At 54.9% G+C, this 69,792-nt stretch overlaps 1 protein-coding gene across 1 annotated transcript; it reads right to left on the bottom strand.

The window, feature by feature from the left end:
• Positions 1-18,538: 18,538 nt before the first annotated feature.
• On the bottom strand, positions 18,539-69,074 carry LOC128903424 (olfactory receptor 5B21-like). The gene is made up of 4 exons (XM_054187435.1): positions 68,120-69,074; positions 20,282-20,343; positions 18,826-18,979; positions 18,539-18,573 (listed from the first exon to the last, which is right to left on the bottom strand). The coding sequence occupies exons 1-4, from the start codon at positions 69,072-69,074 to the stop codon at positions 18,539-18,541; spliced, it is 1,206 nt and encodes a 401-aa protein (XP_054043410.1).
• Positions 69,075-69,792: the final 718 nt, after the last annotated feature.

Raw genomic sequence — 69,792 nt, 5'->3', positions numbered from 1 at the left:
TTATATCAGGAGTAAGGGAAGTACCCACAAAGCCTCAGATCTGGGGAGACTTCATTTGTTTTTTGAAGTTCCAGCTGCCTTATCCTGAGGAGATTCAGTCAAGCTCAGGTATTGGCTATCACTGTCTAATCTGTACTGAATGGGTCGTGTTCCATCTTCCTGATACAGATACCGTTATCCTTCAACAGAAGTTCTTGTGTCATCATCATTTAAAGTGTGTTATCATTCAGCTACCACCTTCCATCTTTGCTCCGAAGGAGTGCGGAACAGAGTTTGTCTTGTATTTACCTTTCGGGGTATTCATGAAAATTGCTGATTTTACTCCAGAAGTAGAGTACTAGTCCGCATGAATAGTACTGGCAGGATATTGCTGCTAATAGGGGTTCAGTCTTGCAGCATGTACATTCTCGTAACCATTGCGTGGAATACTTTAGTTAATACTGGATCCCTTGTATTGCAAAAACCCCTAGGTTCCGCTGGAGAAAGCTGTTTGGTTTTGTTTTGCTTTGTTTTGTTTTCAAAGCGCACAGCAATCTTGTTCTCTGGAGTAAAAAATTCTGGTATTTTACTTAATGCAACTTTGAAATCTGACACTATTTCTCTGCTCATGCTTCAGTTTCATGCTGTGATTTTCAGGCAATGTTTGACTGGGTGGACATTGCTGGCAGCAGGTTGGCATCTGTGTCCCCAGTTGGAACAGGTCTGGAGACAGTGAAGCAGCAAACTGAGGAACTTAAGGTATGAACGAGCAATTTATTTCGTTTCTATTTTCATCGGTCTGCATTTTCCTGTGGTGTTTAGTATTTTTCTGTATTTTTCAAGAGTCAAAAGCAATTTTCAACTTCTAGTAGAAAAGAATCTGTATGAAAATTTCAGATAACATTTCATTGCACACTTTTCATTTTAAAATGTTTTTAATTTTAAAATCTATTCCAAATTTTGGTGAAAGTACATTTTATTTTGTGAGTGTGTTCCGATAGCCGAGAAATACTTGTAGTGGCATTCCTTGTCTTTCACAGGCTGTAAGGTTATTATGTGCAGGGTTCTTTTGCTGTGACTTTTACGTGTTCTGGTTTCTACCGTGAACAGCTTCCTTGAGGCTCTGAAAGAATGCCTCCACAGCTTCACTTCTGCAATTACAGGCTTTACCTAAATGCTCACACAGATCACAACATTCCCAGTACATTAGTAAGCTGGAAGTCAAAATTTCAGGCTAACTTAGACCTTCAGAAACCTGTCTTTGTGGATCTGTGACTTGAGTATGCTCCTGACGTCGGTAGGCTGTTATGCGATATATAAAAACCAGGGATGTGTAACGATCAGGTAACGTCCTTGGTTTCATGGCTCGCTTGTACTTTTTTTGGCTGTGGGCAGGTTGTGTAGTCTATCTATTTTATGATGTAACTTCAAATGACCCATAATCTTACGTACTTCAGAAGAACACACCTAGGCGAGTTGCTCAGAGTGCTGTCCCAGTTGCATGTACCAGAGAGGGTGTTCTGCTGAAGAAAATTTGCTTTCAGGTCTTCTGAAAAACAATTCTATCTGAAGTTTCAAGGATGGTGTTATCACAACCCCCAGAGCTAGAAGTGACTCCAGATGCGTTCTGCCTTTTGTACAGACCAGAGAGATCGTTGGAGAATACTTTCCTATTAGCCATCTGTGGAATAATTACTAAATTGGCCAAGAATACAAAGATACAGCATTGTTCACACATTAAGGAAAGTCATAAAATCAAGAGGCTTCTGAGGTAGAATACAGCCGCAGCTAGCACACGAACAATGCAACATCTGTGATTCCCTGTACAAGGTTGTTTGCGAAACTACACGAGGGATGGAACGGAACACGCTTGTTCCGTGGCCTTCCCTTGTGACGAATAGCAGATATGGGGACGAGATGGTACTACGGAACTGATAAGCGGCCTACACGCTACCCGAGCCAACATTTCGTCTAATGTTGATGAAATGCTGTCCTTTTGTGCAAACTTTGCTCACCACAATGTACCAAAACACACCTCCATCCCGGAGGCTATCCGCCCCCGAGGTGTGCACACTCCTCCTTGAGTACATTAATCATAATAAAAGTACGTATGACTAAAGTCACTCAAACTCCACTTTGAAGATAACAAAATAATATAAAAATAGCCCAAGAGAGAGGGGATGTCAGGGAAGACACAATCGCGAAGAATTCCACCGCTGATTTCCGGGATCAGTCGACGGGCTGAGCCTCTCTTCCCCCCCATAGGGACGCCTTTGGGTAAGACTTCGATTACACCGAGCGCTTTCTCGGGGACTTAGAAATTTCTCTAGAGAATCTCTACCCTACATTTATAGCCAGGCTGTATCGTTTATAATTTTGTCGCGCGTTTGTATACTTAACAATATCCTTATTTGCACGTGCTTTGCAGACAGTGTATTTATCACCGGCAATCCTAAAGAACCTGTATATCTGTTGTTTACATAAACTGCACTGTTTCAGTAGCTAGTCGTTTCGCTTTCTCACTGAACGCGACCAAAACTTGAGAGAGGCCGTGCTAGTTCATGAGCACGACTAGACTGAAGGTGCAGTCCACTATTAGTGTATCCAAATCGTAATAGTTTAACACATATTAAACGCGATTGGACTGATAGTGCTGAATTGGGCATCACTCAGAATTTAAACCCAGCCGCATCTAGCCTCCCACCTCGGAGAGGAGTGTTAGAACGCAAGGGGGTTTATCTTCTGCCAAAACCGCTTGGCCCCGTTTCACGCAACAGAATTTGGCGTAGTCCGGCGGGATTGCCATGGATAAACTGCTGCAAAAATATGATTGTGCCCCTTCCCAGGCTGGGAAGGAGTGGGCCCAAAAATTTTGGAAGGATGAAGAGAAAGTGGTGGAACGTATTGAAGAGTGTCGGGTTTCACAGAAGCTCAGAGCGGGGAAAGGCAAGGGTGTGATTTGTGCTGTGTTAGGCGCCTGTTTATCTTGTGCACAAGAAGAAGCTAGAGAAACCCCTGCTCCTAATCTGATTTCATCTGTAGAATATGCAACCCTGAAATCGGAAAATGAGGTGCTGAAGTCATCATTAGCCTTGCAAAAGGAGACAGGAGAAAAATTAAGAACTCAAGTCGATAAGTTTGTGAGTGAGAATGAATATTTAGGAAACCAACTTAAGATGTTATTAGAAAGGGTGACTGGGCTCTTAGATAAAATGCAGCCCTCGACCCAGGTCCAACAGATTCGTAAGTTAATGTGTTATCCAAATTCCGGAACCCAGACCGGAGATTTTTTGTCTAATAGTGAGGATGGCGAAGAAGATGAGGAGGAAAGGACTTTTACTTTGAAATCCCAAGTTTTTCCTTTACGTCCTCTGGTTAAAACTGAAACTGCGGTTGATGACGATGATGAAATTCACACCACTGTGCGTACCGTTCCATGGACACCAACCGAGTTAACATAAATAAGGGAGAAATATTCGAGGCGACCAGAAGAGTCAGCTGTTGAGTACGTGTGGTGAGTTTCTTCTGAAGGGGGGGACAGAATTATGCTGAGTGAGGAAGAAGCAGGAGACTCTTGGGGACCAGGAGTGTTTTTAACCACTATGCCTGGGGATCATAATTATTCCCTAACTGATCGAGCATCCTATTGGGCAGGGGGTATGGATCCGCGAGAGAGGGGGGAGCCGTTAGAGATTAGAGCTACGGGCTACTCTGATCTGTTTGCGGCTGTACGGAAAGCAGCTTGTCTGCAAGCCATGTATGACAGAGAGGAATTTCGGAAATCCCCAATGTCAGCCCCTATCGACCCCGATCGATTAGCCCCTCTCATCTGTGGTCTTCCCGATTGCCTGAAACCGTTCCTTGTTCGCACTCAAGATCGTATACGGGATGCTCGGGGTGCTCATGGGCGGGGCCGTCGTCACTACATGCCCACCTGGAATGAATATGTACAGGAAATAGACCAATATGGGTGCCGAATGGGCTGGGCCAGCCTAACTAGTGAAAAATCCTCCGAACACCCCCGAAAGGTTCGCCAAGTCCGAACTCACACTCAAAACCCTAAATCGGAAGAAAGGTTTAAGCCTGATAAGGACCAGAACGAGTTGTGGCGTAAAACCCTACAATTAGGGGTGCCCCGACAATTCTTGCACGGTATCCCTACGGGAGATCTCCGTACACTAGTCCAATCTCTAACTAGAAAGAATAATGCGGCTGGGGAGAAAAGTCTAACCAGAGAATCCCCAAGTCGTGAGAAAATTGTGCCTTCTGCACCGGAACGTAACTTGATTGATTTGACAGAGTCCCATCCAAAAAACTCCTATCCCCGGGGAGGGCAGTGAGCCACCCTGTCCGGCAGGTACTAGCAATTCAATGGCTCTCTCATAAAGACTCCGAACCCGTTATTGTCATTCCTGTTGGGCCCCGGAAGATATTGGTAAATTTTATTATCGATACCGGAGCCCAAATGTCTGCAATCACTAATGAAACAGCACAACTTCTAGGTATAAATCCCACCCGACGCCGAGTCAACTTCACAGGAATTGATGGTGTGGTAAAAACATGCCCCACTGCAAAAATTAACCTCTGGTTGCCGGGAGAGCAGCGAATGACTAGGGCAGAAGTGTTAGTGGGTGCCTCACGTACTAACCTCCTAGGATTTGACGTGCTGCGTGGGCGAATGTGGAAATTCCCAGATGGAACTGTGTGGAGTTTTGCAGGACGCAAAAAAGGATTAGACACAGTTAAACTGGGCCTATTAGAAGCATCTATACCTTTGCCTCCCTCTAAAATTACCAACGTCCGACAGTACCCACTGCCTGCAGCTGCACTTGCAGGAGCAGACGGGGTGGTATCAGATTTAGAAAAAAGAAACATCGTTAAGAGGACTCACTCGCCTTATAATTCACCGGTGTGGCCAGTAAAGAAACCAACCGGGCAATGGCGTTTCACAGTAGATTACCAAAAGTTAAACGCCAGCACTGCACCCCTGACCGCTGCGGTTCCAAATATCGCGGAAATTGTGACAATGATAAAAGGAGCTGCCCATCCTTGGACGGCTGCCTTAGATGTAAAAGACATGTTTTTTTATGATTCCCCTCCTTGAGCAGGACAAAGCACAGTTTGCATTCACGTGGAAAGGAGTCCAATATACCTTTAACCGACTTCCACAAGGATACAAACATTCCCCCACCATTGCTCATAATGCTTTAGCTAAAGTGCTATTAGAGATTCCTGTTTCACAGGGATGTACGGTATACCAATATATTGACGACATCTTAATAGGGGGAGAGAGCCAAGAAAGTGTACAAGATGGAAAACATCCGAAAAACATTACCAGATTTGGGATTGGAAATTCCAGACTCAAAATGTCAGGGACCCGCACAGGAAGTTAAATTCCTGGGGGTCTGGTGGATTAAGGGAGCTGCTTCTGTCCCTCAGGATACCCTGGAAAAAATAGAGCATGGACAGAATCCTTCCAGCATGAAGGAGTTACAGCAAGTCCTAGGAACTTTAAGTTATTGGCGTAAACACATCCCTGGCTTTTCCATCATTGCTTGCCCCCTTTATTGTTTACTCAAAAAAGGTAAATCCTGGGAGTGGACTGAACAACATACTAATGCACTAGAATTGCTAATAAAAGAGCTAAGGTTATTCCAACAACTTGGCCCCATGCATCCATCTGACCCTGTCCATGTAGAATGGGGGTTCAGCGAACATGGTTCTCATTGTAACTTATGGCAAAAAGGACCAGCAGGACCGGAGAGACCATTAGAATTTAGCTCTCACTCCTTTAATGATACTGAGAGCAGATATTCAGACCTTGAGAAGGGTTTACTGTCCCTGGTGCGAGCATTGCAACGAACAGAGCAGATAAGAAGAGAACAGAGCGTGATTGTTCGGGCCCCTTTTCGTCTCCTAGATGTGGTCCGTAAAGGGACAGCACCACCAGCCGGCATTGCCCAGAAACCCACAGTTCGAAAGTGGTATGCTTATTTAGAAGGCATTAATGAAATCATGCCAATCTCTGAAGGTAGTATCAAAGTATCCAAGCTCCAGAAGGATATAGATGGTGCCCTATTATTCCAATCCCCACCAAACAGACCATCTCCAATCCAAGAAGCACCTCCTCTGAAGGAAGGCAGTGATCTTACAGGAGTGTGGTTTACTGATGCGTCATCTCACCGTGAGAACAATAAGTGGAAATACAAGGCCGTAGCACTGGAAGTAGCAACGGGGGAAAGAGCAATTGAAACAGGAGAAGGTAGCGCACAAGTAGGGGAACTCAGAGCCGTCCTACTAGCTGCACAACATGGGGCTACTTACATTTACACTGACTCATATGCTGTTTTTAAAGGAGCCACTGAATGGATAGGTCACTGGGCAGACAACGATTGGCGGGTGAATAGAGTCCAGATTTGGGAATCGGACAGTTGGAAGCAACTGTTGGAAATAGGAGGACAGAGAACATTGCACATTGGTTGGGTAAAAGGCCATGATCGTTCAAACTCGATCACTGCTCAGTTCAACCAACAGGTAGATAGCCTCACGCGGCTGCAGCAAATTGACATTGTAGATGATGGTCAGGGATGGGAACGCTTACTCGAATGGTTACAAATTAAGCGTGGCCATACAGGCCATGCTGATCTGTATTAGGAAGGTCTAGCCCGGGGGTGGCCTGTCTCGGTTAAGCTGTGTGAACAAGTACTAACTGCCTGTTCACAATGTCGCCTACGACTCAATAAAGATCATCCGAGTAAGGCGCCTCCCTTACACATTCGGGACAAGAAAACATTGTGGCATTCATGGCAAATTGATTATATTGGGCCCTTGAGATCATCAGGTGAGAAAAGATACGTCCTAGTCGGAGTGGAGATTATCTCTGGCCTCACTATGGCCACCAGCTTCAAATCAGCTACTGGGGACAACACAGTGAAAGGCCTAAAAGGGTGGTTCAGCACACTTCCCCTTCCTGAGGAAATCCAAAGTGATAACGGTTCACACTTTACCGCTACAGTGGTACAAGATTGGGCCAAAGAAGAAGGGATTCGATGGGTATTTCATACTCCCTATTATCCTCAGGCTAATGGCATTGTTGAACGCACCAATGGATTGGTTAAGCGTTTTGCAAAAACTCATGAACCTGGTTGGCATTTGCGATTGGATGATGCCATCTATCAATTAAATAACAGATGGAGTGGAGATGGCTGTCCTAAAATGAAAGCTTTCTGTGTATCTGCCGATATCATCACTCCAAAAGTTCCCAATGAACCACGAAAATACCTAGGACAATTTCACCCTGGGCGACCTGTGTTAGTGAAAATGCCTCAAATTGGCACAGTACCAATGGTGCTAGCTACTCCCAAAAACCCCCATGCATGGGAAGCCAAAGACTGTTCAGGGAAGATACATCGGATCAGCACCCGGTGGATCTCGCCCTCTTTTTAACCCCGTCGGTCAAATGAGACCGAGCAGATTTTCTTTTCCTTTGTGTCTTACAGGAACCTTGGATGAACTGTACGTGGACAGACGCATTGGCCTACTCTAACCTCGAGTGTCTCCAGGGTATCCTGACATTGATCCTGGCAATAATATTATTTTTATTATGTATGTCCACCTGGAGGCCTAAATTTCAAAATGACGAATTGGCAGATGGAATTGATGCTATTCAGTTTTACCTTTTTACTCGCTGTTGTTTGTACTCAAAGAGACCCAGAATGGCCGTGGTCTCAAGCTTATGTAAAACACAATGCGAAGGCAGGAACAAGAAAAGGAAAATTGAGCCTGGCCACTGTAGTCCTACATGAAAATGAGGTGTTTTCAAAACATGAGTGGACCTGGAATAGCTGGTACCCAACCCTGAAAGGCAGGCCAGGAGAGGAAGTCCAAGTAGGATGTAGAATGATCAACAGCTCAAACCATGAGAAGGCCACAAGAATAGAAATATCTCGCCCTCAGAACCCACGCTCAATGACAACAAAACACTGTATCACTGATAAGGGAGATTGTTGGTATAATTTTACCCTCGTGGAACCCACTTTTGTAACCTGTCATTGGCAACAAGATGAAATAGCGCTGCTACTCGAACTCAAGATAGATATAGTCGAACTTGACCCAACTCCACAGACTAGTCTGGTTCCACTGCCACTATCTGAAACCCCCGACAATGACACCTTATTGAGCGGACTTAAGAATCTGCCCCTTGATGATGAGCTTTGGGATAAAGGGGAAGTGTGCTGAACCACCGTTTTAGGCCTTTCACTGTGTTGTCCCCAGTAGCTGATTTGAAACTGCTGGCCATACTGAGTCTGGAGATAATCTCTACTCCTACCAGGACATATCTTTTCCCACCTGATGATCTCAAGGGCCCAATATAATCAATTTGCCATGAATGCCACAATGTTTTCTTGTCCCGAATGTGTAAGGGAGGTGTGTTACTCGGATGATATTTACTGAGTCATAGGCAACATTGTGAACAGGCAGTCACTACTTGTTCGCACAGCTTAACCGACAAAGGCCACCCCCGGGCTAGACCTTCCTGATACAGGTGAGCACGGCCTGTGTGGCCACGCTTAACATGTAACCATTCGAGTAAGCGTTCCCATCCCTGACCATCATCTACAATATCAATTTGCTGCAGCCACATGAGGATATCTACCTGTTGGTTGAACTGAGCAGTGATCGAGTTTGAACGATCATGGCCTTTTACCCAACCAATGTGCAATGTTCTCTGTCCTCCTATTTCTAACAGTTGCTTCCAACTGTCCGATTCCCAAATCTGGACTCTATTCACCCGCCAATCGTTGTCTGCCCAGTGACCTATCCATTCAGTGGCTCCTTTAAAAACAGCATATGAGTCAGTGTAAATATAAGTAGCCCCACGTTGTGCCGCTATTAGGACGGCTCTGAGTTCCCCTACTTGTGCACTATCTTCTCCTGTTTCAATTGCTCTTTCTCTCGTTGCTACTTCCAGTGCTACGGCCTCGTATTTCCACTTATCGTTCTCACGGTGAGATGATGCATCAGTAAACCACACTCCTGTGATACCACTGCCTTCCTTCAGAGGAGGTGCTTCTTGGATCGGAGATGGTCTGTTTGGTGGGGATTGGACCAATAGGGCACCATCTATATTCTTTTGGAGCTTGGATACTTTGATACTACCTTCAGAGATTGGCATGATTTCATTAATGCCTTCTAAATAAGCATACCACTTTTGAACTGTAGGTTTCTGGGCAATGCCAGCTGGTGGTGTTGTCCCTTTACGGACCACATCTAGGAGGCAGAAAGGTCCCTGAATGATCACACTCTGTTCTCTTCTTATCTGCTCTGTTCGTTGCAATGCTCGCACCAGGGACAGTAAACCCTTCTCAAGGTCTGAATAGCTGCTCTCAGTATCATTAAAGGAGTGAGAGCTAAATTCTAATGGTCTCTTCAGTCCTGCTGGTCCCTTCTGCCATAAATTACAATGGGAACCATATTCACTGAACCTCCATTCTATGTTGACGCGGAAGGCTCGGACAATAACACAACGACCAATATGATCAGGTTAATGCCAGTTTATTGCACGGATAGCTCAGTTATTATAGACGTTCTGATTCTGTATCACACGCCGACAATTTGCCGACTGGTTGCACGAGCTGTGCATGCGGTAAGCAACATATTATAATTGGCTTAAAGCATCTGTCCACGCGGACAATCACCCCTCCTATATCCTGGGTGAAGTTCTGCATTTGGCACGCTGAGTTCAGCACACTTTCTCATATCTTAGTTGTCTCAGCATTTCTAACATCACTACAATGTTTTCACATAACCTTCAAACTAACAAAGCCTACAGAGTTTTTAGCAATTCTTCGGTGCAAAGCCTACATAGTTGTTAGCAATTCTTCGGTGCTTGGAGTATTCACAGGATGACCCCTTTGTACTAAAAATCCTCCAACAATTCTACATGGACAGGGTCAGTTGGATGTATAGGATCAAGCTGTTGGAATATCCTTAGCTCCTTTATTAGCAATTCCAGAGCATTAGTATGTTGTTCAGTCCACTCCCAGGATTTACCCTTTTTGAGCAAACAATAAAGGGGGCAAGCAATGATGGAAAAGACAGGGATGTGTTTACGCCAATAGCTTAAAGTTCCCAGAACTTGCTGTAACTCCTTCATGCTGGATGGATTCTGTCCATGCTCTATTTTTTCCAGGGTATCCTGAGGGACAGAAGCAGCTCCCTTAATCCACCAGACCCCCAGGAATTTAACTTCCTGTGCAGGTCCCTGACACTTTGAGTCTGGAATTTCCAATCCTAAATCAAGTAATGTTCTTCGGATGTTTTCCATCATGTCTTTTATACTTTCTTGGTTCTCTCCCCCTATTAGGATGTCATCAATATATTGGTATACCATACATCCCTGTGAAACAGGAATCTCTGACAGCACTTTAGCTAAAGCATTATGAGCAATAGTGGGGGAATGTTTGTATCCTTGTGGAAGTCGGTTAAAGGTATACTGGACTCCTTTCCATGTGAATGCAAACCGCACTTTGTCTTGCTCAAGGAGGGGAATCATAAAAAACATGTCTTTAACATCCAAGGCAGTCATCCAAGGATGGGCAGCTCCTTGTGCCATTGTCACAATTTCTGCGATATTTGAAACTGCGGCGGTCAGGGGTGCAGTGTTGGCGTTTAACTTTCGGTAATCTACTATGAAACGCCGTTGCCCATTTGGTTTCTTTACTGGCCACACCAGTGAATTATAAGGTGAGTGAGTCCTCTTAACGATGTCTCTTTTTTCTAAATCTGATACCACCCTGTCTGCTCCTGCAAGTGCAGCTGCAGGCAGTGGGTACTGCTGGACGTTAGTGATTTTAGAGGGAGGTAAAGGTATGGAAGTTTCCAACAGACTCAATTTCACTGTGTCTATTCCTTTTTCGCATCGTGCAAAACTCCACACAGTTCCATCTGGGAATTTCCACGTTCGCCCACGCAGCACGTCAAATCCTAGGAGGTTAGTACGTGAGGCACCCACTAACACTTCCGCCCTAGTCATTCGCTGGTCTCCTGGCAACCAGAGGTTAATTTTTGCAACGGTGCATGTTTTTACCACACCATCAACTGCTGTGAAGTTGACTCTATGTCTGGTGGGATTTATAACTAGAAGTTGTGCCATTTCGTTAGTGACTGCAGACATTTGGGCTCTGGTATCAATAATAAAGTTTACCGACATCCTCCAGGGTCCGACAGGAATGGTGATAATAGGTTCAGAATCTTTATGAGAGAGCCATTGAATAGCTAGTACCGGCCGGACAGGGTGGCTCACTGCCCTCCCTGGGGATAGGAGTTTTTTGACTGGGACTCTGACAAATCAATCAAATTACGCACCGATGCAGAAGGCACAATTTTCTCATGGCTTGGGGATTCTCTGGTTAGACTTTTCTCCCCAGCCGCATTATTCTTTCTAGTTAGAGATTGGACCAGCGTACGGAGATCTCCCGTAGGGACACTGTGCAAGAATTGTCGGGGCACCCCTAATTGTAGGGCTTTACGCCACAACTCGTTCTGGTCCTTATCAGGCTTAAACCTTTCCACCGGTTCGGGGTTTTGAGTGTGAGTTCGGACTTGGCGAACCTTTCCGGGGTGTTCGGAGGATTTTTCACTAGTTAGGCTGGCCCAGCCCATTCGGCACCCATATTGGTCTATTTCCTGTACATATTCATTCCAGGTGGGCATCTAGGGACGATGGCCCCGGCCATGAGCATCCCGAGCATCTCGTATACGATCTTGAGTGCGGACAAGGAATGGTTTCAGGCAATTGGGAAGACCACGGATGAGAGGGGATAGTCGATTGGGGTCGATAGCGGTTGACATTGGGGATTTCCGAAATTCCTCCCTGTATGACATGGCTTGCAGACAAGCTGCTTTCCGTACAGCCGCAAACAGATCAGAGTAGCCTGGAGCTCTAATCTCTAACGACTCCCCCCTCTCTCGCAGATCAATACCACCTGCCCAATAGGCTGCTCGAGCAGTTAGGGAATAATTATGATCCCCGTCCATTGTAGTTAAAAACACTCCTGGTCCCCAAGAGTCTCCTGCTTCTTCCTCACTCAACATAATTCTATGTCCTCCTTCAGAAGAAACTTGCCACACATACTCAACAGCCGACTCTTCTGGCTGCCTCGAATATTTTTCCCTTATTTTCGCTAACTCTGTTCATGTCTAAGGAATAGTACGCACAGTGTTGCGGACTTCATCATCATCCTCATCAACTGTGGTTTCAGTTTTAATCAGAGGTCGTAAAGGAAAGACTCGGGATTTCACAGTAAAAGTCCTTCCCTCCTCATCTTCTTCCTCATCTTCACTATTAGACCAAAAATCTCCGGTCTGGGTTCCGGAACTTGGATAACACATTAACTTACGAATTTGTTGGACCTGGGTCGAGGGCTGCATTTTATCTAAGAGCCAGTCACCCTTTCCAATAACATTTTAAGTTGGTGATCTTCATTCCCGAGTATAGCATTAGGGTTTCCTAAGCGTTCATTCTCACTCACAAGCTTACCAACTTGAGTTCTTAATTTTTCTCCTGTCTCCTTCTGAAAAGCTAGTGATGACTTCAACACCTCATTTTCCGATTTCAGAGTTGCATATTCTACAGCAGAAATTAGATTAGGAGCAGGGGTTTCCCTAGCTTCTGGTTGTGCATGAGATAAACAGGCACCTAACACTGCACAGATCACACCTTTGCCTTTCCCCGCTCTGAGCTCTAGTGAAGCCCAACACTCTTCAGTACGTTCCACCACTTTCTCTTCATCCTTCCAAAATTTTTGGGCCCACTCCTTCCCAGCCTGGGAAGTGACACAATCATATTTTTGCAGCAGTTTATCCATGGCAATCCTGCCAACGACACCAAAATTCTGTTGTGAGAAAAGGGGCAAAGCGGTTTTGGCAGATAATAAACCCCCCTGCATTCTAACACTCCTCATCGAGGTGGGAGGCTAGGTGCGGCTAGGTTTAAATTCTGAGTGATGCCCAATTCAGCACTATCAGTCCAATCGCATTTAATACGTATTAAACTGTTACGATTTGGACACACTAATAGTGGGCTGCACCTTCAGTCTAGTCGTGCTCATGAACTAGCACGGCCACTCTCGAGTCTTGGTCACGTTCAGTTAGAAACCAAAACGACTAGCTACTTAAAAAAGTGCAGTTAATTTAAACAACAGATATATAGGTTCTTAGGATTGCCGGTGATAAATACACTGTCTGCAAAGCACGTGCAAATGGAAGTATTGTTACATATACAAAACACGTGACAAAGTTATAAAGATACAGCCTGGCTATAAATGTAGAAAAGAGATTCTCCAGAGACATTTCTAAGTTTCCCGAGGAAGCACTCGGTATGATCTAAGTCTTACCCAAAGGCGTCCCTATGGGGGGGAAGAGAGGCTCAGCCCGGCGACTGATCCCAGAAGTCAGTGATGGAATTCTTCGTGATGGTGTCTTCCCTGGGTATCCCCCCTCTCTCGGGCTATTTTTATACTATTTGTTATCTTCAAGGTGGAGTTTGAGTGACTTTAGTCATACATACTTTTATTATGGTTGGTGTAAATTTTTCTCGCTTCATAATTAAAGGTATAGTTTATGAGAAATTCAGGGCGCAGACTCAAGAAGGAGTGGTCGCAGCTTGGAGGCATTAGCCTTTGGGATGGAAGTGTGTTTTGGTATTATCATGACATTATAATGAGCAAAGTTTGCACAAAGGACAGCATTTCATCAAAATTTGACAAAACGTTGGCTTCGAGTATCGAGCGGGCAGCTAATGGGCAGCTTATCTGTTTCATGGTATCGTCCCATTCCCGTATCTGCTATACATCATAAGGTAAAGCCGCGGAATAATTGCATCCCATCCCGTACCTCATGTAGCTTATCAGGGAACCACGGGTGTTGTATTCTTCATGCCAGCTGCAGCTATTTTCTACCTCAGAAGTCTCTTGATTTTATACTGTTCCTTAATGTGTGAACAATGCTGTACTTTTGTATTTTTAGCCAATTTAGTAATTATTCCACACCCTGTCTGTGCCTCACTCCTCTCCGCTCGGTGCCTGCAGGCAGTGCCCTTGGCCCTGCTGCACTTCACAGAGGCGTGGCTCCTGGGCACAGCTGTCTCTCTGCAGCGCTGCCCACTTGCCAGGAGCTCCCTCCGTCCCAGGAGCCTGGCCCAGCTCAGCAGCAGAGGACCAGCCCAAGGCAGCCCTTTCTCTGCCCCCACTGGGCTCCCTCCAGGTGTCCCTGGAGCTCCAGGGGAAGGTGCTGGGAAACAGGCTGAAGGAATGGCTGATGTTTCCTCCTTCAGCCAGGGACAGAGGCTTCTTTCCAACAGTGTCATTTCTCATATCGGGAAAACAACTGGGCATGAGAACAGCCTTTCCTTGTGCCATCGTTACACAGGGCACCCAGATAGTGCCAGGGAGGGATCTCTGTTAGCCCTGCAGAGGGAAGGGATGCAGCTGAGTCAACTGAGTCACCTCCTCCTGTGTTTTCAGCCCTGGAGACAGAAAGGGACTTGACTCCCTCCCATGCACAAATCCCTTTTGACACAGGTGGTGCAGGAGCAAACCAGGAGAGGAGAACCGAATGGATGGTCACTGAGCAGCCAATGATTGGCAGGTGAACAGAGTCCCAGTTTGGGAGACAGATAGTTGGAAGCAACTGTTGGAACACAGGAGGACAGAGAATGTTGCGCATTGGTTGGGTAAAAGGCCATGATCGTTCAAACTCGATCACTGCTCAGCTCAACCAACCGGTAGATAGCCTCATGTGGCTGCAGCAAATTGATATTGTAGATGACGGTCGGGAATGGGAACGCTTACTTGAATGGTTACATGTTAAGCATGGCCACACAGGCCGTGCTGACCTATATCAGGAAGGTCTGGCCTGAGGGTGGCCTGTATCAGCTAAGCTGTGCAAACAAGTAGTGACTGCCTGTTCACAATGTCGCCTACGACTCAGTAAATATCATCCGAGTAAGGCACCTCCCTTACACATTCGGGACAAGAAAACACTGTGGCATTCCCGGCAGATTGATTATATTGGGCCCTTGAGATCATCAGGTGAGAAAAGATGCATCCTAGTAGGAGTGGAGGTCATACAAGTGGTTCCCAGAGAGCTTTAGAACAAGCCACCGTTTTCCCTCCTGGATCCTTGGGCATGGGAGCAATCTCTGGACGTATAGAAATTTTTGAGGCTGGTGCTGCGCCAAGTGAGAAAGTGTGGTTTTGAGGACAAAGGTGCCAGGAAAGCGTGCAGCCCCAAGGTTTGTGGGCTTCTGAGGTAGAAAATAGCCGCAGCGGGCATGAAGAATACAACATCTGTGCATCTGTGGTTCCCTGATAAGGATGCTTGTGAAGCTACATGAGGTATGGGGCAGGATGCAATTATTCCATGGCTTTACCTTATGATGTGTAGCAGATACGGGAATGGGACGATACCATGAAACAGATAAGCTGCCCATTAGCTGCCCGCTCAATACTTGGAGCCAACATTTTGTCAAATTTTGATGAAATGCTGTCCTTTGTGCAAACTTTGCTCATTATAATGTCATTATAATACCAAAACACACCTCCATCCCAAAGGCTAATGCCTCCACGGTGCTGACTGGGAGCTGACTGGGGACAAACCGCAGAACTAGCGGAAACTGGCAGATGTAAGCATAATGAAGAAGAAAAGGACCAAGGAAACAATTCCAAGAGAAAGAGGTAACATCAGAAAAAAGGCCAGCCCGGTTACCAAGAAAACCAGTAAAAAAGCAAGAGACCACCAACAAGGATTAAGTGGTTGCAGTTGGGGATCAGATGATGGGTGGTACGTCCCGGGAAACCTGACTGTAAGGGTACAACTAGGGGGTGAGATCTGCAGTAGGCGTCCCTCGTTGGAGGCACCCATCTCGACCTTCTCTGCCCTGTTGAGGTGGCACCTGCAAAATTCCTACCGTGATCTAGATGGCAGCTGTGTGCACTCCTGAAACAACGAGCCAGGGGCCTGCTTCCACCCTATCACCTCCTCATCCACTGAGCCCATAAAGAGCATCTGGAGAAGCGGCTGCATACTTCTTCTAGCTGCAAGGCCACCACTGACATCACAAGCACCTGCAAAAGCCAGGCGTTCATCCATACCCAAACAGCTACTTAGCCACCAGGGACATCAGGAGCAGCTGTACAAGCCAGGTCCTGCTCCTGCCCCACCACCTTCTCATCCACCTATGGCATCACAGGCACCTGCACAGGCCAGGAGTTCGCACACGCCGTGTCAACTACTCAGGCACTTGTGACACCGTAAGCAGCTGCACATGGAACGTTCTTGCTCCAGCTTTGTCACCTACTCAGGCACATGAACAAGCCAAGTGCCTCCTTCTACCCCATCACCTGCTCATCCACCTATGACACTGCAAACAGCTGCACAAGCCAGAAGCCTGCTCCGGCCCTGTAACAGCTCAAATCCATATGACATCCCATGAACCTACACAAGCCAGGAGCCTGCTCCTGCCCTAATGCCTACTCACCCACCCATGGCATCACAGGCACCTGCACAGCAGGAGCATCCTCACTGCCAACACCCTGGCTTTTCCGCCTTCATCTGTCTCCCATTCCCATCTCCACATGCTCTCCTTTCTCCCAGGCACCTTTCTCACCCACTCCACAACCTCCCAGTGCCTCTGTCTGTCTTTGTCTTTCTGAGGCAGATGCTACCTCAGAAGCATTGTCCCAGCGAGGTCACCTGATTGTCTTTCTCCCTCAGCTGTTGTTGTGACTGTTCCAGCAGTCCCAGTGCTTTTTGACCTCATGGGCCCTCTCGTCCCACCTCCCTTCTGCAGTTCAATCCTTTTCCTGTGACAACCAGTCGGTGCCCGCTCTGTGGGCATCTTACCTACATCTTCCTGACCTGGACAGCTGGCAGGAACGGTGGCCATCAGCCCCAATTGTGCCTGACATCTTCTCCTGGCACAGGCGCAGCTCTGGGCATGCTTGGTGCGTACCGTGCTTCTGAAGGAGAACAGCACCAAACAAAGTAACTCCTGGGCAATGTCCTGCTGGGAAGAGCTGATTTCATGGCAGGTTAGACGCAGGTCCCAAGACCGGTCCAGGGTCTTACCTGGCAGAAGTCTTCTCCCCCAGGTCTTGCTGCCTTCTGCCTGGACTCTGGCTTGACAGCATGGGGAGGGAAAACTTTGCAGCAGCTTCTCAGGATGCCACACTCTGCCTGGGAAAGGAGGAAGCTCTTTAGAGCAGCCCCGAGGGGAGTGCGTTTCAACCAGGCTGTGGTCACCCAGCATGGGGAAGGGCCCCACCTGGAGAGCTGCGACCCATTCCCATACCTCTTCTGATCCTCTGCTGTTCTGCAGCCTTCTTGTGCTGGTTGGCGAGAGCCTCCACCACCACGGTGCTGATCACAACGAATCGAAAACTGGAAAGCAAGTGATGACACAGGTTTGAAGAAGGGTGACCCCTACCCTCTGCAGCTCCCCAGCACCAGTCCTCCTGGCTGTCGTGCAAGGCATGGCACCCCTTTCCCTTTGTGGCCATGCAGAGGTTTTATTTGCAATCTCCACCCAACACCAGAAGATGTAGCTTAAAGTCCTCTCCATGTGCAGCTGCTTCTCTCTGATGGGAATGATGCCAGGCTGGGCATGAGAAACACGATCACAATGCCTGGCCACCCCGGGAGAATACAGGTGTAGCCCAAACTCAGCATTAGTTCACCAGAAACCAGTCACTGCAGGACTGATCCCTGACTCAATGCTGAGTGCTGAGCCCCAACAACATGCGCTCCTGAGCAGGAGCTGGGAAGCCGCCTGCTCAGTCAGTCGAGGGCTGCAGAGGAACCGCACTCACCTTGGGAACATGCGGTCAGGAGCAGCCTGCATCCCCCAAGTGGTGGCCGCTCCACCGGAGACCACTGCACATCGCACCCACAGCCTCTGCAAAGTGGCACAGAGCTGTTAGAAGCTTCCCAAAGCAGTTTTCTCTTGGCTCCCAAACGAAGCGGGCACTGTGTCCTACTTCAAAAGAAAGCCACTTTTCAACAGCCCTCTCCCAAACCTTCCTCCATGAACATTAGCCCTTGCTCTGCTCTGAAGAAGCTGCAGAGCAAACCCTGAGACTGCGCAATATAACACTGCCAGGCTTTTCACAGGGCAAGGACCCAGAACCTCAGAAGAAACTTTCTTTGCCAAGGCAGAAGTCAGTGGCGGTGAGCACGGGGAAAGAAAGGCATGTCACTGCCCTGCCACATCCAGGCTGGCCAACGGCGATTGGCTTCCCAAAGACACTGAGGCGTCCTCAAAAGCGGAGCAACTTACAGTGTGAAGCAGTGCCATGCGGCTGGCCTTGCTCTCCAGCCCTGTGACGTAGTCGTAATAAAACCGCATGCACAGGACACCGTCTTGGCAGGAGAGAACGCCAATGTCTTTGAAGGCGAAGGAGAGGTGCTGCTTGTTCCTCAGTTGGAAAGAGTGGAGGAGTATGGTGTCTCGCATGCAGTCCTCCACCATGTGGCGCGGGAAGGAGGTGGCTTGTGATAGTCACCTGTAGTTCAGCGGCTTGATCTCGCCATCCTCTGCAAGGAGGAGAAACATCATCACTGCCACAGCAGGCTAAATTTCCATGTACGATTCGTAACAAAATGCCACAGAAAAGGTCATTTATCAACACAGCTCTTGGGGAGTGGTTTGTTTTGGGGGCATTCAAGCCATCCCTCGACCTTTGGAGGCGACTCTTTGTTTCTCCCGGCCCTTTCCAAAGAGCAGAGAGCACACACCTGCCCCTAGACACGGAGTGGGGAAGTGGCATGTGGCCTCTGGCTTCTCACCAGGGATAACCCCTATGGGGAACGTGAGCTCCTGCAGACACGCCTTGTCCATGTTCAGCTGGAAGACTGGTCTTCGAGCCATAAACACCTCTTCTTCACCCTGGAATCGCTCTTGGACCATAGTGAAGGTCCCGAGTCCTGGGAGCAGGACGCCCTGCCCGGGAAAAAGACCAAAGGCTGGTGAGTGAGGACTTCAGAGAGGGGCAAAGGGAAAGCTGTGGAAAAGGCCCATGTTCTCCATTTGTTTTCTTCCCCTCCTCAAAACTTTTCACAGAATCACAGAATCTTAGTGGTTGGAAGGGACCTTTGAGATCATCGAGTCCAACCACATAAAAAAAAAAAAAACAAAAAAAACACACAAAAAAAAAGCACCCACCAACTAAACTCCACACCCACAACCCCACACACAACACCCCACCACAAACCAATAATCTTGGGCACTAGAGCATGCCCTGAAGAGCCATGTCTACACGTTTCTTAAATACCTCCAGGGATGGTGACTTCACCACCTCCCTGGGCAGGCTGTTCCAGTGCCTGACCACTCTTTCAGTAAAGAAATTCTTCCTAATATCTAATCTAAATCTCCCTTGCCGCAGCTTCATACCATTTCCTCTGGTCCTGTCGTTATTCCCTTGGGAGAAGAGGCCAACCCCTGCCTCTCTACAGTTTCCTTTCAGGTAGTTGTAGAGGGCAATGAGGTCTCCCCTCAGCCTCCTCTTCTCCAAGCTAAACATGCCCAGCTCCCTCAGCCTCTCCTCATAGGACTTGTTCTCCAGACCCCTCACCAGCTTGGTGGCTCTCCTCTGGACACGCTCCAGCACTTCAATGTCTTTCCTGTAGTGAGGGGCCCAAAACTGAACACAGCACTCGAGGTGAGGCCTCACCAGTGCCGAGTACAGAGGCACGATGACTTCCCTACTCCTGCTGGCCACGCTATTCCTGATACAAGCCAGGATGCCATTGGCCGTCTTGGCCACCTGGGCACACTGCTGGCTCATGTTAAGCCGGCTGTCCACTAACACTCCCAGGTCCTTTTCTGCCGGGCAGCTTTCCAGCCACTCAGCCCCAAGCCTGTAGCGTTGCCCGGGGTTGTTGTGACCAAAATGCAGGGCCCGGATTTGCCAACATCCCTTAGCTAGAGAGGATCCCAGGCACTTGCAGCACAGGGAATACCCCTGGGACAGATTCCTATGGATTATCCTTGGCATTACTGGCCCAGCATAATGCCCTGTGTCTCTGCCTGGTCTCTTCACTCTGATCACAGCAAAGGGCAAAGCCCTATCGTCTGCCAGACGCTTTCTCAGGCTAGATCTGGACTTGGTTTCTCCCCTGGTTGACCAAGTAGCAGCTCTTGGCATATGGGGTCTTCTCGGTGTGCTGCCAGGATGCTCAGGGAGGGATTGCTCCCCGGGGCCCGGGCTCTCCAGGGCAAAGGGGGACCAAGACGCCAGCCCACCTTGTCCAGCTTCAGCTGTCCCAGGATGTACGCAGACACAGCATCCCAGATAGTCACAACCTCTGTAAAGCGAGGGAAAGAGGTGTCAGGCTTGGGGACAGCCAGCTCACAGCCTCTCGACGTGCTCCTCGCCCAGGGGGTGACAGATGCAGGCATCCACAAACAGCCCAGCCAGACACTGCCATCACGGCTGCGGACCTGGGCTGTGCCCCAATTTCAGACTGCCAGCCTTACTCTTCTCCTGGGGCAGGGCTGGAGCAGAAATGGGGACATGGGAAGGACTCACGACCAGGGCTGTGGCCACCTAACCCCCACAAAGGAATGGCACCCCAGAGGCCAGAACATGGTCTGCCAGCCTGGTGGCACAAGAGGACCCCGTGGAGAGGAAGAGAGGTTCTCCCAAAGGAGACCAGTCCAAGGTGAAGGGCTAATTTTTCATCCCAGGGCCAGAACCCTTAGAGGTACCAGCGCCCAGGGAAAGCTGGCTGTGGATGGCTTCCCTCGCAAGGGCACCAAGACATTCCCACGGGAGCCTCAGGGCTCAGGGCAGCCCCAGCATCACAACCCAGGAGTCTGGGATGCCACACTGTGCCTTGAGCCTTCAGGAGGGGCTCTCGCTGCACCCCCCAGCCCTGCCCAGCCACCCCCACAGTCCAGCAGCTCCAGCTTTTGACACCGACAGCCCCAGTGCAACCCCTCGGGAAGCAGCTCCTAAACCTCTTAGCCTTGGTGGAGAGACACAGGAGGGAGGGGAACAAGCTGCTCAGCTCCAAGCTGACGGCCACGGTGCAGCAGCCCTCCATGGCGCTTGCCGCTTGCTCTCAGCTCAGAAAAAAGGGCTGCTCTTTGCAGCTCCTCACCCAAACCTCCTCTCTGACGTGCCCCTGCTCTGCCTGTCAGCAAGAGTCCCCCAGCGCAGCCCCGATGCCTCCCGACCCTGCTCCTGGCCGTGGAGCAGCTCCGAAGGGCAGCAGTGGGGAGCCCCTGAGCAGTGCCCAGGCCTCACCAGGAAGTGCCGGCACTGCCACGGCACTGGGGAGACCCTCACCCTCCCCAATAGCAACCCCCAAATCTATGGGAACCCCCACAATAGGCCCCCGCCCCCCATCTGTGCCCCCCTCCAAATCTGGGGACACCCCCCCCCTTGGTGTGCTCGCTCTGCTCCTCTCCAGGGGACCCAGGCATCTGGGTGCCCCCGCCCCGGGAGCGGGAGGGAACTGAGGAGGGATGGGAGTTGCCTGGGTGCCTGGGGCCCTCCAGGACACCCCCCACCACCACCCTCAAGGTTATGTGTGCCTCAGTTTCCCCTGAGTGCGTGCGGGGCAGTCACTCCCCGGACGACCAGGTCCCCGCCAGCCCAACGGGCGCTGTCGCGATGAGGCCGGAAAGCGCGGACGCAAAGCAGCCGTAAAGCGCACAGCGGGGGTGGGGCCGAGGGGTGGGGGCGTGGCTCAGGCCGCCGTTAACTTCCGGGGGCGTGGCCACAGCGGGGAGCACACGGCGGCATTTGGGTGGGAGTGGCACACGGCGGCGGCTCAGCGTCCTCTGGCTGGTGTGCCCCCGGGTCCCCCAGCGTCCCCTCACCCCTCCATGGGCCCCCCCAAGGTCCTCCTCACACCCCACCGGGTACCCTCAGACTCCCGAGCACCCACAGCCCCCTCAGCGGCCCCGGGTCCCCTCAGCCGCCCCACCCCAACGTCTGCTCAGCCTCTCCAGTGTCCTCTCAACACCCCCGTGCTCCATTAAACACTCTCTGGGTGCCCTCAGGCCCCCTCGCCCCCGCCAATGTCACCTCAGCCACCCAGAATGTCCCCTAAACAACCCCCAATGTGCTCTTAGCCCCCCAAAATGTCCCCTAAACAACCCCCAATGTGCTCTTAGCCCCCCATAGTCCCTCACCATTGTCCCCTTAGCCCCCCATGTCCCCTTTAACTCACTCTGGGGCCCCTCAGTCCCCGCAAGGCCCCAAAATGTCTCCTCAGCTCCCCCATGCCCCTTCAGCACACCCCACTACCCACAACACCCCCAGGCCCCTACGAACGCTCATGCAAACCCCCGTGCAAAGTCCCCTTGCATGATGTCTACCTCCCCCAGCCCCTGAACCCCACCTCAGCCCCCTCCCCACACCCCAATCTTCCACCCCCCACAAGCCCTGTGCCAACGCTCACATACCATCATCCACCCCCTCCCACACCCCCCAAATTCCCCCTCAGATACCACCCCGAAGCCCCCCCAACCGCTATAAGCCCTTGTGCAAGCACTCGTGTGAGCCCCCTCTTCGACCCCCCAACACCCCCAGCTCCCGGTGAACCCTAGTGCAAGGCCTCGTGCGAATCCTCCTGAAAAATCGCCTCATGGGCCACCATCCATCCCACTCCCCCAACCCCCTAAGTCCCCCCTCAACCCCATCCCCAGCCCCCACAAACCCTCGTGCAAATCTTTGTGCAAGCCCCCTCATGCCTCACCCCCAACTTCCCCCACCCCTCCCCCACCCCCAAAGCCACCCCACCCCACCCCAATCCCCTCTAAACCCACGCTCCAACCCCTCCAGGCAGAGACACAGGGAATTATGCGGGGCCAATGCCGAGGATAATCCATAGGAATCAGTCCCAGGGGCATTCCCTGTGCTGGAAGTGCCTCTAGCCGAAGGAAACGTTGGCAAATGTTTTGAGGAGGGGAGAACTCCCTACCACAAGCCCTCCTGGAAATCCTCATTCAAACCCTTGTGAAAAAAACCCTCACACGACATCTTTCCCCCTCTCCCAAATTCCCACTAAACCCCTCCCCCACCCCCCCCTACAAACGCGCATGTAAATCCTTGTGCAAACTCTTGTGCAAGTCCTCATGAAGGCCCTTCATGTGCCACCCCCTAAATCCCCCCTTTCCCACACCTCCAACCCCCTGGTCCCGTATGAACACTCCTGTGAATCCCCATGCAAATCCTCCACTCCCTCCCCAACACCTAAATCCCTCCCAACCCCTCCCCCACCCACCCCCCATCCCTCCCCAGCCCCCTACGAACCCTTGCACAAATCCTCCTGTGAGCCCCCTTGTTCCCAACCCCCAGCTCCCACACCGCTCCCCCGCTCGAAATCCTGTTCCTATCCAACCTGCAACCTGCCTCCCCAACCCCTCCCGGGAATCCTTGTGTGAATCCTTGTGCAAGGCACCGTGTGAAGCCTCATGCGAGACCCCTCATGCCCCATCATCCACCTCCCTGACCCCTCCCCCCTCCCTAAATTCCACCTCAACCCCTCCCCCACACCCCAATCTTTAACCCCTCCACAAAAACCTCGTGCAAATCCTTATGCGAGCCCCCTCATGTGCCAACACCTGACCTCTCCCCCTCCCCACCACCAAATCCCCCATGAAACCCCTCCCCCACCCACCCAGCCCCCTGCGAACCCTCGTGCAAGGCGTCCTGTGAATCCTCCTGTGAATCTTTGTGCGAGCCCTCATGCGTAAATCGTAGTGCACCACACCCTATCTCCCTCTAAGATCACGCCCCCCGAACCCCCCCCAACTCCTCCCCAAAACCACCCCTCACCACGCACAACCCCCTCCCCCACCCCCCCACATGCCCTCCCCCCCCCTCCCCCCAGCCCTCTCCAACAAGTCATCATGGAAATCCTCCTGTGCAAAACCCCCTCGTATGACCCCCCGCCCCCACATTTCCCCTCAGACCCCTCCCCCACCACCCACAAGCCCAGCGAACCCTCACACAAACTTCCAGGTGAACCATTGTGCAAGGCCTTGTGTGAAATCCTCGTGCAAATCCTCGTACAAGCCCCATCATGTGCTGCCACCCAACCCCCTCCCCCCTCCCCAATCTCTCTTCCCTTCCCAAACCCTTGTGTGAATCCTGGTGCAAGGCCTTGTGCAAATCCTCATGCAATTTCTTGTGTGAAACCCCTCGTGTGCCATAATCCAACCCCCTCCCTCCTCCCCCACCCCCAAATCCAGCACCAATCCCTCCCCCATGCCCCCAGCCCCGTGAAACCCACGTGCAAGGCCTTGTGTGAATCCTCGTGCAAATCTTCATACGAGCTGCCTCGCATGACCCCTCCCCCACCTCCCAAATCCCCCCTCAACCCCCCCATCCCTCCCTCGTGCCCCACAAACCTTCGTGCAAACCTTCATGTGACCCCTCGTGCGATCCCCCTCATGCGCTACTACCCAAATAAATCTCCGACACTCCACCTGAAATGCTGCAGCTCCTTATGGAGTACGCCTGCACCGGGACGGTGCTGGGCACGGCTGGCAATGTTTAGAGTCCGCTAATGGCGGCAGAGCGTTTCAATGTCATGGGCAACATCAGACCGTGCAGCGAGTTCTTAAAATCCCAGCTGTGCTTGGAAAACTGCGTCGGCATCTGGAGACTCACAGATTATTATTAGTACTGCCCCGACCTGCAAGAAGCAGCCCAGGTGTTCACCCTCCATGGCTTCGAGGAGACGACCAGGGTGTCTGCAGAGTTTCTGGAGCGTTCCGATGGGTGAGCGTGACAGGAGGAGAGATCCCCCGTGCACCCGGTGCTGGAACTAGACTAATGTCGGCTTTCTAAACTACAAACCTAGTTTGGAGAGTGATAATTTTGTTACGGACTTTGGTAGCATCATGAGGCCCCTGGTGCCTGCCCCGTGATGTCACAAAGGGGTGCTCTGACTGCCCTGTGATGTCACGGGGGGGTGTACTATAAAAGGGGGCGCAGGCGCTGCGGGAGCTGTCAGTGGGTGCTGGGCACCACAGCCTGGCGTCGTCTGGGCAGAGTGCAGCCTCGGCCTCTGCCACCCCAGCAGCATTGGGGGTCCCGTCACTGGGGACCCAGGAGGTCACTGGGGATCCACATCGCAGGACTGTGCTGGTGACTCGGAGCTGCTGCCAGGGGGCTCTCCAACGTCCCTCCCCGGCTCACCTGGCCTCACTCCTGATGCTCGTGACGGGGCTTAGCATGGTCTCTACCATCTCAGTGCGCCGTGGCACGGGTTGGGGTGGGATGGAGTGATGTGGCGTGGCGTGGGGGGATGCGGTGGGGGTCTGGGAGATGCTCCTGGCTCTGGCGCTGCTTGAAAGTTTGTAGGATGGTGTGCTAGTGAGGTCCTTCAGTCTGTTGTCCCAGGGGAGGTAGGGGATGGAGAGACACGCGATAGCAAAGACACAAGGGATAGTGATGGGCTAGAAATCACCAAAGCGCCTGGGAAAGGTCAGGTAGGAATTAGGCCTTCTCCCTCCAGAAAGGTGACAGGTTCAATAGCAAAGCTGAAGTGCATCTACACCAATGCACGCAGCATGGGCAATGAACAGGAGGAGCTGGAAGCCATTGTGCAGCAGTATAACTGATAGAGCTGCCATCACAGAACCGTGGTGGAGCATGACTGGAGTGCTGCATTGGATGGCTATAAACGCTTCAGAAGGGCTTCCGGGAGACCTTATAGCAGCCTTCCAGTACGTAAGTGGCTCCAGGAGAGATGGGGAGGGACTCTGGATCAGGGAGTGCAGTGACAGGATGGGGGGTAATGGTTTTACACAGGAAGAGGGGAGATTTAGATTAGATCTGAGGAAGAAATTCTTGGCTGTGAGGGCAGTGAGCCCCTGTCCCAGGTTGCCCAGAGAAGCTGTGGCTGCCCCATCCCTGGAGGGGTTCAAGGCCAGGTTGGACGGGGCTTGGAGCAACCTGGGCTGGTGGGAGGTGTCCCTGCCCATGGCAGGGGGTGGCACTGGGTGGGCTGTAAGGTCCCTTCCAACCCAAACCATTCTGTGATTCTATGATTAATTCTATGATAGGCCAGGAAGGAGAGGCGGTAGAGCGGCCCTCTATGTTAGGGAGTGTTATGAATCTTTCTTTTACGTGCGCACAGACAAATATTTGGATCCAGTAAAGCATGAGAACACCCACTCTCGTAGGAGCTGATGTGTATAGAGAGAGGGGGATGAACGAGAGGCTTGCCTATAGTTAAAATTTCCCTCTTTGAGTTTAAATACTCGCAATACACTGGCATTCCTCAGTAGGTGATAACTGGGACTCGAGGGGGGTTGACTTGCGCTGGCTGCCCAGTCCTCGAGGTGTTTGTCTAAGCGGCTCCCGACTCGGGGGAGGTGCTGGCCACAGCCCACTGTAATCTGGGAGAGCTGAAAGGGTCTCGCTGGAATTGCTCCTTACAGGGTCCAAGATAATTGACTTTTGTCAGGTATTATTCCACTCTGGCCCAACTCGGACACTGGGATATGCTGGTACTTTTCCACTCCTGACCCAGAGTCGATGACTCAGAGCAGTCAGGATCCTATAGGCCCAGAGCGGAGACACCACTTTAGATGGAGCCAATTCTGCCCTACTTGTGAAAGCAAGCTCAAAACCCCCCAAATTTTCTGTGATCCAAATTCTAGCACTGCCAGCTTCATTTCCGTTTCAGTGTAAATCCCTGAGCAGCTGAGAAGCGTGGCTGTTGATGCTCCAAGAAATAGAACTGAGATGGCGGGGTCTCTTTGTTCTGCTGGTCTCAAGCACTGGTGGCATTGGGTGAATGGTTTTTAGGTGACAGCTCTGAAAGCAGTGGCGCAGAGTGTTCATGCTTTAGCCAAGCATTTTCATAGAATCATAGAATCATAGGATTGGAAGGGACCTCTGGAGATCATCTAGTCCAACCCCCCTGCCAGAGCAGGGTCACCTACAGCAGGTTGCGCAGGAACGCGTCCAGGCGGGTTTTGAATGTCTCCAGAGTTGGAGACTCCACCAACTCTCTGTGCAGCCTGTGCCAGGGCTCTACCACTCTCAAAGTAAAGAAGTTCCTCCTCATGTTTAGGTGGAACTTCCTATGCTCAAGTTTGTGCCCATTACCTCTATTACTGGGCACCACTGAAAAGAGCCTGGCCCCATCCTCCTGACACCCACCCTTTAAGTATTTATAAACGTTGATAAGATCCCCCCTCAGCCATCTTTTTTCCAGACTGAAGAGACCCAAATCCCTCAGCCTTTCTTCATAAGAGAGGTGTTCCAGTCCCCTCAGCATCTTGGTAGCTCTCTACTGCACCCTCTCCAGCAGTTTCCTGTCCTTCGTGAACTGGGGAGCCCAGAACTGGACACAGTGCTCCAGGTGCGGCCTCACCAAGGCAGAGTAGAGGGGGAGGATGACCTCCCTCCACCTGCTGGCCATACTCTTCTTGATGCACCCCAGGAGGCCATTGGCCTTCTTGACCACAAGGTCCCATTGCTGGATCATGGTCATCCTGTTGTCCACCAGGACTCCCAGGTCTCTTTCCACCGAGCTGCTCTCCAGCAGGTCAGCACCCAACCTGTCCTGGTGCACGGGGTTATTCCTCCCCAGGTGCAGCACCCTGCACTTGTCCTGGTTGAATTTCCTAAGGTTTCTCTTTGCCCAACTCTCCAGCCTGTCCAGGTCTCTCTGGATGGCAGCACAGCCTTCTGGTGTGTCAGCCAGCCCTCCCAGCTTTGTGTCATCGGCAAACTTGCTGAGGGTGCACTCTATCCCCTCATCCAAGTCATTGACGAATATATTGAAGAGGACTGGACCCAGTACTGACCTCTGAGGAACATCGCTTGTCACTGACCTCCAACTAGACCCTGTGCCCCTAATCAGGACCCTCTGAGCTCTGTCTTTCAACCAGTTATCTATCCACCTTACTGTCCATTCATCAAGCCCACTTTTCCTAAGCTTCCCTACGAGGATGCTGTGGAAGACTTTGTCGAACGCCTTGCTGAAGTCAAGGTAGACCACATCTACCGCCCTCCCCTCATCTATCCATCCAGTCATGCCGTCATAGAAGGCTATCAGATTAGTGAGACATGATTTCCCCTTGATGAATCCATGTTGAGTACTTCTGATAGCTTTCTTTTCCTCCACATGCCTTGAGATGACACCCAGAATGAGCTGTTCCCTCATTTTTACAAGGATGGAGGTGCAGCTGACCGGCCTGTAGTTCCCCGTCTCCTCCTCCTTGCCTTTTTTGAAGACTGGAGTGACATTGACTTTCCTCCAGTCCTCAGGCACCTCGCCTGTTCTCCAGGACCTTTCAAAGATGATGGAGAGCAGCCCAGCAATGACTTCTGCCAGCTCCCTCAGCACTCTCGGGTGCATCCCATCGGGTCCCATGGACTTGTGAATATCTGATTGATCTAATTGATCCCTCACTCGATCCTTCTCAACCCAGGGGAAGTCTTCTTCTTTCCCTGTTACTTCCCCCAACGCCTGGGACTCCTGAGGGCTGGGCTGAGCAGTAAAGACCGAAGCAAAGAAGGCATTCAGTAACTCCGCCTTCTCCGCATCCTCTGTCCCCATGGCTCCTGTCTCATTCAACAGTGGGCCCACAACTTCTCTGCTCTTCCTTTTGCTTCCAATATACTTGTAGAAGCCCTTCCTGTTGAGCTTGACATCCCTGGCCAGGTTTAATTCTAAGGCGGCCTTGGCTTTCCTTGTTTCATCCCTGCACGCTCTGGCAGCATTTCTGTAATCCTCCCAAGGGGTTAGTCCCTTCTTCCACGTATTGTAGACTTCCTTCTTCCACTTGAGCTTTTTCAGAAGCTCCCTGCTCAACCATGCAGGTCCCCTGTGTCCCTTGGGTGATTTCTTTCTCTTCGGGATGCACCGATCCTGAGCTTGAAGAAAGTGGTCTTTGAATACCATCCAGCTCTCATGAGCCCCTTTGCCTTCCAGAGCCCTAGCCCATGGGATCTCTCCAAGCAGTTTCTTGAAGAGGTCAAAGTTAGCCCTCCTGAAATCCGAGGCTGTAATTTTACTTCTTGTTGTTTTGTGCGTAGTACCCATGATCCTGAACTCTATCATTTCATGATCACTACAACCTAGGGTGCCCCCAACCTTAATGTCCCCCACCAGTCCCTCTGTGTTTGTCAGTACCAGGTCCAGGAGTGCTCTTCTCCTTGTTGCCTCCTGCACCACCTGTGTCAAGAAGTTGTCATCAATGCACTGGAGGAGCCTCCTGGACTGTGTGTGCCTGGCTGCGTGGTCTGCCCAGCAGATATCGGGGTGATCGAAGTCCCCCATGAGAACCAAGGCCTGCGATTGCGAGGTACCTTCAGCTGTCTCTAGAAAGCCTCATCAGCTTCCCCATCCTGATCAGGTGGCCTGTAATAAACACACACAACAGTGTCCCTCATATTTGCCTGCCCCTTAATCCTTACCCATAAGCTCTCAACCCTCTCTTCATCCTCCCTAAGTGGGAGCTCGGTGCATTCCAGTTGCTCTCTCACATAGAGTGCAACTCCACCACCACGCCTCGCTGGCCTGTCTTTCCTGAAAAGTACATAGCCATCCATGACAGCATTCCAGTCATGTGAGCTGTCCCACCATGTCTTAGTAATTGCAATGAGATCGTAGCCCTGCGACCGCACACAGATCTCCAGCTCTTCCTGTTTATTATTCATGCTCCATGCATTGGTATATAAGCATTTCAGAGAGGGAGTCATGTGCGTAGTTTTGACCCTTGAGATGTGGTGTGCCTTCTGGCTAGGTAGATGTTCTTCAAGGTAGATAGATGAAGAAACCATTGTATGGTAAGATTATCTTAAAGAAAATTCTGGCAATTAAGACCTTTTTTAGGAGGTCCCTGGACTCCTAAGTCACACAAAATCCTAGGAACGGTTTACAGGTGACATTGCTACTATTGTTTAGTAAATGTAGCATATGTAACACAGTATTTTGGCACTTTCATGGCTAAGTGTGCTAGATATCTGAACACAGTGCTTGGGCTTCCACGAAGCAACACTGTTCTAAAGACTATGCTGCTGACATTTTTGTTATTTCTTTGTTAGAGGACTGACTTTATTCACTCCTGTAAACTTGCACTTTGAAGTGTCTAGACTATCACTGCTCTTTCTTAGAAACTAAAGTGCTCTATCTGGTACCTCTTTGTCATACTAGAGATAAACAGATTGGATAAAGTTACCTTCATGTTTTGATGGTTGATTAGTAAAGAACACAGAAGTAGTACAGACTTCGTATTATTGATACTTATATAACATAAACAAAGTATCTGATCATTTACACTTGCACTGCTGTGTTCTATGTCTGTAAGTCTCAATTTGTGACAAAGTAGAAATGTGACTTTGGGGGGTTTCTTTAGTTGCACTGAATGTACCAAGAAGGAGCAGTTCATGGATGCAAATAGATTTACAAACTAATTAGACTATTACAATATAACGATGTGAGATCCGGTTTTATGATTTGTATTCACTGATCCATGCTAGGTGATGATCCACAGATTAGCAAAGGTCGCTAAAAGTAGAGCTCAGCTAGAACTAGGAAATAGAGTGAATAAGTACAAGGAGCTGAGTTGACCCCAGGAGCCATGCAGAGCAAGATGAGGAGCCTTACTGAGAAAGACTGGGAACTGAGGGGAGGCAGTCGAGCTTCGTTGGCCTGGGGATATGAGCTGAGCTGCCACCGGGAGTCAAGGTGGGTTGGCCCAAGGAGCTGAGACAAGCCAGTTGCAAAAGTGGTGCCGAGACGGCAGAAGCAGGCTTGTTGACTTGGTAAAGGGAGCTGAGTTGAGAGTGCCCTTGGAGCCATGAGGAGCCAGGCCAGGAGCCTTATGGAGGCGTCCCAGGACACGAGTTGAGGCGTTCCCAGGAGTGGAGTAGAACAAAGCCCAAATGCCGAGCTGTGCTGGATACAAACATTCAGACGAGTCCGTCACAAAAGCCAAGCTGATGCGGCCCCAGATGCAGACCAGTGGTGGACCAAGGAGGCAAGTTCAGACCACACAAGGAACCACGATGAGATAGCGTAAAGGAGCGGAGCTGGCCCTAGGAACCCTGCGGAGCCAGCGTTGGAGCCTCCATCCGGCATCCCAGGAGCTGCGATGAACCGGCCAAGGAGTTGGGCAGAGCTGGCCGCAGGCGCCCATCTGACTTTGCGCCAAAAGACAAGGCAAAGCTTCGTTGAGCTCCGAGCGGAGTCAGCTCAGGAGTTGGTCCAAGATGCCCCAGATGCTGAGCGCAGCGAGCCCCAGGGGTTGAGCTGCGGCATTCCCAGAAACTGTAGTCGAGGCGTCCCCAAAAGTGGAGCTTCGCTGGCCTCAGAATGCGAGCTGAGCTGCCACCAGGAGTCGAGGTGACTTGGTGCAAGCAGTCAAACCGAGGCGGTTCAAAGAAGTCTGCGCTGAGGTCCCAGCAGAGTCAGCTCAGGAGTTGGTCCAAGATGCCCCACATGCTGGGTGCAGCGAGCCCAAGGAGCCGAGCGCGTGTGTCCCAGAAACAGAGTGGAGGCGTCCCAAAAGTCGAGCTTCGCTGGCCTCAGAATGCGAGCTGAGCTGCCACCAGGAGTCGAGTTGGCCCAAGGAGCCAAGCTGAGGCGGTTCAAACATGGGAGGTGCGGGGAGAGAAGGAGGCATGTTGAGTTGGTGCAGGGAGCTGAGTTGAGTGTGCCCTAGGATCCATGCGGAGCCAGGCCAGGAGACTTCTGGAGGTGAGCTGAGGTGTTCCCAGTAGCCGAGTCAAACACAGCCCGAACGCCGAGCTGCGCTGGATAGAAACATTCAGGTGAGTCCGTCACAAGAGCCAAGCTGATGCGGCCCCTGGTGCAGAGCAGCGGTGGACCGAGGAGGCGAGCTCAGATTGTACGAGGAAGCAGGCTGAGATAGCGCAAGGAGCACAGCTGGCCCTAGGAACCCTGCGGAGCCAGCGTAGGAGCCTCCACCCGGCACCCCTGGAGCTGCGATGTGCCGGCCAAGGAGTTGGGCAGAGCTGGCCACAGGAGCCCATCTGACTTTGCGCCAAAAGACAAGGCAAGGCTACGCCGAGGTCCGAACGGAGTCAGCTCAGGAGTTGGTCCGAGATGCCCCACATGCCGTGTGCAGCGAGCCTCAGGAGCTGAGCGCATGTGTCCCAGGAACCGAGTGGAGGCGTCCCCAAAAGTGGAGCTTCGCTGGCCTCAGAATGCGAGCTGAGCTGCCACCAGGAGTCAAGTTGAATTGGCCCAAGGAGCCAAGCTGAGGCGGTTGAAACGGGGGAGGTGCGGGGAGAGAAGGAGGCATGTTGAGTTGGTGCAGGGATCTGAGTTGAGTGTGCCGTAGGATCGATGCAGAGCCAGGCCAGGAAACTTCTGGAGGTATCCCAGGAGGTGAGCTGAGGTGTTCCCAGTAGCCGAGTCGAAGACAGCCCGAACGCCGAGCTGCGCTGGATACAAACATTCAGGCGAGTCCGTCACAAGAGCCAAGCTGATGTGGCCCCAGGTGCAGAGCAGCGGTGGACTAAGGAGGCGAGCTGGGACCGCATGAGGAACCAGGCTGAGATAGCGCAAGGAGCAGAGCTGGCCCTAGGAACCCTGCGGAGCCAGCGTTGGAGCCTCCACCAGGCATCCCAGGAGCTGCGATGTGCCGGCCAAGGAGTTGGGCAGAGCTGGCCACAGGAGCCCATCTGACTTTGCGCCAAATGACAAGGCAAAGCTGCGCCGAGGTCTGAGCGGAGTCAGCTCAGGAGTTGGTCCAAGATTCCTCACATGCCGTGTGCAGTGAGCCCCAGGAACTGAGCGCGTGTGCCCCAGGAACCGAGTGGAGGCGTCCCCAAAAGTGGAGCTTCGCTGGCCTCAGAATGCGAGGTGAGCTGCCATCAGGAGTCGAGGTGACTTGGTGCAAACAGTCAAACCGAGACGGTTCAAAGAAGGCTGCGCTGAGGTCCCAGCAGAGTCAGCTCAGGAGTTGGTCCAAGATGCCCCACATGCTGGGCGCAGCGAGCCCCAGGAGCCGAGTGCGTGTGTCCCAGAAACAGAGTGGAGGCGTCCCAAAAGTCGAGCTTCGCTGGCCTCAGAATACGAGCTGAGCTGCCACCAGGAGTTGAGTTGGCCCAAGGAGCCAAGCTGAGGTGGTTCAAACATGGGAGGTGCGGGGAGAGAAGGACGCATGTTGAGTTGGTGCAGGGAGCTGAGTTGAGTGTGCCCTAAGATCCATGTGGAGCCAGGCCAGGCGACTTCTGGAGGTGAGCTGAGGTGTTCCCAGTAGCCGAGTCGAAGACAGCCCGAACGCCGAGCTGCGCTGGATACAAACATTCAGACGAGTCCGTCACAAGAGCCAAGCTGATGCGGCCCCAGGTGCAGAGCAGCGGTGGACCAAGGAGGCGAGCTCAAATTGTACGAGGAAGCAGGCTGAGATAGCGCAAGGAGCAGAGCTGGCCCTAGGAACCCTGCGGAGCCAGCGTTGGAGCTTCCACCAGCCATCCCAGGAGCTGCGATGAACCGGCCAAGGAGTTGGGCAGAGCTGGCCACAGGAGCCCGTCTCACTTTGCGCCAAAAGACAAGACAAGGCTACGCCGAGGTCCGAACGGAGTCAGCTCAGGAGTTGGTCCGAGATGCCCCACATGCCGTGTGCAGCGAGCCGCAGGAGCTGAGCGCGTGTGTCCCAGTAACCGAGTGGAGGCGTCCCCAAAAGTGGAGCTTCGCTGGCCTCAGAATGCGAGCTGAGCTGCCACCAGGAGCCAAGTTGAGTTGGCCCAAGGAGCCAAGCTGATGCGGTTCAAACACGGGAGGTGCGGCGACAGAAGGAGGCATGTTGAGTTGGTGCAGGGAGCTGAGTTGAGTGTGCCCTAGCATCCATGCGGAGCCAGGCCAGGAGCCTTCTGGAGGAATCCCAGGAGGCGAGCTGAGGTGTTCCCAGTAGCCGAGTCGAACACAGCCCGAACGCCGAGCTGCGCTGGATACAAACATTCAGACGAGTCCGTCACAAGAGCCAAGCTGATGCGGCCCCAGGTGCAGAGCAGCGGTGGACCAAGGAGGCGAGCTGGGACCGAATGAGGAACCAGGCTGAGATTGCTCAAGGAGCGGAGCTGGACCTAGGAACCCTGCGGAGCCAGCGTTGGAGCCTCCACCCGACATCCCTGGAGCTGCGATGTGCCGGCCAAGGAGTTGGGCAGAGCTGGCCACAGGAGCCCGTCTGACTTTGCGCCAAAAGACAAGGCAAAGCTGCGCCGAGGTCTGAGCGGAGTCAGCTCAGGAGTTGGTCCAAGATTCCCCACGTGCCGTGTGCAGTGAGCCCCAGGAACTGAACGCGTGTGCCCCAGGAACCGAGTGGAGGCGTCCCCAAAAGTGGAGCTTCGCTGGCCTCAGAATGCGAGCTGAGCTGCCACCAGGAGTCGAGGTGACTTGGTCCAAGCAGTCAAACCGAGGCGGTTCAAAGAAGGCTGCGCTGAGGTCCCAGCAGAGTCAGCTCAGGAGTTGGTCCAAGATGCCCCACATGCTGGGCGCAGCGAGCCCCAGGAGCCGAGCGCGTGTGTCCCAGAAACAGAGTGGAGGCGTCCCAAAAGTCGAGCTTCGCTGGCCTCAGAATGCGAGCTGAGCTGCCACCAGGAGTCGAGTTGGCCCAAGGAGCCAAGCTGATGCGGTTCAAAAATGGGAGGTGCGGGGAGAGAAGGAGGCATGTTGAGTTGGTGCAGGGAGCTGAGTTGAGTGTGCCCTAGGATCCATGCGGAGCCAGGCCAGGAGACTTCTGGAGGCGAGCTGAGGTGTTCCCAGTAGCCGAGTCAAACACAGCCCGAACGCCGAGCTGCGCTGGATAGAAACATTCAGGTGAGTCCGTCACAAGAGCCAAGCCGATGCGGCCCCAGGTGCAGAGCAGCGGTGGACCAAGGAGGCGAGCTCAGATTGTACGAGGAACCAGGCTGAGATAGCTCAAGGAGCAGAGCTGGCCCTAGGAACCGTGCGGAGCCAGCGTAGGAGCCTCCACCCGACATCCCTGGAGCTACGATGAACCGGCCAAGGAGTTGGGCAGAGCAGGCCACAGGAGCCTGTCTGACTTTGCGCCAAAAGACAAGGCAAGGCTACGCCGAGGTCCGAATGGAGTCAGCTCAGGAGTTGGTCCGAGATGCCCCAAAAGCTGTGTGCAGCGAGCCCCAGGAGCTGAGAGCGTGTGTCCCAGGAACCGAGTGCAGGTGTCCCAAAAGTTGAGCTTCACTGCCTCAGAATGCGAGCTGAGCTGCCACCAGGAGCCAAGTTGAGCTGGCCGAAGGAGCCAAGTTGAGGCGGTTCAAACACGGGTGGTGCGGCGGAAGAAGGTAGCATGTTGAGTTGGTGCAGGGAGCTGAGCTGAGTGTGCCGTAGGATCGATGCAGAGGCAGGCCAGGAGACTTCTGGAGGTGTCCCAGGAGGCGAGCTGAGGTGTTCCCAGTAGCCAAGTCGAACACAGCCCGAATGCCGAGCTGCGCTGGATACAAACATTCAGACGAGTCCGTCACAAGAGCCAAGCTGATGTGGCCCCAGGTGCAGAGCAGCGGTGGTCCAAGGAGGCGAGCTGGGACCGCATGAGGAACCAGGCTGAGATAGCGCAAGGAGCAGAGCTGGCCCTAGGAACACTTCGGAGCCAGCGTAGGAGCCTCCACCAGCCATCCCAGGAGCTGCGATGTGCCGGCCAAGGAGTTGGGCAGAGCTGGCCACAGGAGCCCATCTGACTTTGCGGCAAAAGGCAAGGCAAGGCTACGCCGAGGTCCGAACGGAGTCAGCTCAGGATTTGGTCCAAGATGCCCCACAGGCTGGGTGCAGCAAGCCCCAGGAGCCGAGGGCGTGTGTCCCAGGAACCAAGGGGAGGCGTCCCCAAAAGTGGAGCTTCACTGGCCGCAGAATCTGAGCTGAGCTGCCACCTGGAGTCAAGGTGGATTGGCCCAAGGAGCCAAGTTGAGGCAGTTGAAACACAGGAGATGCAGGGACAGAAGGAGGCATGTTGAGTTGGTGCAGGGAGCTGAGTTGAGTGTGCCGTAGGATCGATGCGGAGCCAGGCCAGGAGACTTCTGGAGGTGTCCCAGGAGGTGAGCTGAGGTGTTCCCAGTAGCCGAGTCGAACACAGCCCGAACGCCGAGCTGCGCTGGATATAAACATTCAGGCGAGGCCGTCAAAAGAGCCAAGCTGATGCAGCCCCTGGTGCAGAGCAGCGGTGCACCAAGGAGGCGAGCTCAGATTGCACGAGGAACCAGGCTGAGATAGCGCAAGGATCGGAGCTGGCCCTAGGAACCCTGCAGAGCCAGCGTAGGAGCCTCCACCAGCCGTCCCAGGAGCTGCGACGAACCGGCCCAGGAATTGGGCAGAGCTGGCTGCAGGGGCTGATCTGACTTTGCGCCAAAAGACAAGGGAAGGCCACGCCGAGGTCCGAGCGGAGTCAGCTCAGGAGTTGGTCCAAGATGCCCCAGATGCTGAGCGCAGCAAGCCCCAGGAGTTGAGCTGCGGCACTCCCAGAAACTGAAGTCCAGGCGTCCCCAAAAGCCTACCTTCGCTGGCCTCAGAATGCAAGCTGAGCTGCCACCAGGAGTCGAGGTGACTTGGTCCAAGCAGTCAAACCGAGGCGGTTCAAAGAAGGCTGCGCTGAGGTCCCAGCAGAGTCAGCTCAGGAGTTGGTCCAAGATTCCCCACATGCCGTGTGCAGCGAGCCCCAGGAGCCGAGCGCGTGTGTCCCGGGAACAGAGGGGAGGCGTCCCCAAAAGTGGAGCTTCGCTGGCCTCAGAATGCGAGCTGAGCTGCCACCAGGAGCCAAGTTGAGTTGGCCCAGGGAGCCAAGTTAAGGCAGTTCAAAAATGGGAGGTGCGGGGACAGAAGGAGGCATGTTGAGTTGGTGCAGGGAGCTGAGTTGAGTGTGCCCTAGCATCCATGTGGAGCCAGGCCAGGAGACTTCTGGAGGTATCCCAGGAGGCGAGCTGAGGTGTTCCCAGTAGCCGAGTCGAAGACAGCCCGAACGCCGAGCTGCGCTGGATACAAACATTCAGGTGAGTCCGTCACAAGAGCCAAGCCGATGCGGCCCCAGGTGCAGAGCAGCGGTGGACCAAGGAGTCGAGCTGGGACCGAATGAGGAAGCAGGCTGAGATTGCACAAGGAGCGGAGCTGGCCCTAGGAACCCTGCGGAGCCAGCGTTGGAGCCTCCACCCGACATCCCTGGAGCTGCGATGTGCCGGCCAAGGAGTTGGGCAGAGCTGGCCACAGGAGCCCATCTGACTTTGCGCCAAAAGACAAGGCAAAGCTGCGCCGAGGTCTGAGCGGAGTCAGCTCAGGAGTTGGTCCAAGATTCCCCACGTGCCGTGTGCAGTGAGCCCCAGGAACTGAACGCGTGTGCCCCAGGAACCGAGTGGAGGCGTCCCCAGAAGTGGAGCTTCACTGGCCTCAGAATGCGAGCTGAGCTGCCACCAGGAGTCGAGGTGACTTGGTGCAAACAGTCAAACCGAGGCGGTTCAAAGAAGGCTGCGCTGAGGTCCCAGCAGAGTCAGCTCAGGAGTTGGTCCAAGATGCCCCACATGCTGGGCGCAGCGAGCCCCAGGAGCCGAGCGCGTGTGTCCCAGAAACAGAGTGGAGGCGTCCCAAAAGTTGAGCTTCGCTGGCCTCAGAATGCGAGCTGAGCTGCCACCAGGAGTCGAGTTGGCCCAAGGAGCCAAGCTGATGCGGTTCAAAAATGGGAGGTGCGGGGAGAGAAGGAGGCATGTTGAGTTGGTGCAGGGAGCTGAGTTGAGTGTGCCCTAGGATCCATGCGGAGCCAGGCCAGGAGACTTCTGGAGGCGAGCTGAGGTGTTCCCAGTAGCCGAGTCAAACACAGCCCGAACGCCGAGCTGCGCTGGATAGAAACATTCAGGTGAGTCCGTCACAAGAGCCAAGCTGATGCGGCCCCAGGTGCAGAGCAGCGGTGGACCAAGGAGGCGAGCTCAGATTGTACGAGGAACCAGGCTGAGATAGCTCAAGGAGCAGAGCTGGCCCTAGGAACCGTGCGGAGCCAGCGTAGGAGCCTCCACCCGACATCCCTGGAGCTACGATGAACCGGCCAAGGAGTTGGGCAGAGCAGGCCACAGGAGCCTGTCTGACTTTGCGCCAAAAGACAAGGCAAGGCTACGCCGAGGTCCGAATGGAGTCAGCTCAGGAGTTGGTCCGAGATGCCCCAAAAGCTGTGTGCAGCGAGCCCCAGGAGCTGAGAGCGTGTGTCCCAGGAACCGAGTGCAGGTGTCCCAAAAGTTGAGCTTCACTGCCTCAGAATGCGAGCTGAGCTGCCACCAGGAGCCAAGTTGAGCTGGCCGAAGGAGCCAAGTTGAGGCGGTTCAAACACGGGTGGTGCGGCGGAAGAAGGTAGCATGTTGAGTTGGTGCAGGGAGCTGAGCTGAGTGTGCCGTAGGATCGATGCAGAGCCAGGCCAGGAGACTTCTGGAGGTGTCCCAGGAGGCGAGCTGAGGTGTTCCCAGTAGCCAAGTCGAACACAGCCCGAATGCCGAGCTGCGCTGGATACAAACATTCAGACGAGTCCGTCACAAGAGCCAAGCTGATGTGGCCCCAGGTGCAGAGCAGCGGTGGTCCAAGGAGGCGAGCTGGGACCGCATGAGGAACCAGGCTGAGATAGCGCAAGGAGCAGAGCTGGCCCTAGGAACACTTCGGAGCCAGCGTAGGAGCCTCCACCAGCCATCCCAGGAGCTGCGATGTGCCGGCCAAGGAGTTGGGCAGAGCTGGCCACAGGAGCCCATCTGACTTTGCGGCAAAAGGCAAGGCAAGGCTATGCCGAGGTCCGAACGGAGTCAGCTCAGGATTTGGTCCAAGATGCCCCACAGGCTGGGTGCAGCAAGCCCCAGGAGCCGAGGGCGTGTGTCCCAGGAACCAAGGGGAGGCGTCCCCAAAAGTGGAGCTTCACTGGCCGCAGAATCTGAGCTGAGCTGCCACCTGGAGTCAAGGTGGATTGGCCCAAGGAGCCAAGTTGAGGCAGTTGAAACACAGGAGATGCGGGGACAGAAGGAGGCATGTTGAGTTGGTGCAGGGAGCTGAGTTGAGTGTGCCGTAGGATCGATGCGGAGCCAGGCCAGGAGACTTCTGGAGGTGTCCCAGGAGGTGAGCTGAGGTGTTCCCAGTAGCCGAGTCGAACACAGCCCGAACGCCGAGCTGCGCTGGATATAAACATTCAGGCGAGGCCGTCAAAAGAGCCAAGCTGATGCAGCCCCTGGTGCAGAGCAGCGGTGCACCAAGGAGGCGAGCTCAGATTGCACGAGGAACCAGGCTGAGATAGCGCAAGGATCGGAGCTGGCCCTAGGAACCCTGCAGAGCCAGCGTAGGAGCCTCCACCAGCCGTCCCAGGAGCTGCGACGAACCGGCCCAGGAATTGGGCAGAGCTGGCTGCAGGGGCTGATCTGACTTTGCGCCAAAAGACAAGGGAAGGCCACGCCGAGGTCCGAGCGGAGTCAGCTCAGGAGTTGGTCCAAGATGCCCCAGATGCTGAGCGCAGCAAGCCCCAGGAGTTGAGCTGCGGCACTCCCAGAAACTGAAGTCCAGGCGTCCCCAAAAGCCTACCTTCGCTGGCCTCAGAATGCAAGCTGAGCTGCCACCAGGAGTCGAGGTGACTTGGTCCAAGCAGTCAAACCGAGGCGGTTCAAAGAAGGCTGCGCTGAGGTCCCAGCAGAGTCAGCTCAGGATTTGGTCCAAGATTCCCCACATGCCGTGTGCAGCGAGCCCCAGGTGCTGAGCATGTGTGTCCCGGGAACAGAGGGGAGGCGTCCCCAAAAGTGGAGCTTCGCTGGCCTCAGGATCTGCGCTGAGCTGCCACCTGGAGTCAAGGTGGGTTGGCCCAAGGAGCCAAGCTTAGGCGGTTCAAAAACAGGAGGTGTGGCGGCAGAAGGAGGCATGTTGAGTTGGTGCAGGGGGCTGAGTTGAGTGTGCCCTAGGATCGATGCGGATCCAGACCAGCAGATTTCTGGAGGTGTCCCAGGAGGCGAGCTGAGGTGTTCCCAGTAGGTGAGTCGAACACAGCCCGAATGACGAGCTGCAGTGGATAAAAACATTCAGGTGAGTCCGTCACAAGAGCCAAGCTGATGCGGCCCCAGGTGCAGAGCAGCGGTGGACCAAGGAGTCGAGCTGGGACCGAATGAGGAACCAGGCTGAGATAGTGCAAGGAGCGGAGCTGGCCCTAGGAACCCTGCAGAGCCAGCGTAGGAGACACCACCAGCCATCCCAGAAGCTGTGATGTGCCAGCCAAGGAGTTGGGCAGAGCTGGCCACAGGAGCCCATCTGACTTTGCGCCAAAAGACAAGGCAAGGCTACGCCGAGGTCCGAACGGAGTCAGCTCAGGAGTTGGTCCATGATGCCCCACATGCTGGGCGCAGCGAGCCCCAGGAGCCGAGCGCGTGTGTCCCAGTAACTGAGTTGGGGCGTCCCCAAAAGTGGAGCTTCGCTGGCCTCAGAATGCGAGCTGAGCTGCCACCAGGAGCCAAGTTGAGTTGGCCCAAGGAGCCAAGTTAAGGCAGTTCAAAAATGGGAGGTGCGGGGACAGAAGGAGGCATGTTGAGTTGGTGCAGGGAGCTGAGTTGAGTGTGCCCTAGGATCCATGCGGAGCCAGGCCAGGAGACTTCTGGAGGTATCCCAGGAGGCGAGCTGAGGTGTTCCCAGTAGCCGAGTCGAAGACAGCACGAACGCCGAGCTGCGCTGGATACAAACATTCTGGTGAGTCCGTCACAAGAGCCAAGCTGATGCGGCCCCAGGTGCAGAGCAGCGGTGGACCAAGGAGGCGAGCTCAGATTGTATGAGAAAGCAGGCTGAGATTGCACAAGGAGCGGAGCTGGCCCTAGGAACCCTGCGGAGCCAGCGTTGGAGCCTCCACCCGCCATCCCAGGAGCTGCGATGTGCCGGCCAAGGAGTTGGGCAGAGCTGGCCACAGGAGCCCATCTGACTTTGCGCCAAAAGACAAGGCAAAGCTGCGCCGAGGTCTGAGCGGAGTCAGCTCAGGAGTTGGTCCAAGATTCCCCACATGCCATGTGCAGTGAGCCCCAGGAACTGAGCGCGTGTGCCCCAGGAACCGAGTGGAGGCGTCCCCAAAAGTGGAGCTTCACTGGCCTCAGAATGCGAGCTGAGCTGCCACCTGGAGTCGAGGTGGGTTGGCCCAAGGAGCCAAGCTGAGGCGGTTCAAACACGGGAGGTGCGGCGACAGAAGGAGGCATGTTGAGTTGGTGCAGGGAGCTGAGTTGAGTGTACCGTAGGATCGATGCAGAGCCAGGCCAGGAGCCTTCTGGAGGTATCCCAGGAGGCGAGCTGAGGTGTTTCCAGTAGCCCAGTCGAACACAGCCCGAACGCAGAGCTGCGCTGGATACAAACATTCAGACGAGTCCGTCACAAGAGCCAAGCCGATGCGGCCCCAGGTGCAGAGCAGCGGTGGACCAAGGAGGTGAGCTCAGACCGCACGATGAACCAGGCTGAGATAGCTCAAGGAGTGGAGCTGGCCCTAGGAACCCTGCGGAGCCAGCGTAGGAGCCTCCACCCGGCATCCCAGGAGCTGCGATGAACCGGCCAAGGAGTTGGGCAGAGCTGGCCACGGGAGCCCGTCTCACTTTGCGCCAAAAGACAAGGCAAGGCTACGCCGAGGTCCGAACGGAGTCAGCTCAGGAGTTGGTCCATGATGCCCCACAGGCTGGGTGCATCAAGCCGCAGGAGCCGAGGGCGTGTGTCCCAGGAACCGAGGGGAGGCGTCCCCAAAAGTGGAGCTTCACTGGCCGCAGAATCTGAGCTGAGCTGCCACCTGGAGTCAAGGTGGATTGGCCGAAGGAGCCAAGTTGAGGCAGTTGAAACACAGGAGATGCGGGGACAGAAGGAGGCATGTTGAGTTGGTGCAGGGAGCTGAGTTGAGTGTGCCCTAGGATCGATGCGGAGCCAGGCCAGGAGACTTCTGGAGGTGAGCTGAGGTGTTCCCAGTAGCCGAGTCGAACACAGCCCGAACGCCGAGCTGCGCTGGATAGAAACATTCAGGTGAGTCCGTCACAAGAGCCAAGCTGATGCAGCCCCTGGTGCAGAGCAGCGGTGGACCGAGGAGGCGAGCTCAGATTGTACGAGGAAGCAGGCTGAGATAGCGCAAGGAGCAGAACTGGCCCTAGGAACCCTGCGGAGCCAGCGTAGGAGACACCACCAGCCATCCCAGGAGCTGCGATGAACCGGCCAAGGAGTTGGGCAGAGCTGGCCACAGGAGCCCATCTGACTTTGCGCCAAAAGACAAGGCAAAGATTCGTTGAGCTCCGAGCGGAGTCAGCTCAGGAGTTGGTCCAAGATGCCCCAGATGCTGAGCGCAGCGATCCCCAGGTGTTGAGCTGCGGCATTCCCAGAAAATGTAGTCGAGGCGTCCCCAAAAGTGGAGCTTCGCTGGCCTCAGAATGCGAGCTGAGCTGCCACCAGGAGTCGAGGTGACTTGGTGCAAGCAGTCAAACCGAGGCGGTTCAAAGAAGGCTGCGCTGAGGTCCCAGCAGAGTCAGCTCAGGAGTTGGTCCAAGATGCCCCACATGCTGGGCGCAGCGAGCCCCAGGAGCCGAGCGCGTGTGTCCCAGAAACAGAGTGGAGGCGTCCCAAAAGTCGAGCTTCGCTGGCCTCAGAATGCGAGCTGAGCTGCCACCAGGAGTCGAGTTGGCCCAAGGAGCCAAGCTGAGGCGGTTCAAACATGGGAGGTGCGGGGAGAGAAGGAGGCATGTTGAGTTGGTGCAGGGAGCTGAGTTGAGCGTGCCCTAGGATCCATGCGGAGCCAGGCCAGGAGACTTCTGGAGGTGAGCTGAGGTGTGCCCAGTAGCCGAGTCGAACACAGCCCGAACGCCGAGCTGCGCTGGATAGAAACATTCAGGTGAGTCCGTCACAAGAGCCAAGCTGATGCGGCCCCAGGTGCAGAGCAGCGGTGGACCAAGGAGGCGAGCTCAGATTGTACGAGGAACCAGGCTGAGATAGCGCAAGGAGCAGAGCTGGCCCTAGGAACCCTGCGGAGCCAGCGTTGGAGCCTCCACCAGGCATCCCAGGAGCTGCGATGAACCGGCCAAGGAGTTGGGCAGAGCTGGCCACAGGAGCCCGTCTGACTTTGCGCCAAAAGACAAGGCAAGGCTACGCCGAGGTCCGAGCGGAGTCAGCTCAGGAGTTGGTCCGAGATGCCCCACATGCCGTGTGCAGTGAGCCTCAGGAGCTGAGCGCATGTGTCCCAGGAACCGAGTGGAGGCGTCCCCAAAAGTGGAGCTTCGCTGGCCTCAGAATGCGGGCTGAGCTGCCACCAGGAGTCAAGATGAATTGGCCCAAGGAGCCAAGCTGAGGCGGTTGAAACGGGGGAGGTGCGGCGACAGAAGGAGGCATGTTGAGTTGGTGCAGGGAGCTGAGTTGAGTGTGCCGTAGGATCGATGCAGAGCCAGGCCAGGAGCCTTCTGGAGGTATCCCAGGAGGCGAGCTGAGGTGTTCCCAGTAGCCGAGTCGAACACAGCCCGAACGCCGAGATGCGCTGGATACAAACATTCAGACGAGTCCGTCACAAGAGCCAAGCTGATGTGGCCCCAGGTGCAGAGCAGCGGTGGACTAAGGAGGCGAGCTGGGACCGCATGAGGAACCAGGCTGAGATAGCGCAAGGAGCAGAGCTGGCCCTAGGAACCCTGCGGAGCCAGCGTTGGAGCCTCCACCAGGCATCCCAGGAGCTGCGATGTGCCGGCCAAGGAGTTGGGCAGAGCTGGCCACAGGAGCCCATCTGACTTTGCGCCAAAAGACAAGGCAAAGCTGCGCCGAGGTCTGAGCGGAGTCAGCTCAGGAGTTGGTCCAAGATTCCTCACATGCCGTGTGCAGTGAGCCCCAGGAACTGAGCGCGTGTGCCCCAGGAACCGAGTGGAGGCGTCCCCAAAAGTGGAGCTTCGCTGGCCTCAGAATGCGAGGTGAGCTGCCACCAGGAGTCGAGGTGACTTGGTCCAAGCAGTCAAACCGAGGCGGTTCAAAGAAGGCTGCGCTGAGGTCCCAGCAGAGTCAGCTCAGGAGTTGGTCCAAGATGCCCCACATGCTGGGCGCAGCGAGCCCCAGGAGCCGAGTGCGTGTGTCCCAGAAACAGAGTGGAGGCGTCCCAAAAGTCGAGCTTCGCTGGCCTCAGAATGCGAGCTGAGCTGCCACCAGGAGTTGAGTTGGCCCAAGGAGCCAAGCTGAGGCGGTTCAAACATGGGAGGTGCAGCGGCAGAAGGTAGCATGTTGAGTTGGTGCAGGGAGCTGAGTTGAGTGTGCCCTAGGATCCATGCGGAGCCAGGCCAGGAGACTTCTGGAGGCGAGCTGAGGTGTTCCCAGTAGCCGAGTCGAAGACAGCCCGAACGCCGAGCTGCGCTGGATACAAACATTCAGACGAGTCCGTCACAAGAGCCAAGCTGATGCGGCCCCAGGTGCAGAGCAGCGGTGGACCAAGGAGGCGAGCTCTGATTGTACGAGGAACCAGGCTGAGATAGCGCAAGGAGCGGAGCTGTATAGAAACCCTGCGGAGCCAGCGTAGGAGCCTCCACCCGGCATCCCAGGAGCTGCGATGAACCGGCCAAGGAGTTGGGCAGAGCTGGCCACAGGAGCCCGTCTGACTTTGCGCCAAAAGACAAGGCAAGGCTACGCCGAGGTCCGAACGGAGTCAGCTCAGGAGTTGGTCCGAGATGCCCCACATGCCGTGTGCAGCGAGCCCCAGGAGCTGAGCGCGTGTGTCCCAGTAACCGAGTGGAGGCGTCCCCAAAAGTGGAGCTTCGCTGGCCTCAGAATGCGAGCTGAGCTGCCACCAGGAGCCAAGTTGAGTTGGCCCAAGGAGCCAAGCTGATGCGGTTCAAACACGGGAGGTGCGGCGACAGAAGGAGGCATGTTGAGTTGGTGCAGGGAGCTGAGTTGAGTGTGCCGTAGGATCGATGCAGAGCCAGGCCAGGAGCCTTCTGGAGGTATCCCAGGAGGCGAGCTGAGGTGTTCCCAGTAGCCGAGTCGAAGACAGCCCGAACGCCGAGCTGCGCTGGATAGAAACATTCAGACGAGTCCGTCACAAGAGCCAAGCTGATGCAGCCCCAGGTGCAGAGCAGCGGTGGACTAAGGAGGCGAGCTGGGACCGCATGAGGAACCAGGCTGAGATAGCGCAAGGAGCAGAGCTGGCCCTAGGAACCCTGCGGAGCCAGCGTAGGAGCCTCCACCAGGCATCCCAGGAGCTGCGATGTGCCGGCCAAGGAGTTGGGCAGAGCTGGCCACAGGAGCCCATCTGACTTTGCGCCAAAAGACAAGGCAAAGCTGCGCCGAGGTCTGAGCGGAGTCAGCTCAGGAGTTGGTCCAAGATTCCTCACATGCCGTGTGCAGTGAGCCCCAGGAACTGAGCGCGTGTGCCCCAGGAACCGAGTGGAGGCGTCCCCAAAAGTGGAGCTTCGCTGGCCTCAGAATGCGAGGTGAGCTGCCACCAGGAGTCGAGGTGACTTGGTCCAAGCAGTCAAACCGAGGCGGTTCAAAGAAGGCTGCGCTGAGGTCCCAGCAGAGTCAGCTCAGGAGTTGGTCCAAGATGCCCCACATGCTGGGCGCAGCGAGCCCCAGGAGCCGAGTGCGTGTGTCCCAGAAACAGAGTGGAGGCGTCCCAAAAGTCGAGCTTCGCTGGCCTCAGAATGCGAGCTGAGCTGCCACCAGGAGTTGAGTTGGCCCAAGGAGCCAAGCTGAGGCGGTTCAAACACGGGAGGTGCGGCGACAGAAGGAGGCATGTTGAGTTGGTGCAGGGAGCTGAGTTGAGTGTGCCCTAGGATCGATGCAGAGCCAGGCCAGGAGACTTCTGGAGGTGTCCCAGGAGGCGAGTCGAACACAGCCCGAACGCCGAGCTGCGCTGGATACAAACATTCAGGTGAGTCCGTCACAAGAGCCAAGCTGATGCGGCCCCAGGTGCAGAGCAGCGGTGGACCAAGGAGGTGAGCTCAGATTGTATGAGGAAGCAGGCTGAGATTGCACAAGGAGCGGAGCTGGCCCTAGGAACCCTGCGGAGCCAGCGTTGGAGCCTCCACCAGCCATCCCAGGAGCTGCGAATTGCCAGCCAAGGAGTTGGGCAGAGCTGGCCACAGGAGCCCATCTGACTTTGCGCCAAAAGACAAGGCAAAGCTGCGCCGAGGTCTGAGCGGAGTCAGCTCAGGAGTTGGTCCAAGATTGCCCACATGCCGTGTGCAGTGAGTCCCAGGGGCCGAGCGCGTGCGTCCCAGGAACCGAGTGGAGGCGTCCCCAAAAGTGGAGCTTCGCTGGCCTCAGAATGCGAGGTGAGCTGCCACCAGGAGTCGAGGTGACTTGGTGCAAGCAGTCAAACCGAGGCGGTTCAAAGAAGGCTGCGCTGAGGTCCCAGCAGAGTCAGCTCAGGAGTTGGTCCAAGATGCCCCACGTGCTGGGCGCAGCGAGCCCCAGGAGCCGAGCGCGTGTGTCCCAGAAACAGAGTGGAGGCGTCCCAAATGTCGAGCTTCGCTGGCCTCAGAATGCGAGCTGAGCTGCCACCAGGAGTCGAGTTGGCCCAAGGAGCCAAGCTGATGCGGTTCAAACATGGGAGGTGCGGGGAGAGAAGGAGGCATGTTGAGTTGGTGCAGGGAGCTGAGTTGAGTGTGCCCTAGGATCCATGCGGAGCCAGGCCAGGAGCCTTCTGGAGGTATCCCAGGAGGCGAGCTGAGGTGTTCCCAGTAGCCGAGTCAAACTCAGCCCGAACGCCGAGCTGCGCTGGATACAAACATTCAGGTGAGTCCATCACAAGAGCCAAGCTGATGCAGCCCCAGGTGCAGAGCAGCGGTGGACCAAGGAGTCGAGCTGGGTCCGAATGAAGAACCAGGCTGAGATAGCGCAAGGAGCAGAGCTGGCGCTAGGAACCCTGCGGAGGCAGCGTTGGAGCCTCCAACAGCCATCCCAGGAGCTGCGATGTGCCGGCCGAGGAGTTGGGCAGAGCTGGCCACAGGAGCCCATCTGACTTTGCGCTAAAAGACAAGGCAAAACTGCGCCGAGGTCTGAGCGGAGTCAGCTCAGGAGTTGGTCCAAGATTCCCCACGTGCTGTGTGCAGTGAGCCCCCGGAACTGAGCGCGTGTGTCCCAGGAACCGAGTGGAGGCATCCCCAAAAGTGGAGCTTCGCTGGCCTCAGAATGCGAGCTGAGCTGCCACCAGGAGTCAAGTTGAATTGGCCCAAGGAGCCAAGCTGAGGCGGTTCAAACACGGGAGGTGCGGCGACAGAAGGAGGCATGTTGAGTTGGTGCAGGGAGCTGAGTTGAGTGTGCCCTAGGATCGATGCAGAGCCAGGCCAGGAGCCTTCTGGAGGTGTCCCAGGAGGCGAGTCGAACACAGCCCGAACGCCGAGCTGCGCTGGATACAAACATTCAGGTGAGTCCGTCACAAGAGCCAAGTTGATGCGGCCCCAGGTGTAGAGCAGCGGTGGACCAAGGAGGTGAGCTCAGATTGTATGAGGAAGCAGGCTGAGATTGCACAAGGAGCGGAGCTGGCCCTAGGAACCCTGCGGAGCCAGCGTTGGAGCCTCCACCCGGCATCCCAGGAGCTGCGATGTGCCGGCCAAGGAGTTGGGCAGAGCTGGCCACAGGAGCCCATCTGACTTTGCGCCAAAAGACAAGGCAAAGCTGCGCCGAGGTCTGAGCGGAGTCAGCTCAGGAGTTGGTCCAAGATTGCCCACATGCCGTGTGCAGTGAGTCCCAGGGGCCGAGCGCGTGCGTCCCAGGAACCGAGTGGAGGCGTCCCCAAAAGTGGAGCTTCGCTGGCCTCAGAATGCGAGGTGAGCTGCCACCAGGAGTCGAGGTGACTTGGTGCAAGCAGTCAAACCGAGGCGGTTCAAAGAAGGCTGCGCTGAGGTCCCAGCAGAGTCAGCTCAGGAGTTGGTCCAAGATGCCCCACATGCTGGGCGCAGCGAGCCCCAGGAGCCGAGCGCGTGTGTCCCAGAAACAGAGTGGAGGCGTCCCAAATGTCGAGCTTCGCTGGCCTCAGAATGCGAGCTGAGCTGCCACCAGGAGTCGAGTTGGCCCAAGGAGCCAAGCTGATGCGGTTCAAACATGGGAGGTGCGGGGAGAGAAGGAGGCATGTTGAGTTGGTGCATGGAGCTGTGTTGAGTGTGCCCTAGGATCCATGCGGAGCCAGGCCAGGAGCCTTCTGGAGGTATCCCAGGAGGCGAGCTGAGGTGTTCCCAGTAGCCGAGTCAAACTCAGCCCGAACGCCGAGCTGCGCTGGATACAAACATTCAGACGAGTCCGTCACAAGAGCCAAGCTGATGCAGCCCCAGGTGCAGAGCAGCGGTGGACCAAGGAGGCGAGCTGGGACCGCATGAGGAACCAGGCTGAGATAGCACAAGGAGCAGAGCTGGCGCTAGGAACCCTGCGGAGCCAGCGTTGGAGCCTCCACCCGACATCCCAGGAGCCGCGATGTGCCGGCCAAGGAGTTGGGCAGAGCTGGCCACAGGAGCTCATCTGATTTTGCGCCAAAAGACAAGGCAAGGCTACGCCGAGGTCCGAACGGAGTCAGCTCAGGAGTTGGTCCAAGATGCCCCACAGGCTGAGTGCAGCAAGCCGCAGGAGCCGAGGGCGTGTGTCCCAGGAACCAAGGGGAGGCGTCCCCAAAAGTGGAGCTTCACTGGCCGCAGAATCTGAGCTGAGCTGCCACCTGGAGTCGAGGTGGGTTGGCCCAAGGAGCCATGTTGAGGCAGTTGAAACACAGGAGGTGCGGGGACGGAAGGAGGCATGTTGAGTTGGTGCAGGGAGCTCACTTGAGTGTGCCGTAGGATCGATGCAGAGCCAGGCCAGGAGACTTCTGGAGGTGTCCCAGGAGGCGAGTCGAACACAGCCCAAACGCCGAGCTGCGCTGGATACAAACATTCAGGTGAGTCCGTCACAAGAGCCAAGCTGATGCGGCCCCAGGTGCAGAGCAGCGGTGGACCAAGGAGGCGAGCTCAGACCGCACGATGAACCAGGCTAAGATAGCGCAAGGAGTGGAACTGGCCCTAGGAACCCTGCGGAGCCAGCGTTGGACCCTCCACCAGCCATCCCAGGAGTTGCGATGGACCGGCCAAGGAGTTGGGCAGAGCTGGCCGCAGGAGCCCATCTGACTTTGCGCCAAAAGACAAGGCAAGGCTACGCCGAGGTCCGAACGGAGTCAGCTCAGGAGTTGGTCCGAGATGCCCCACATTCTGGGCGCAGCGAGCCCCAGGAGCTGAGCGTGTGTGTCCCAGTAACTGAGTGGAGGCGTCCCCAAAAGTGGAGCTTCGCTGGCCTCAGAATGCGAGCTGAGCTGCCACCGGGAGCCAAGTTGAGCGGGCCAAGGAGCCAAGCTGAGGCAGTTCAAACATGGGAGGTGCGGGGACAGAAGGAGGCATGTTGAGTTGGTGCAGGGAGCTGAGTTGAGTGTGCCCTAGGATCCATGTGGAGCCAGGCCAGGAGACTTCTGGAGGTGTCCCAGGAGGCGAGCTGAGGTGTTCCCAGTAGCCAAGTCGAACACAGCCCGAACGCTGAGCTGCGCTGGATATAAACATTCAGGCGAGGCCGTCAAAAGAGCCAAGCTGATGCAGCCCCTGGTGTAGAGCAGCGGTGCACCAAGGAGGCGAGCTCAGATTGCATGAGGAACCAGGCTGAGATAGCGCAAGGAGCGGAGCTGGCCCTAGGAACCCTGCGGAGCCAGCGTAGGAGCCTGCACCAGCCGTCCCAGGAGCTGCGATGTGCCGGCCCCGGAATTGGGCAGAGCTGGCTGCAGGGGCCCATCTGACTTTGCGCCAAAAGACAAGGCAAGGCCACGCCGAGGTCCGAGCGGAGTCAGCTCACATTTGGTCCAAGATGCCCCACATGCCGTGTGCAGTGAGCCCCAGGAACTGAGCGCGTGTGCCCCAGAAACCGAGTACAGGCGTCCCCAAAAGTGGAGCTTCGCTGGCCTCAGAATGTGAGCTGAGCTGCCAGCAGGAGCCAAGTTGGCCCAAGGAGCTAAGCTGAGGCGGTTCAAACATGGGAGGTGCGGGGACAGAAAGAGGCATGTTGAGTTGGTGCAGGGAGCTTAGTTGAGTGTGTCCTAGGATCCATGAGGAGCCAGGCCAGGAGCCTTACGGAGGTGTCCCGGGAGGCGAGCTGAGGTCTTTCCCGTAGCCCAGTCGAACACAGCCCGAACGCTGAGCTGCGTTGGATACAAACATTCAGGTGAGTCCGTCACAAGAGCCAAGCTGATGCGGCCCCAGGTGCAGAGCAGCGGTGGACCAAGGAGGCGAGCTCAGACCGCACGATGAACCAGGCTGAGATAGCGCAAGCAGCAAAGCTGGCCCTAGAAACCCTGCGGAGCCAGTGTTGGAGCCTCCACCAGCCATCCCAGGAGCTGCGATGGACCGGCCAAGGAGTTGGGCAGAGCTGGCCACAGGAGCCCGTCTGACTTTGTGCCAAAAGACAAGGAAAATCTGCGCTGATGTCTGAGCGGAGTCAGCTCAGGAGTTGGTCCAAGATTCCCCAGAAACTGTGTGCAGCGAGCCCCAGGAGCTAAGGGCGTGTGTCCCAGGAACCGAGGGGAGGCGTCCCCAAAAGTGGAGCTTCGCTGGCCTCAGAATGCAAGCTGAGCTGCCACCAGGAGCCAAGTTGAGATGGCCGAAGGAGCCAAGTTGAGTCGGCCCAAGGAGCCAAGTTGAGGCTGTTGAAACAAGGGAGATGCGGGGACAGAAGAAGGCATGTTGAGTTGGTGCAGGGAGCTGAGTTGAGTGTGCCCTAGGATCGATGCGGAGCCAGGCCAGGAGCCTTCTGGAGGTGTCCCAGTAGGCGAGCTGAGGTGTTCCCAGTAGCCGAGTCGAAGACAGCCCCAATGCCGAGCTGCGCTGGATACAAACATTCAGGCGAGTCCGTCACAAGAGCCAAGCTGATGCGGCCCCAGGTGCAGAGCAGTGCTGGACTAAGGAGCCGAGCTCAGATTGTACGAGGAACCAGGCTGAGATTGCGCAAGGAGCGGAGCTGGCCCTAGGAACCCTGCGGAGCCAGCGTAGGAGCCTCCACCATCTGTCCCAGAGCTTAGGTGAGCCGGCCAAGTAGTTGGGCAGAGGTCGCCGCAGGAGCCCGTCTGACTTTGCGCCAAAAGACAAGGCAAGGCTACGCCGAGATCCGAGCGGAGTCAGCTCAGGAGTTGGTCCAAGATTCCCCACATGCTGAGCGCAACGAGCCCCGGGAGCAGAGCTGTGGCACTCCCAGAAACTGAGTGGAGGCGTCCCCAAAAGTCGACCTTCGCTGGCCTCAGGATGCGAGCTGAGCTGCCACCAGGAATCAGGGTGAGTTGGTCCAAGCAGTCAAACCGAGGCGGTTCAAAGAAGGCTGCGCTGAGGTCCCAGCAGAGTCAGGTCAGGAGTTGGTACAAGATGCCCCACAGGCTGGGTGCAGCAAGCCTTAGGAGCCGAGCACGTGTGTCCCAAGACCTGAGTGGAGGCATCCCCAAAAGTCGAGCTTCACTGGCCTCAGGATCCGAACTGAGCTGTCACCAGGAGTCAAGGTTAGATGGTCCAAGGAGCCAGGTTTTGGCGGTTGAAACACGGGAGGTGCGGGGACAGAAGGAGGCATGTGGAGTTACTGTAAGGAGCTGAGTTGAGAGTGCCGTAGGATCCATGCGTAGCCAGTCCAGGAGACTTCTGGAGGTATCCCAGGAGCCGAGTTGAACACAGCCCCAACGCCAAGCTGCGCTGGATAAATGCATTCAGACGAGTCCGTCACAAGAGCCAAGCTGATGCGGCCCCAGGTGCAGAGCAGCGGTGGACCAAGGAGGCGAGCTCAGATTGTACGAGGAACCAGGCTGAGATAGCGCAAGGAGCGGAGCTGGCCCTAGGAACCCTGCAGAGCCAGCGTAGGAGCCTCCACCAGCCATCCCAGGAGCTGCGATGAACCGGCCAAGGAGTTGGGCAGAGCTGGCCACAGGAGCCCATCTGACTTTGCGCTAAAAGACAAGGCAAGGCTACGCCGAGGTTCGAACTGAGTCAGCTCAGGAGCTGGTCCAAGATGCTCCAGATGCTGAGCGCAGCGAGCCCCAGGAGGTGAGCTTTGTGTGTCCCAGTAACCGAGTGGAGGCGTCCCCAAAAGTCGAGCTTCTCTGGCCTCACGATCCGAGCAGAGCTGTCTCTAGTAGTTAAGTTGAGTTTGCCCAAGGAGCCAAGACAAGCTGGTTGTAAAAGGAGAGCTGAGTCGGCAGAAGGAGGCATGTTGAGTTGGTGCAGGGAGCTGTGTTGAGTGTGCCCTAGGATCCATGCGGAGCCAGGCCAGGAGCTTTACGGAGGCATCCCAGGAGCGAATTTGAGGCATTCCCAGGAGCCAAGTTGAACACAGCCCGAATGACGAGCTGCGCTGGATACAAACATTCCTGTGAGTCCGTCACAAGAGCCAAGCTGATGCGGCCCCAGGTGCAGAGCAGCGCTGGACCAAGGAGGTGAGCTCAGAGCACAGAAGGAAGCAGGCTGATAGCGCAAGGAGCAGAGCTGGCCCTAGGAACCCTGCGGAGACAGCGTAGGAGCCTCCACCAGCCATCCCAGGATCCGAGATGAGCCCGCCAAGGATTTGGGTAGAGCTGGCCACAGGAGCCCATCTGACTTAGCGCTAAAAGACAAGGCAAGGCTGTGCCGAGTTTGGAGCGGAGTCAGCTCAGGAGTTGGGCTAAGATGCCCCACATGCTGGGCGCAGCGAGCCCCAGGAGCCGAGCGCGTGTGTCCCAGGAACCGAGTGGAGGCGTCCCCAAAAGTCGAGCTTCGCTGGCCTCAGAATGCGAGCTGAGCTGCCAGCAGGAGCCAAGTTGAGCGGGCCAAGGAGCCAAGCTGAGGCGGTTTAAACAGGGGAGGTGCGGCGACAGAAGGAGGCATGTTGAGTTGGTGCAGGGAGCTGAGTTGAGTGTGCCGTAGGATCGATGCAGAGCCAGGCCAGGAGCCTTCTGGAGGTATCCCAGGAGGCGAGCAGAGGTGTTCCCAGTAGCCGAGTCGAACACAGCCTGAACGCCGAGCTGCACTGGATACAAACATTCAGACGAGTCCGTCACAAGAGCCAAGCTGATGCGGCCCCAGGTGCAGAGCAGCGGTGGACCAAGGAGGCGAGCTGGGACCGCATGAGGAACCAGGCTGAGATAGCGCAAGGAGCAGAGCTGGCCCTAGGAACCCTGCGGAGCCAGCGTAGGAGCCTCCACCCGGCATCCCAGGAGCTGCGATGTGCCGGCCAAGGAGTTGGGCAGAGCTGGCCACAGGAGCCCATCTGACTTTGCGCCAAAAGACAAGGCAAAGCTGCGCCGAGGTCTGAGCGGAGTCAGCTCAGGAGTTGGTCCAAGATTCCCCACATGCCGTGTGCAGTGAGCCCCAGGAACTGAGCGCGTGTGCCCCAGGAACCGAGTGGAGGCGTCCCCAAAAGTGGAGCTTCGCTGGCCTCAGAATGCGAGCTGAGCTGCCAGCAGGAGCCAAGTTGAGCGGGCCAAGGAGCCAAGCTGAGGCGGTTTAAACAGGGGAGGTGCGGCGACAGAAGGAGGCATGTTGAGTTGGTGCAGGGAGCTGAGTTGAGTGTGCCGTAGGATCGATGCAGAGCCAGGCCAGGAGCCTTCTGGAGGTATCCCAGGAGGCGAGCTGAGGTGTTCCCAGTAGCCGAGTCAAACACAGCCTGAACGCTGAGCTGCACTGGATACAAACATTCAGACGAGTCCGTCACAAGAGCCAAGCTGATGCGACCCCACGTGCAGAGCAGCGGTGGACCAAGGAGGCGAGCTGGGACCGCATGAGGAACCAGGCTGAGATAGCGCAAGGAGCAGAGCTGGCCCTAGGAGCCCTGCGGAGCCAGCGTAGGAGCCTCCACCCGGCATCCCAGGAGCTGCGATGTGCCGGCCAAGGAGTTGGGCAGAGCTGGCCACAGGAGCCCATCTGACTTTGCGCCAAATGACAAGGCAAAGCTGCGCCGAGGTCTGAGCGGAGTCAGCTCAGGAGTTGGTCCAAGATTCCCGACATGCCGTGTGCAGTGAGCCCCAGGAACTGAGCGCGTGCGTCCCATGAACCGAGTGGAGGCGTCCCCAGAAGTGGAGCTTCGCTGGCCTCAGAATGCGAGCTGAGCTGCCACCAGGAGTCGAGGTGACTTGGTGCAAACAGTCAAACCGAGGCGGTTCAAAGAAGGCTGCGCTGAGGTCCCAGCAGAGTCAGCTCAGGAGTTCGTCCAAGATGCCCCACATGCTGGGCGCAGCGAGCCCCAGGAGCCGAGCGCGTGTGTCCCAGAAACAGAGTGGAGGCGTCCCAAAAGTCGAGCTTCGCTGGCCTCAGAATGCGAGCTGAGCTGCCACCAGGAGTTGAGTTGGCCCAAGGAGCCAAGCTGAGGCGGTTCAAACATGGGAGGTGCAGCGGCAGAAGGTAGCATGTTGAGTTGGTGCAGGGAGCTGAGTTGAGTGTGCCCGAGGATCCATGAGGAGCCAGGCCAGGAGCCTTACGGAGGTGTCCCGGGAGGCAAGCTGAGGTGTTTCCAGTAGCCCAGTCGAACACAGCCCGAACGCTGAGCTGCGCTGGATACAAACATTCAGACGAGTCCGTCACAAGAGCCAAGCCGATGCGGCCCCAGGTGCAGAGCAGCGGTGGACCAAGGAGGCGAGCTCAGACCGCACGATGAACCAGGCTGAGATAGCGCAAGGAGTGGAGCTGGCCCTAGGAACCCTGCGGAGCCAGCGTAGGAGCCTCCACCCGGCACCCCTGGAGCTGCGATGTGCCGGCCAAGGAGTTGGGCAGAGCTGGCCACAGGAGCCCGTCTGACTTTGCGCCAAAAGACAAGGCAAGGCTACGCCGAGGTCCGAGCAGAGTCAGCTCAGGAGTTGGTCCGAGATGCCCCACATGCTGTGTGCAGTGAGCCCCAGGAGCTGAGCGCGTGTGTCCCAGGAACCGAGTGGAGGCGTCCCCAAAAGTGGAGCTTCGCTGGCCTCAGAATGTGAGCTGAGCTGCCACCAGGAGCTAAGTTGAGTTGGCCGAAGGAGCCAAGCTGAGGCAGTTCAAACACAGGAGGTGCGGGGACAGAAGGAGGCATGTTGAGTTGGTGCAGGGAGCTGAGTTGAGTGTGCCCTAGCATCCATGTGGAGCCAGGCCAGGAGACTTCTGGAGGTATCCCAGGAGGCGAGCTGAGGTGTTCCCAGTAGCCGAGTCGAACACAGCCCGAACGCCGAGCTGCGCTGGATACAAACATTCAGACGAGTCCGTCACAAGAGCCAAGCTGATGCAGCCCCAGGTGCAGAGCAGCGGTGGACCAAGGAGGCGAGCTGGGACCGCATGAGGAACCAGGCTGAGATAGCACAAGGAGCAGAGCTGGCGCTAGGAACCCTGCGGAGCCAGCGTTGGAGCCTCCACCCGACATCCCAGGAGCCGCGATGTGCCGGCCAAGGAGTTGGGCAGAGCTGGCCACAGGAGCTCATCTGATTTTGCGCCAAAAGACAAGGCAAGGCTACGCCGAGGTCCGAACGGAGTCAGCTCAGGAGTTGGTCCAAGATGCCCCACAGGCTGAGTGCAGCAAGCCGCAGGAGCCGAGGGCGTGTGTCCCAGGAACCAAGGGGAGGCGTCCCCAAAAGTGGAGCTTCACTGGCCGCAGAATCTGAGCTGAGCTGCCACCTGGAGTCGAGGTGGGTTGGCCCAAGGAGCCATGTTGAGGCAGTTGAAACACAGGAGGTGCGGGGACGGAAGGAGGCATGTTGAGTTGGTGCAGGGAGCTCACTTGAGTGTGCCGTAGGATCGATGCAGAGCCAGGCCAGGAGACTTCTGGAGGTGTCCCAGGAGGCGAGTCGAACACAGCCCAAACGCCGAGCTGCGCTGGATACAAACATTCAGGTGAGTCCGTCACAAGAGCCAAGCTGATGCGGCCCCAGGTGCAGAGCAGCGGTGGACCAAGGAGGCGAGCTCAGACCGCACGATGAACCAGGCTAAGATAGCGCAAGGAGTGGAACTGGCCCTAGGAACCCTGCGGAGCCAGCGTTGGACCCTCCACCAGCCATCCCAGGAGTTGCGATGGACCGGCCAAGGAGTTGGGCAGAGCTGGCCACAGGAGCCCATCTGACTTTGCGCCAAAAGACAAGGCAAGGCTACGCCGAGGTCCGAACGGAGTCAGCTCAGGAGTTGGTCCGAGATGCCCCACATTCTGGGCGCAGCGAGCCCCAGGAGCTGAGCGTGTGTGTCCCGGTAACTGAGTGGATGCGTCCCCAAAAGTGGAGCTTCGCTGGCCTCAGAATGCGAGCTGAGCTGCCACCGGGAGCCAAGTTGAGCGGGCCAAGGAGCCAAGCTGAGGCAGTTCAAACATGGGAGGTGCGGGGACAGAAGGAGGCATGTTGAGTTGGTGCAGGGAGCTGAGTTGAGTGTGCCCTAGGATCCATGTGGAGCCAGGCCAGGAGACTTCTGGAGGTGTCCCAGGAGGTGAGCTGAGGTGTTCCCAGTAGCCGAGTCGAACACAGCCCGAACGCTGAGCTGCGCTGGATATAAACATTCAGGCGAGGCCGTCAAAAGAGCCAAGCTGATGCAGCCCCTGGTGTAGAGCAGCGGTGCACCAAGGAGGCGAGCTCAGATTGCATGAGGAACCAGGCTGAGATAGCGCAAGGAGCGGAGCTGGCCCTAGGAACCCTGCGGAGCCAGCGTAGGAGCCTGCACCAGCCGTCCCAGGAGCTGCGATGTGCCGGCCCCGGAATTGGGCAGAGCTGGCTGCAGGGGCCCATCTGACTTTGCGCCAAAAGACAAGGCAAGGCCACGCCGAGGTCCGAGCGGAGTCAGCTCACATTTGGTCCAAGATGCCCCACATGCCGTGTGCAGTGAGCCCCAGGAACTGAGCGCGTGTGCCCCAGAAACCGAGTACAGGCGTCCCCAAAAGTGGAGCTTCGCTGGCCTCAGAATGTGAGCTGAGCTGCCAGCAGGAGCCAAGTTGGCCCAAGGAGCTAAGCTGAGGCGGTTCAAACATGGGAGGTGCGGGGACAGAAAGAGGCATGTTGAGTTGGTGCAGGGAGCTTAGTTGAGTGTGTCCTAGGATCCATGAGGAGCCAGGCCAGGAGCCTTACGGAGGTGTCCCGGGAGGCGAGCTGAGGTCTTTCCCATAGCCCAGTCGAACACAGCCCGAACGCTGAGCTGCGTTGTATACAAACATTCAGGTGAGTCCGTCACAAGAGCCAAGCTGATGCGGCCCCAGGTGCAGAGCAGCGGTGGACCAAGGAGGCGAGCTCAGACCGCACGATGAACCAGGCTGAGATAGCGCAAGCAGCAAAGCTGGCCCTAGAAACCCTGCGGAGCCAGTGTTGGAGCCTCCACCAGCCATCCCAGGAGCTGCGATGGACCGGCCAAGGAGTTGGGCAGAGCTGGCCACAGGAGCCCGTCTGACTTTGTGCCAAAAGACAAGGAAAATCTGCGCTGATGTCTGAGCGGAGTCAGCTCAGGAGTTGGTCCAAGATTCCCCAGAAACTGTGTGCAGCGAGCCCCAGGAGCTAAGGGCGTGTGTCCCAGGAACCGAGGGGAGGCGTCCCCAAAAGTGGAGCTTCGCTGGCCTCAGAATGCAAGCTGAGCTGCCACCAGGAGCCAAGTTGAGATGGCCGAAGGAGCCAAGTTGAGTCGGCCCAAGGAGCCAAGTTGAGGCTGTTGAAACAAGGGAGATGCGGGGACAGAAGAAGGCATGTTGAGTTGGTGCAGGGAGCTGAGTTGAGTGTGCCCTAGGATCGATGCGGAGCCAGGCCAGGAGCCTTCTGGAGGTGTCCCAGTAGGCGAGCTGAGGTGTTCCCAGTAGCCGAGTCGAAGACAGCCCCAATGCCGAGCTGCGCTGGATACAAACATTCAGGCGAGTCCGTCACAAGAGCCAAGCTGATGCGGCCCCAGGTGCAGAGCAGTGCTGGACTAAGGAGCCGAGCTCAGATTGTACGAGGAACCAGGCTGAGATTGCGCAAGGAGCGGAGCTGGCCCTAGGAACCCTGCGGAGCCAGCGTAGGAGCCTCCACCATCTGTCCCAGAGCTTAGGTGAGCCGGCCAAGTAGTTGGGCAGAGGTCGCCGCAGGAGCCCGTCTGACTTTGCGCCAAAAGACAAGGCAAGGCTACGCCGAGATCCGAGCGGAGTCAGCTCAGGAGTTGGTCCAAGATTCCCCACATGCTGAGCGCAACGAGCCCCAGGAGCAGAGCTGTGGCACTCCCAGAAACTGAGTGGAGGCGTCCCCAAAAGTCGACCTTCGCTGGCCTCAGGATGCGAGCTGAGCTGCCACCAGGAATCAGGGTGAGTTGGTCCAAGCAGTCAAACCGAGGCGGTTCAAAGAAGGCTGCGCTGAGGTCCCAGCAGAGTCAGGTCAGGAGTTGGTACAAGATGCCCCACAGGCTGGGTGCAGCAAGCCTTAGGAGCCGAGCACGTGTGTCCCAAGACCTGAGTGGAGGCATCCCCAAAAGTCGAGCTTCACTGGCCTCAGGATCCGAACTGAGCTGTCACCAGGAGTCAAGGTTAGATGGTCCAAGGAGCCAGGTTTTGGCGGTTGAAACACGGGAGGTGCGGGGACAGAAGGAGGCATGTGGAGTTACTGTAAGGAGCTGAGTTGAGAGTGCCGTAGGATCCATGCGTAGCCAGTCCAGGAGACTTCTGGAGGTATCCCAGGAGCCGAGTTGAACACAGCCCCAACGCCAAGCTGCGCTGGATAAAAGCATTCAGACGAGTCCGTCACAAGAGCCAAGCTGATGCGGCCCCAGGTGCAGAGCAGCGGTGGACCAAGGAGGCGAGCTCAGATTGTACGAGGAACCAGGCTGAGATAGCGCAAGGAGCGGAGCTGGCCCTAGGAACCCTGCAGAGCCAGCGTAGGAGCCTCCACCAGCCATCCCAGGAACTGCGATGAACCGGCCAAGGAGTTGGGCAGAGCTGGCCACAGGAGCTCATCTGATTTTGCGCCAAAAGACAAGGCAAGGCTACGCCGAGGTCCGAACGGAGTCAGCTCAGGAGTTGGTCCAAGATGCCCCACAGGCTGAGTGCAGCAAGCCGCAGGAGCCGAGGGCGTGTGTCCCAGGAACCAAGGGGAGGCGTCCCCAAAAGTGGAGCTTCACTGGCCGCAGAATCTGAGCTGAGCTGCCACCTGGAGTCGAGGTGGGTTGGCCCAAGGAGCCATGTTGAGGCAGTTGAAACACAGGAGGTGCGGGGACGGAAGGAGGCATGTTGAGTTGGTGCAGGGAGCTCACTTGAGTGTGCCGTAGGATCGATGCAGAGCCAGGCCAGGAGACTTCTGGAGGTGTCCCAGGAGGCGAGTCGAACACAGCCCAAACGCCGAGCTGCGCTGGATACAAACATTCAGGTGAGTCCGTCACAAGAGCCAAGCTGATGCGGCCCCAGGTGCAGAGCAGCGGTGGACCAAGGAGGCGAGCTCAGACCGCACGATGAACCAGGCTAAGATAGCGCAAGGAGTGGAACTGGCCCTAGGAACCCTGCGGAGCCAGCGTTGGACCCTCCACCAGCCATCCCAGGAGTTGCGATGGACCGGCCAAGGAGTTGGGCAGAGCTGGCCGCAGGAGCCCATCTGACTTTGCGCCAAAAGACAAGGCAAGGCTACGCCGAGGTCCGAACGGAGTCAGCTCAGGAGTTGGTCCGAGATGCCCCACATTCTGGGCGCAGCGAGCCCCAGGAGCTGAGCGTGTGTGTCCCAGTAACTGAGTGGAGGCGTCCCCAAAAGTGGAGCTTCGCTGGCCTCAGAATGCGAGCTGAGCTGCCACCGGGAGCCAAGTTGAGCGGGCCAAGGAGCCAAGCTGAGGCAGTTCAAACATGGGAGGTGCGGGGACAGAAGGAGGCATGTTGAGTTGGTGCAGGGAGCTGAGTTGAGTGTGCCCTAGGATCCATGTGGAGCCAGGCCAGGAGACTTCTGGAGGTGTCCCAGGAGGCGAGCTGAGGTGTTCCCAGTAGCCGAGTCGAACACAGCCCGAACGCTGAGCTGCGCTGGATATAAACATTCAGGCGAGGCCGTCAAAAGAGCCAAGCTGATGCGGCCCCAGGTGCAGAGCAGCGGTGGACCAAGGAGGCGAGCTCAGATTGCATGAGGAACCAGGCTGAGATAGCGCAAGGAGCGGAGCTGGCCCTAGGAACCCTGCGGAGCCAGCGTAGGAGCCTGCACCAGCCGTCCCAGGAGCTGCGATGTGCCGGCCCCGGAATTGGGCAGAGCTGGCTGCAGGGGCCCATCTGACTTTGCGCCAAAAGACAAGGCAAGGCCACGCCGAGGTCCGAGCGGAGTCAGCTCACATTTGGTCCAAGATGCCCCACATGCCGTGTGCAGTGAGCCCCAGGAACTGAGCGCGTGTGCCCCAGAAACCGAGTACAGGCGTCCCCAAAAGTGGAGCTTCGCTGGCCTCAGAATGTGAGCTGAGCTGCCAGCAGGAGCCAAGTTGGCCCAAGGAGCTAAGCTGAGGCGGTTCAAACATGGGAGGTGCGGGGACAGAAAGAGGCATGTTGAGTTGGTGCAGGGAGCTTAGTTGAGTGTGTCCTAGGATCCATGAGGAGCCAGGCCAGGAGCCTTACGGAGGTGTCCCGGGAGGCGAGCTGAGGTCTTTCCCGTAGCCCAGTCGAACACAGCCCGAACGCTGAGCTGCGTTGTATACAAACATTCAGGTGAGTCCGTCACAAGAGCCAAGCTGATGCGGCCCCAGGTGCAGAGCAGCGGTGGACCAAGGAGGCGAGCTCAGACCGCACGATGAACCAGGCTGAGATAGCGCAAGCAGCAAAGCTGGCCCTAGAAACCCTGCGGAGCCAGTGTTGGAGCCTCCACCAGCCATCCCAGGAGCTGCGATGGACCGGCCAAGGAGTTGGGCAGAGCTGGCCACAGGAGCCCGTCTGACTTTGTGCCAAAAGACAAGGAAAATCTGCGCTGATGTCTGAGCGGAGTCAGCTCAGGAGTTGGTCCAAGATTCCCCAGAAACTGTGTGCAGCGAGCCCCAGGAGCTAAGGGCGTGTGTCCCAGGAACCGAGTGGAGGCGTCCCCAAAAGTGGAGCTTCGCTGGCCTCAGAATGCAAGCTGAGCTGCCACCAGGAGCCAAGTTGAGATGGCCGAAGGAGCCAAGTTGAGTCGGCCCAAGGAGCCAAGTTGAGGCTGTTGAAACAAGGGAGATGCGGGGACAGAAGAAGGCATGTTGAGTTGGTGCAGGGAGCTGAGTTGAGTGTGCCCTAGGATCGATGCGGAGCCAGGCCAGGAGCCTTCTGGAGGTGTCCCAGTAGGCGAGCTGAGGTGTTCCCAGTAGCCGAGTCAAAGACAGCCCCAATGCCGAGCTGCGCTGGATACAAACATTCAGGCGAGTCCGTCACAAGAGCCAAGCTGATGCGGCCCCAGGTGCAGAGCAGTGCTGGACTAAGGAGCCGAGCTCAGATTGTACGAGGAACCAGGCTGAGATTGCGCAAGGAGTGGAACTGGCCCTAGGAACCCTGCGGAGCCAGCGTAGGAGCCTCCACCATCTGTCCCAGAGCTTAGGTGAGCCGGCCAAGTAGTTGGGCAGAGGTCGCCGCAGGAGCCCGTCTGACTTTGCGCCAAAAGACAAGGCAAGGCTACGCCGAGATCCGAGCGGAGTCAGCTCAGGAGTTGGTCCAAGATTCCCCACATGCTGAGCGCAACGAGCCCCAGGAGCAGAGCTGTGGCACTCCCAGAAACTGAGTGGAGGTGTCCCCAAAAGTCGACCTTCGCTGGCCTCAGGATGTGAGCTGAGCTGCCACCAGGAATCAGGGTGAGTTGGTCCAAGCAGTCAAACCGAGGCGGTTCAAAGAAGGCTGCGCTGAGGTCCCAGCAGAGTCAGGTCAGGAGTTGGTACAAGATGCCCCACAGGCTGGGTGCAGCAAGCCTTAGGAGCCGAGCACGTGTGTCCCAAGACCTGAGTGGAGGCATCCCCAAAAGTCGAGCTTCACTGGCCTCAGGATCCGAACTGAGCTGTCACCAGGAGTCAAGGTTAGATGGTCCAAGGAGCCAGGTTTTGGCGGTTGAAACACGGGAGGTGCGGGGACAGAAGGAGGCATGTGGAGTTACTGTAAGGAGCTGAGTTGAGAGTGCCGTAGGATCCATGCGTAGCCAGTCCAGGAGACTTCTGGAGGTATCCCAGGAGCCGAGTTGAACACAGCCCCAACGCCAAGCTGCGCTGGATAAAAGCATTCAGACGAGTCCGTCACAAGAGCCAAGCTGATGCGGCCCCAGGTGCAGAGCAGCGGTGGACCAAGGAGGCGAGCTCAGATTGTACGAGGAACCAGGCTGAGATAGCGCAAGGAGCGGAGCTGGCCCTAGGAACCCTGCAGAGCCAGCGTAGGAGCCTCCACCAGCCATCCCAGGAACTGCGATGAACCGGCCAAGGAGTTGGGCAGAGCTGGCCACAGGAGCCCATCTGACTTTGCGCTAAAAGACAAGGCAAGGCTACGCCGAGGTTCGAACTGAGTCAGCTCAGGAGCTGGTCCAAGATGCTCCAGATGCTGAGCGCAGCGAGCCCCAGGAGGTGAGCTTTGTGTGTCCCAGTAACCGAGTGGAGGCGTCCCCAAAAGTCGAGCTTCTCTGGCCTCACGATCCGAGCAGAGCTGTCTCTAGTAGTTAAGTTGAGTTTGCCCAAGGAGCCAAGACAAGCTGGTTGTAAAAGGAGAGCTGAGTCGGCAGAAGGAGGCATGTTGAGTTGGTGCAGGGAGCTGTGTTGAGTGTGCCCTAGGATCCATGCGGAGCCAGGCCAGGAGCTTTACGGAGGCATCCCAGGAGCGAATTTGAGGCATTCCCAGGAGCCAAGTCGAACACAGCCCGAATGACGAGCTGCGCTGGATACAAACATTCCTGTGAGTCCGTCACAAGAGCCAAGCTGATGCGGCCCCAGGTGCAGAGCAGCGCTGGACCAAGGAGGTGAGCTCAGAGCACAGAAGGAAGCAGGCTGATAGCGCAAGGAGCAGAGCTGGCCCTAGGAACCCTGCGGAGACAGCGTAGGAGCCTCCACCAGCCATCCCAGGATCCGAGATGAGCCGGCCAAGGATTTGGGTAGAGCTGGCCACAGGAGCCCATCTGACTTAGCGCTAAAAGACAAGGCAAGGCTGTGCCGAGTTTGGAGCGGAGTCAGCTCAGGAGTCGGGCTAAGATGCCCCACATGCTGAGCACAGTGAGCCCCCGGAGCTGAGCTTTGTGTGTCCCATTCGCTGGCCCCAAGAGCTTAGCTGAGCTGCTACCAGGAGCCAAGGTAACTTCGTTCAAGCTGCCTAGATTAGTCTGTCCAACATCCCAGCTGAGTTGCCTTCAGGACTGAAGTTGCAATCAGAAATGGAGCTGAGGAAGACCCGGAAGCCAAACTGAACTGGCCCTAACAGTTGAGTGTCCTTTTTTGGGACGGACGGTCCACCTAAATTAAAGAGAGATGTTCTACCCAACTCTCTGAGGAGACTTGGAAGAGAGAGAAAGAGACGAGTTTAGAAGAACTAAACTAATTTAATGGAAGTTTTAGGAAAATAATAAAAATAAAAGAATGAAAAATATACAGTTCTTTCAAAACTGCATTTAGCTCCATCACCACAGACATTACTGTCACCACAAATCACCTTTCGCCCAGCCTCTTCTCTCAGGTACTTAATTACTTTTTTCTATGCTGGTCCGTTTGCTTGGATGGCATTCAATATCATCCCTGAAGGGATATCTGCCTTTTATGGCTGATACAGTTGCCTCCAGAGACTGAGAGTGTTTGTCTTTCTCCCAATCACTTTATTGATAGCTCCGTCTCTGGCCAGGTTTCCCAGCTGCCTAGCTTCTTTACCTTCTAAGTCTATGGTATCAGCCCCATTGTCCCAGCATCAGAGCAACCAGCAGATAAGTATCTCACCTTCATGACAACTAAAGTCCTTCCTCATATTTCACAAATCCTTCATAGAGAAGGATTTAACAATTATCTCTGCATCTGAATCCTCCTCCTGCATTGACACTGCCTGAGAAGGACCTTCTCCCTGATCTGCTTTAGAAGGAATCTTTCCTTTGTCTGTTTTAGAAGGACTCTTTCCTTTGTTTGCTTTAGAAGGACCCTCTCTTGGATCTTCATCAGAACTCCCATGCTGTCTGGCTTGTGCTGGTCTTTTTCATAAGGGGCAGGGGAATGAGCTGACCTCCTTTTCTGCTTCCTGGTCACTGGGGCAACTTGTACCAGTTCTGATGGAGTTTGAGTAGCAGTGGTACTTGTTGTTAAAGCAGCTGGAGTAGTGACGGTGCTTGTTGTTGAGGCTGGAGTAGCTTGTGGCAGTACAGGCTGCAGAGGGGCTTGTGCCAGTGCAGGCGGCAGAGTGGCTGGTGCCAGTACAGGTCAGGGAGTGGCTCGTTGTCTTTGAGTAGCAGCAGCACATGTTACACAACGCTCACTCCTGCACTGGTTTAATAAAAAACTACCCCTGCAACACATTCAGAAATACCAACAACTAAATCATGATTTTATGAAAGTAACATTCATTTTTTAAACAGCCCAAAAGGTTTCCCCTAGCTCTGATGGTGTGACTTTGGGGTAAGTATTAAAGGGCGAAGTAAACTTTCCCCAGGTAAAATTGAAAGTGTAATTAGTAATAGAATACATCACTTGATGCCCAAGATATGCAGGAAGAACTGTTATCCAAGTAACCATATTATACATCTGAATTCCAAACTACAGCAAAATTGCACATTTAAACCACCGCATTCAAACCCAAAGAGCAAATAAACCATGCAACACATTCAGCAGGTTAAGCAGCGTTGCAACAACTAACTTCAAACAGAGCTGTCTAAAGGCGTGATACAACATTTTGCTTAAGAATGATATGATGTCAGCTTTCTGTTTTAATCTCTGAGCAAGCTGGAATTCAAACTATTCAGGCAATCTATCAGAGCTCTGGTCAAGCCCCACTCAAGCCCCACATTGGGCATCTGTCACGGTTTGGGCCAGACTGGCCACCGAGATGAATGACAGATGCTCTCCCCCACCTCTGTCTCCAAGGAGAGGAGGGACAGAGAAAAAGAAACTTACGAGTTTAGGAAAAAACCTGAACTACTTTAATGAAATATTAATAATAAAATAAAAAGAAAAGAATGAAATATATAAAATATACACAAAACTGTAGTAAGCTCCCAGGATGATGATCACGTTACCAGCAGGCATTGGGAAAGTCCCAGACTGGACTCAGCAATGGATGGGAACTGGATTCTGGATCTGGATTCAGGAAGGCACAGATTGGGATCAAAGGCAGATGAACAGACAGAGTCCTCCTCGGACACCAGCCATTGAAGAAAGAGGCTGACCCATTGATCCCTCAGCTTTTATTCTGAGCATGGGGCAGATGGGATGGAATACCCTCTTGGTTACATTTGGGTCACCTATCCTGAACTCTCCTCACTGTGGGTGCGACCCCTTTATGCTTTCCCACTTTTGTCCCTCCAATGGGGCAAATAACAAAAGTTATCTGGCCTTGGTTGTTATAGTGGTAAGTATAAGCAAGAGCCTCTCTGCGTACCATCCCTTGGTCTTATCGCTCTGAGAATGAACAGTGTCTCCATAAGGCTCAGCTAAAAGGTAAAATTAATGAACAGAAAATTGGTTCACCTCAAACCAGGACAGTGACCTGGATCCCTCCAGATCCCTGCCTTTGGCCCTTCTGAACAACCTAGCATAACCTTTGTGTGTTCCCACAGTCCTCTTCATACATTCCCACAAACCCCATTCACTATCCCACAAGGAGTTTGCTCTTTACAGGAGACCAAGGATCATTTTATCCCTTTGTGATAGGGCCTTTCTTGAGCCTCTCCCAAGTTAAACCAAAGGAAGATCCTTCAGTGCCCATCCACCGCTGACCCAAGAGCTCTGGTCTCTGTTAACTGCTGCTTGAGACTCTGGAAGCCAGGTTGCTATTGAGGGGCATCTTGAAATTTCTATGAAGCCGGATGGGATCCACCTAAGGGAGGATCCAACTGAGGGAGTTGGTGAATGTGCTCACGAAGCCACTTTCCATCATTTATCAGCAGTCCCGGCTAACCGGGGAGCTCCCAGTTGATTGGAGGTTAGCAAATGTGACGCCCATCTACAAGAAGGACTGCAAGAAGGATCCGGTGAATTACAGGCCTGTCAGTCTGACCTTGGTGGTGGGGAAGGTCATGGAGCAGATCATCTTCAGTGCCATCACGTGACGCGTACAGGACAACCAGCTGCTCAGGCGCAGTCAGCATGGGTTTACGAAAGGCAAGTCTTGCTTGACAAACCTGATCTCCTTCTATGATAAGGTGACCCACTTAGTGAATGATGGACAGGCTGTGGATGTTGTCTGCCTAGTCCTTAGTAAAGCCTTTGACACCATTTACCACAGCATTCTCCTGGAGAAACTGGCTGACCGTGGCTTGGATGTGAGTACACTTCACTGGGTGAAAAACTGGCTGGATGGCCCAGAGTTGTAGTGAACAGGGTTAAATCCAGTTGGCAGCTGGTCATAAGTGGTGTTCCCCAGGGCTCAGTATTGGGGCCGGTTCTCTTTAATATCGTTATCAACAGTCTGGACAAGGGGATTCAGTGCACCCTCAGTAAGTTTGCAGACGACACCAAGTTGGGAGGGATGTTGATCTGCTTGAGGTAGGAAGGCTCTACAGCCTTCCTGGATCGATGGACCCAGGCAATGGTATGAGGTTCAACAAGGCCAAGTGCCGGGTCCTGCACTTGGGTCACACCAACCCCATGAACGCCTCAGGCCAGGGGCAGAGTGGCTGGAGAGCTGCCCGGCGGAAAAGGACCTGCGGGTGTTGGTTGACAGTTGGATGAATATAAGCCAGCAGGGTGTCCAGGTGGCCAAGGTGGCCAATTGCATCTTGACTTGTATTAGAAATAGTGTGGCCAGCAGGACTAGGGCAGTGATGGTCCCCCTGGACTCGGCACTGGTGAGGCCGCGCCTCAAATATTGTCTGCAGTTTTGGGCGCCTCACCACAAGAAAGACATTGAGGTGCTGGAGCGTATCCAAAGAAGGGCAACGAAGCTGGTGAGGGGTCTAGAGCACAAGTCTTCTGAAAAGCATCTGAGCCAACTTGGGTTGTTCAGCCTGGAGAAAAAGAGCCTGAGGAGAGACCTTACTGCTCTCTACATCGACCTGAAAGGAGGTTGTCGCGAGGTGGGGGTTGGTCAGTAACAGGCGATAGGACAAGAGGGAACAGTCTCAAGTCGCACCAGGGGAGGTTTAGACTGGATATAAGGAAAAATGTCTTCACTGAAAGGGTTATCAAACATTGGAACAGGCTGCCCAGGGAAGTGGTTGAGTCGCCATCCCTGGAAGTATTTAAAAGACATGTAAATGTAGTGCTAAGGGACATGGTTTAGGGGTAACTTGGCAGTGCTAGGTTAGTGCTTGGACTTGATGATCTTAAAGGTCTCTTCCAACCAAAATGATTATATGATTCTATGATATGACATGCTGCAGAATGGGACTTTCAGGAGCATCCTGAAATCCAGCCAAGGCAGGGGCAGAGTCCTGCACATTGGGGTGCAGTAAACCCAAAAGCCCCGTGCAAAGCGTCAGCTAGGGGCCAAGTGATCAGAGAACAGCTTTGCAGAAGAGGCCACAGGGCTCTTGGTGAGGAAGCTGAAGAGGAGTCAGCTGTGTGTGCTGGTGGCAAAGGCTCCCATCCCAAAGGGGACTGAAGCAATCGAGATCTGTGGGAATCCAGACCCCAAGCCCACTCCTGTCCCTGGGCTCTGGAGGAAGGCTGAATCAGGGCTTTCCAGTGGAGAAATATGGCTGAGAAGGAAAGCCTGATCCTTCAAGGTGAAGAAGCTAGGATCAGGCTGTCCCTATTTCCCTACCAGAAAGGTGAAGAGAAAAGAACAAAGGTACAGCTGGAGCCAGAGGAGTGCAGCTGGGGCAGGGGCTTGTTGACCCCTCAGGGAACAGAGGAGGGAATGATATGCCCTCATGCTTGTCTGGATGATACTCGGATGTCGGCCCAAATTTGGTCTTCTACTTTCTCAGTAAAGGAGAACTGTCATTTAAGAAGTTCACACAAATAAGGTCACCAAACCATTTATCATGAAGGGAAAGGCCAACCCATTGCATTTTTCACAGTCTGTCCTCTACAAGAGTATTTATTTATGAGAACTCTCCTCTTTCATCCCTGCGCTAGTTTCAAGTAGGCGCAGTGGCACACACTTCTGGAGGTGTGCCCAGTATTCAGCACTTGCCCTTGTGAAAGACTTGCAAGTGGTTTGTTCCTACTGTCACCCTCACGCCAGGAGTTCTGGGTGCAGGCCTTTGCTTTCCTGAGCACCTTCCAGAGGGCCTCCCTGACCTCCCTGTTCCTCAAACTGGAGATGAGGGCGTTAATCAGGGGTGTGAGGACAGTGTAGAAAAAGGAGAATACTTTGTTGAGCTGCCTCGGTGGAGTTGTCCTGGGCAGCATGTAGACAATGATAAGAGTGCCATAGAAGAGAGTGACGACAGTAAGGTGAGAGGAACAGGTGGAGAAGGCTTTTTGCCTGCCCTGATGGGACGGGATCCTCAGGATGGCAGCTATGATAAACACATAGGAGGCCAGTGTGAACAGAAAAGGGAATACTGCATCCAAGAAGACAAAGATTAAAGCGGCCCCTGTAAGCACGTTGGTGTCACTGCAGGAGAGCTCCATCAACGGAGTAAAATCACAGAAGTGGTCAATTGCCTTGGGGCTGTAGAACTTCAACTGAAATAAGAGGAAGATGAGTACTGCAAATAGCAGCAATCCCCCCAGCCAAGACGCAGCTGCCAACTGGAGACTCACCTTCCAGGTCATGTGGCTTGCATAGAGTAAGGGCTGGCAGATGGCCAAGTACTGATTATAGGGCATGGCTGCCAGCAGGTAACACTCAGTACCAGCAGAAGTGGAAAAAAAGTAGAACTGAGCCATACAGCCATGAGCAGAGATGGTCTTGTCCCCAGTCAGGAAGCTGGCCAGCAGCCGGGACAAGATGGTAGAGCTGTAGCAGATCTCCAAGGAGGACAGATTGTCGAGGAAGAAGTACATGGGGGTGCGCAGATGCTGATCTGCCATCACCAGCACAACAATGAGGATGTTCCCAAAGACAGTCACAGTGTAGATGACAAGTGAAAGGATGAAGGGCAGTGTCTGGAGAGAGGGATCATCACTCATTCCCAGCAGCAGGAACTCCACTGGTGGTGTCCCATTGACCCATTGCCCTCCATCCATGCTGTGGTGTTTCTCTTTTATTTCTGCAGTTCCCAAGAAGAGGAGCACCAAGAAGGAATGTGTATTTCTGTCTTTACTTTTAAAAAGATTTTTTTAAAGAAATCTCTTCACATTGACTCTGTGGACTCTGTGCCTAGAGACAGCAGCGAAACTGTTTCTTCCAGAGACCTCCTCATACCAAGGAGTTGAGCTGCCCTGTAGAGCTGCATGTTTCTCACTACAGAACAAAACCAAAACGTGCACTTGGTCTCTCAGAGAGAGCTTTCCTTCGTGTGCCCAAATTTGCTCCCAGGAAGACCCAGTTTAGGTATCAAGGACAGAGGTCCTTCTGCTCTCAGGAGAGAGAAAGGTATTGGATATAACACACTCCTTTCACTCTGAAAGTCCTTTGTGTGAACTATGCGACACCAGAGACCCTTCTCCCTCCGAAGAAGAGGATGGACGCTGCACAAAGCAAGTGGTCCCAGCACTTCATGTAGGAGTCCCCCCAAAGCCACTTACTTCCCACACTGACCCAGAACAATCACTTCCACTGGCAAACTGAGTCTGGAATTCCTGCCTTGGAGAAACAGCAGGGTGGGGCTGTCGATGCTGTGGGACTCTCTGAGAGGATGCCTAAAATCACTTTGTGTATCAAACCATGGAGGAAAAACTGGTACAGAAGTTGAAAAACTAAACAGGAGGAAAACCATAACTGAGAGAATCGGGAAACAGGAGA

Source organism: Rissa tridactyla, unplaced genomic scaffold (genome assembly GCF_028500815.1).
Source record: "Rissa tridactyla isolate bRisTri1 unplaced genomic scaffold, bRisTri1.patW.cur.20221130 scaffold_33, whole genome shotgun sequence".
NCBI classification, from domain to species: domain Eukaryota; kingdom Metazoa; phylum Chordata; class Aves; order Charadriiformes; family Laridae; genus Rissa; species Rissa tridactyla.
This window is presented reverse-complemented; position numbering and strand designations above follow the sequence as displayed.

What these genes read in the sequence shown, in the direction of transcription:
- LOC128903424 (XM_054187435.1), bottom strand. Translation starts at nt 69,074, where the DNA reads ATGGATGGAGGGCAATGGGTCAATGGGACACCACCAGTGGAGTTCCTG. An exon ending in CTGCACCCAGAACTCCTGGC is followed by an intron (nt 20,344 to 68,119) that starts GTGAGGGTGACA and finishes CTCGCTTTACAG; the next exon opens with AGGTTGTGACTATCTGGGAT. An exon ending in GACAGCTGAAGCTGGACAAG is followed by an intron (nt 18,980 to 20,281) that starts GTGGGCTGGCGT and finishes TTTCCCGGGCAG; the next exon opens with GGCGTCCTGCTCCCAGGACT.